The sequence below is a fragment of the Oncorhynchus gorbuscha genome, linkage group LG03 (assembly GCF_021184085.1).
Source record: "Oncorhynchus gorbuscha isolate QuinsamMale2020 ecotype Even-year linkage group LG03, OgorEven_v1.0, whole genome shotgun sequence".
Lineage (NCBI taxonomy): Eukaryota > Metazoa > Chordata > Actinopteri > Salmoniformes > Salmonidae > Oncorhynchus > Oncorhynchus gorbuscha.
In genome coordinates this window covers 54100508-54172596 of record NC_060175.1, presented here as the reverse complement: position 1 = coordinate 54172596, position 72089 = coordinate 54100508, and the positions used below count along the sequence as shown (strand labels likewise).

At 45.6% G+C, this 72089-nt stretch overlaps 1 protein-coding gene across 3 annotated transcripts; it reads left to right on the top strand.

The window, feature by feature from the left end:
* The first annotated feature begins 13452 nt into the window (after positions 1–13452).
* Positions 13453–60438, top strand: LOC124020942 (caM kinase-like vesicle-associated protein). 3 transcript variants are annotated; one of them, XM_046336265.1, is made up of 11 exons: positions 13453–13739; positions 44509–44644; positions 44799–44930; positions 56515–56589; positions 56912–57050; positions 57306–57426; positions 57585–57660; positions 57762–57898; positions 58071–58149; positions 58236–58323; positions 58507–60437. In XM_046336265.1, exons 2-11 carry the CDS (start codon positions 44550–44552, stop codon positions 58858–58860), a joined length of 1296 nt encoding a protein of 431 aa, XP_046192221.1. In that variant the 5' UTR covers positions 13453–13739; positions 44509–44549; the 3' UTR covers positions 58861–60437. The 3 variants fall into 3 exon arrangements, with proteins under 3 accessions (XP_046192221.1, XP_046192214.1, XP_046192227.1); XM_046336258.1 differs by lacking the exon at positions 13453–13739 and adding an exon at positions 18996–19193; XM_046336271.1 differs by lacking the exon at positions 13453–13739 and having other exon boundaries at positions 44504–44606; positions 58507–60438.
* The last annotated feature ends 11651 nt before the right edge of the window (positions 60439–72089 follow it).

Below are 72089 nucleotides of genomic sequence, written 5' to 3'. Positions count from 1 at the left end.
CAACTATGCTGTGATGTTTAACATACCATTTCAATCTATCTAATCAAATCCACAGATTGAAAGTTGAATACAAATACTTTTACTAAGAGTATTAGTATATTTGTCATTGACTGACCCGGTCTCTCCAGATCTCCTAACAGTACTGTATCTAGGGTCAATATTAGATCCCTGTTACGCATTTTCAGCCAATCCTGAACTTGAGACCAGAAACAAGCTACCTGAGGGCAACTGTTTCATAGTTTTAATGTCTTCACTATTATTCTACAATGTGGAAAATAGTAAAATATAGAAAACCCTTGAATGTGTAGGTGTGTCCAAACTTTGACTAGTACTGCACGTGTATAGGATACGTGATTACATTATTAGTTGTCACTGTTGTTGTCATTGCAGTATATGCTAGATTAGCAGTATTCTATGTAGTTCTCATTCCTGTTATTATTATGTTTATTCTGTTGTTGTATGCAATGATTATTCACAGTTTACTTCTTCCTATCTCCTATATACACTGAGTGTACAAAACATGACAGAGACTGACCAGCCGAATCCAGATGAAATCTATGATCCCTTGTCGACGACAATTGTTAAATCCACGTCAATCATGGATTGTGTATGTGTTCAGAGGGTGAATACGCAAGACAAAATATTTAAGTGCCTTTGAACGGGGTCTGGTAGTAGGTGCTAGGCGCACCAGTTTCAGTGTGCCAAGAACAGCAACACTACTGGGTTTTTCAAGCTCAACAGTTTCCAGTTTCTTAGGTAAAAATGCTTTAAAGTACTATTTAAGTAGTTTTTGGGGTATCTGTACTTTGCTTTACTATTTATATTTTTTGCCAACTTTTACTTTTACTTCACTACATTCCTAAAGAACACTCAGTGTATAATATATATTATTTAAATACAGTTTTTGCTCGTGTGTTGCTGTGCAATAGCCGATTATTTCTATAATATTCTACTGACATTATTCTTACTGTACTATGCCATGCTGGTCATTAATCTCTTGTTACTACATGGTTATTAGGTCATTATTAGATACAGTCCTTGTGGTTCTATCCCATATTCCATTCTATCATACTCCGCGTATATCTATTTAGGCCAGTGTATTTATCTCTTGTATAGCATATTCATTATCTCTGTTTCTGTCCATTACAGAACTATCCCCATGTACATCTTCACCTTCTCCTGTGGATGAACAACGTTTCCTCTCTCTCTGTGTGTGTCTGTGTGTGTTAACTCTTCAGCTGCCTTACTCTCCTCTAAACGGGGGTGGTGTCAGTGGGTTACAGGTCAGTAAATACAGCTTCACCTGACCCAGACATAGCCCTGGGTTCCGTGTGGGCTGTCCAGGATTCCCCTGCCCGTGGTGCACCACCTGACCCAGACATAGCCCTGGGTTCCGTGTGGGCTGTCTAGGCTTCCCCTGCCCGTGGTGCACCACCTGATCCAGCACTAGTCCTGGATCTGCTGCTGCTGGAATCAACCCACCGCCGTGATGGTGGGGGACACACCAGACCTCACCACCCAGGGACACTCTCTATTCCTGCTCCTAGGGTTCGAGCTGATCTACCATCTGCCTTGGACCATTATTACCTCCTGATCTGGCACTGATCTTGGGTCTATGAATGAAGTTCCCTGTGTGTATTAACTCTTGAGCTGCTTTACCCTCTAAACTGGGGCGGTTGACACGACTAGTCAAGGTGGGTGGAATCAGGCGCAGAGAGCAAATAGTGAATAGAGGTTTATTCTCCGGTGAACAACAAATAAACACGGACAACCCAAAATACAAACAGGGTGAAAAATATCCAAAACAGGAAATAACAGACAAACCGGAGAAATAAAACACAAAAACACCGACAGCCGTAAATAAATGACAAAAACAAACAATCCCGCACAAAACAAGGGCGGGACAACCTACATTATATACAGATACTAATTAACTAACACACAGGTGAAAACAATCAGACAAAACCAACAGATAACCGAAAAGGGATCGGTAGTGGCTAATAGGACGGTGACGACGACCGCCGAGCACAGCCTGAACGGGCAGGAGAGCCAACCTCGGCGGAAGTCGTGACAGTACCGCCGCCACCGTCCTCGAGGACGACCCGGAGGGCGAGGTGCTGGGCGATCCGGGTGGAGGCGGTGGAATTCTATCAGGAGAGAAGGGTCCAAAATGTCTCTCACCGGAACCCAGCATCTCCCCTCCGGGCCGTACTCCTCCCAGTGCACGAGGTACTGTAGGCCCCCCACCCGGCGTCTAGAATCCAGAATGCCTCGAACTGTATACGCCGGGGGCCCATCGATGTCCAGAGGGGGCGGAGGGACCTCAGACACCTCACCTTCTTGCAGGGGACCAGCCACCACCGGCCTGAGGAGAGACACATGAAACGAGGGGTTAATACGGTAATACCTAGGAAGTTGTAACCTATAACACACCTCGTTTATTCTCCTCAGGACTTTGAACGGCCCCGCACACTGCGGCCCCAGCTTCCGACATGGCAGGTGGAGGGACAGGTTTCGGGTCGAGAGCCAGACCCTGTCCCCCGGTGCAAACACGGGGGTCTCACTGCGGTGCTGGTCAGCGCTTCTCTTCTCCCGTTCTCCCGCTAACCGTAATGAGTCCTGAATGGCTTTCCAGGTGTCCTTGGAGCGCTGTACCCATTCCTCCACCGCAGGAGCCTCGATCTGACTCTGATGCCATGGAGCCAGGACCGGCTGGTAACCTAACACACACTCAAAAGGAGACAAGTTAGTAGAGGAGTGGCGTAAGGAGTTCTGGGCTAGTTCGGCCCATGGAACATACCTTGCCCACTCACCAGGCCGGTCCCGACAGTAGGACCGCAGAAACCTGCCCACATCCTGGTTAACGCGCTCCACCTGCCCATTACTCTCGGGGTGAAAACCTGAGGTTAAGCTAACCGAGACCCCCAGTCTCTCCATAAACGCCCTCCACACTCTGGACGTGAATTGGGGACCCCGATCAGAGACGATGTCCTCAGGCACCCCATAGTGCCGGAAGACATGGGTAAACAAAGCCTCAGCAGTCTGCAGGGCCGTAGGAAGACCGGGCAACTGAATAAGATGACAGGACTTAGAAAACCGATCCACAATGACCAGGATCGTAGTACTTCCCTGGGACGGGGGAAGGTCGGTAAGAAAATCCACCGATAAATGTGTCCACGGCCGTTGTGGAATGGGGAGGGGTTGTAATTTCCCTCTAGGTAGGTGCCGAGGAGCCTTGCTCTGAGCACACACTGAGCAGGAGGAGACATAAAATCTCACGTCTTTAGCCAGTGTGGGCCACCAGTATTTCCCTCTCAGACTCTGCACTGTCCTCTTGATACCAGGATGACCCGAGGAGGGAAGAGTATGAGCCCACCTAATCAGCTTGTCCCGGACCACCCTCGGCACGTACTTGGTCCCTACTGGACAGTTAGGAGGAGCCGGCTCTGACCGTGAGGCCCTCTCTATCTCAGCATCTACCTCCCATACCACCGGTGCCACAAGACATGACGGTGGAATGATGGGAGTTGGCTCTACTGACCGTTCCTCTGTATCATAGAGGCGAGACAGTGCGTCAGCTTTGGTGTTTTGGGAGCCTGGCCGATATGTGAGGGTAAACTGGAACCTAGTAAAAAACATGGCCCATCTAGCCTGACGTGGATTTAGTCTCTTAGCTTCCCGGATGTACTCGAGATTACGATGGTCAGTCCAGATGAGAAAAGGGTATTTAGCCCCCTCAAGCCAATGTCTCCACACCTTCAGAGCCTTGACTACAGCTAACAACTCCCGGTCCCCCACATCATAGTTTCGCTCCGCTGGGCTGAGTTTGCTCGAAAAGAAAGCACAGGGGCGGAGTTTGGATGGCACGCCCGAGCGTTGGAACAGCACGGCTCCAACCCCAGCCTCGGACGCATCCACCTCCACTATGAACGCTAAAGAGGGATCCGGATGTGCCAACACGGGCACATTGGTGAACAGCTCCTTCAGACGACTGAAAGCCCTGCCCGCCTCTGCTGACCAGCGCAAGCGCACCGGTCCTCCCTTCTGCAGTGAGGTGATGGGAGCAGCCACCTGACCAAAACCTTGGATAAACCTCCGGTAGTAATTGGCAAACCCTAAAAACCGCTACACTTCTTTCACCGTGGTCGGAGTCGGCCAATTACACACGGCTGTAACGCGATAATCCTACATTACCACCCCGGAGGTGGAAATACGATACCCCAGGAAGGAAACGGACTGTTTGAAAAACTCACATTTCTCCGCCTTGCAATACAGGTCATGCTCCAGTAGTCACCCAAGTACCTTACGCACCAGAGACACATGCTCCGCGCGTGTGGCAGAATAGATCAAGATGTCATCAATGTACACTACCACTCCCTGACCGAGCAGGTCTCGGAGAATCTCATCTACGAAGGATTGGAAAACGGCTGGAGCATTCTTCAAACCGTATGGCATGACGCGGTACTCATAATGACCAGAAGTAGTACTAAATGCGGTTTTCCACTCATCTCCTCCCCGGATACGTACCAGATTATACGCGCTCCTCAGGTCCAGTTTTGTGAAGAATTGCGCCCCGTGAAATGATTCCATTGCCGTAGCGATGAGAGGTAGTGGGTAACTAAACCCCACTGTAATGGAATTTAGACTTCTATAATCAATACACGGACGCAGACCTCCGTCCTTCTTCTTCACAAAAAAGAAGCTTGAGGAGACGGGTGATATGGAGGGCTGAATGTACCCCTGTCCCAGCGATTCGGAAACATATGTTTCCATCGCAACTGTCTCCTCCTGGGACAATGGATAAACGTGACTCCTAGGAAGTGCAGCGTTTTCCAGAAGGTTTATCGCGCAGTCCTCTCGACGATGAGGTGGTAATTTGGTCGTCCTCCCTTTACTGAAGGCGATAGCCAAATCGGCATATTCAGAGGGAATGCGCACGGTGGAAACTTGGTCTGGACTCTCCACCGTAGTCGCACCAACGGCAACTCCTATACACCTACCTGAACACTCCTCTGACCACCCCTTAAGAGCCCCCTGTCGCCAGAAAATCACCGGGCTGTGTTGAGCTAACCAGGGAACCCCCAACACCACTGGAAACGCAGGTGAATCTATAAGGAACAGGCTAATCTGCTCCTTATGATCACCCTGCGTTACCATGTCCAGCGGCACCGTAGCCTCCCTAATTACTCCTGACCCTAATGGTCGGCTATCTAAGGAGTGCACAGGGAAAGGTTGATCTAACGACACCAGGGGAATCCCTAGCCTTAATGCAAGCCCACAATCCATAAAATTCCCAGCTGCGCCTGAATCGACTAGCGCTTTATGCTGTAGAGAGGGGGAAAACCCAGGGAAAGAAATCAATACAAACACATGACCGACAGGAAGCTCTGAATGAGTTTGGTGCTTACTCACCTGGGGTGATCGAGCAGTGTTCTGCCTGTCCTCCCGACTCCTAGAAGAGTTCCTCCAGCACCGGTCGGGCGTGTGCCCTCGTCGACCACAACTGGTGCAGGAGGACACTCCTCCGGTCCCCCTCGAAGCCGTACCTCCTAATTCCATAGGGATAGGATCAGGGGGGCTGGGGATTGGAAACGACAGGACCTGATCCGAACGCCCGCGAGCAGCCAGCAGGTTGTCGAGACGGATAGCCAGATCGATAAGTCCATCCAGTGAATATGTGGTGTCCCGACATGCCAGCTCCCTGCGGACGTCCTCCCTGAGACTACATCTAAAATGATCAATCAAGGTCCTGTCGTTCCATCCTGCTCCTGCTGCCTACGTCCTAAACTCTAGGGCAAAATCCTGTACGCTCCTCGTCTCCTGACGCAGGTGAAACAGCCGTTCACCCGCCACCCGACCCTCGGGTGGATGGTCAAAAACAGCTCGGAATCGGCGGGTGAACTCTGGGTAATTATCCTTAGCCGAGTCCGGACCATTCCACACTGCGTTGACCCACTCGAGGGCTCGCCCAGTCAAGCAGGAGACGAGGGCGAGCACGCTCTCCTCTCCAGAGGGAATAGGACGCACGGTAGCCAGGTATAATTCCAGTTGAAGGAGGAAACCCTGGCACCCAGCCCCTGATCCGTCAAACTCCCGTGGGAGTGTCAGCCGAAGAGCCCCAGAGCCAGATGTGGTCGCAGAAACAGGAGGTGCTGGAGAAGGGATTGCTAGAGATGAGGTGGGGAGGCCACTCCTCTCCTATCGATCCATTCTCTCCATCATTTGGTCCATAGCAGAACCAATCCGGTGAATCACGCTGGTATGATGTAGGACCCTCTCTTCCATCGATGGGAGAGGAGACGCTGCTGCTCCTGCTGATTCCATGGGTGGTGCGGGATTCTGTCACGACTAGTCAAGGTGGGTGGAATCAGGCGCAGAAAGCAAATAGTGAATAGAGGTTTATTCTCCGGTGAACAACAAATAAACACGGACAACCCAAAATACAAACAGGGTGAAAAATATCCAAAACAGGAAATAACAGACAAACCGGAGAAATAAAACACAAAAACACCGACAGCCGAAACTAAATGACAAAAACAAACAATCCCGCACAAAACAAGGGCGGGACAACCTACATTATATACAGATACTAATTAACTAACACACAGATGAAAACAATCAGACAAAACCAACAGATAACCGAAAAGGGATCGGTAGTGGCTAATAGGACGGTGATGACGACCGCCGAGCACAGCCTGAACGGGCAGGAGAGCCAACCTCGGCGGAAGTCATGACAGCGGTGTCAGTGGGTCACAGGTCAGCAAATAAGTAGAGCAGGGTTGCTCTCTTTCAAATGTGATAATGGATGGGGTCATTTATGCTGTTCTCCAAATAGTATTTTAGAGTTTTTTAATCCTATAGAAATGCAGTAATTTGCTTTAACTTTCTTAAAATGTCTTGGGACCTCACTAAAACTCAGACCCTGGCTACAGCCCTGAGGGGAGTATCTGTGAGTAAGGTCCTGTCAATATACAGTGCATTCGGAAAGTATTTAGCCCCCTGGACTTTTTCCACAAATTGTTACGTTACAGCCTTTTTCTAAAATTGATACAAATGGTTTTCTTTTCTCATCCATTTCCACACATTACCACATAATGACAAAGCAAAAACAGGTTTTTAGACATTTTTGCAGAGAAACCTTTTTAATACACCTGAAATATCACATTTACATAAGTATTCAGACCCTTTACAGCCTCGAGTCATCTTGGGTACGATGCTACAAGCTTAGCATACCTGTATTTGGGGAGTTTCTCCCATTGATCTCTGCAGATCCTCTCAAGTTCTGTCAGGTTTGATGGGGAGCATCGCTGCACAGCTATTTTCAGGTCTCTCCAGAGATGTTCGATTGGGTTCATGTCAGGGTTCTGGCTGGGCCACTCAAAGACATTCAGAGACCTGTCACAAAGCCACTCCTGCGTTGTCTTGGCTGTGTGCTTAGGGTCGTTGTTCTGTTCGAAGGTGAACCATCACCCCTGTCTGAGGTCCTGAGTGCTCTGGAGCTGGTTTTCATCAAGGATCTTTCTGTACTTTTCTCCATTCATCTTTCTTCCATCCTGACTAGCCTCCTAGTCCCTGCCGCTGAAAAACATCCCCACAGCATGATGGTGATGACATCCTGATGATGACATGATGACATCCCCACAGCATGATGTTTCACCTTAGGGATGGTGCCAGGTTTCCTCCAGACGTGATGCTTGGCATTCAGGCCACAGAGAGTTCAATCTTGGTTTCATCAGACCAGACAATCTTGTTTAGGTGGCTTTTGGCAAACTCCAAGTGGGGCTGTCATGTGCCTTTTACTGTGAAGTGGCTTCCGCCTGGCTACTCTACCATAAAGGCCTGATTGGTGGAGTGCTGACGAGATGGTTTTCCTTCTGAAAGGTTATCCCATCTCCAAAGAGGAACTCTGAAGCACTGTCAGAGTGACCACTGTGTTCTTGGTCACCTCCCTGACCAATGCCCTTCTCCCCAAATTTTTCAGTTTGGTCAGGGTGGCCAGCTCTAGGAAGAATCTTGATGGTTCCAAACTTCTTCCATTTAATAAAGATGGAGGCCACTGTGTTCTTGGTGCCCTTCCCAAGATCTGTGCCTCGACACAGTCCTGTCTCGGAGCTCTACGGACAATTCCTTCGAACTCATGGCTTGTTTTTTTTCCCTGACATACACTGTCAACTGTGGGACCTTATTTAGACCAGTGTGTGTGCCTTTCCAAATCATGTTCAATCAATTGAATTTACCACAAGTGGACTCCAAGTTGTAGAAACATCTCATGGATGATCAATGGAAACAGGATGCACCCAAGCTCTATTTCGAGTCTCATAGCAAAGGGTCTGAATACTTATGTAAATAAGGTATTTCGGGTTGTTGTTTTTTTGCAACATTTAAAAAAAAACTGTTTTTTTCGCTTTGTCATTAAGGGTATTGTGTGTAGATTGATAAAGGGAAAAAAAGTACTTTTATTCATTTTAGAATAAGGCTGTAACACAATGTAGAAAGGGGAAGGGTCTAAATGCTTTACGAATGCACTGTAAGGACAAGTCAAGTGTGATTGTGTGTGTCTCTGCCTGCCTGACTGCATGCCAGTCAGTTGCTACTCAAAGCATTGTCTACCTCGGTCAGTAGAATTTTGCATGGCGATGAACTTGGCTCCTACTTCAGCTGGCAGCCTTCTTCCTGGCCTCAGGGATGGTCAGCAGACTGCACCAAGGGGTGAAGAACAGCAGGAGGATCTGATCGGTGCTCAACTCTTCGGCAGTAAAAGTGTTGCATGCAGAATGAAGCGTCTCTCGTGATGATTGGTTGTCAAATTAATTGCTTGTCAATAGTTGAGAAGAGCTGCTGTTGCTTAGGCTAGTCCCCGATTTGTATGTCCAATCACCCACATCTACTAATCATAGACCGTGGAGTTAATCCAGGGATTAAAAACTGGTGAGGGCCCAAAAAGGTGACAAAAATGTTTTGCACAGAAATATGAGAAGATTCTGTGTTAACTGCAAGAATATGTGTTTTTCTGTTGGCTAAACGTATAGTGTTGTATTGAGACTTTTCATGTTGATTTCTTGTTCCCAGGGCACCCTTGTAAATGACACCCTGGTCTCAATGGGTTTCCCCAGGTTAAATAAAGGTTAAATAAATAACTAATAATAAAAAAAATGTATGTGCTCCAGTAAAGTTGCCCTGCAGTGGCCACCACCACTCTAGCCACATCTGGAACTCCTAGACAGACAGGCTGGCAGACAGGTAGGCAGACAGGCTGGCAGACAGGCTGGCAGACAAGCTGGCAGACAGGTAGGCAGACACCAGTGGCGTGTATTCCTGGATGGCAAGGGCAGCCAGGCTTCCCCCTGAAAATGTACAAAAATTAATTAAAAAAATAAAATAATAACGTGTCTTTCGTCTCTAGGTTTTTCATAGTTTTCCTTCAATTCGCAAGAGGCTGAATGTATCTCACGGGAGGAAGCTTTCGAGCGAGCGAAACAGCATCTCTCTCTCTCTCTCTCTGATCCAAACAAGTATGACATTCTTTCCGCCCGTAGCATTGAAGGCAAGAGAAGTCAGCGAGCATCTGGCCTCCCTTGACAAAAAAGTATACAAAATGTGCCAGTCAGCATTGAGCTAAACTGTGAATAGTCTTGGCGGACCAAAAAAAAGTGTCAACGGAAGCCAGCTTGGATTTGGTGTCTCTCCTATCAAATCCCATTGAGAGCATACATCATTGACAGATAAACTTGAATTGTTGCATCTCGTTGTGGTATTGTCCTCCGGTGGCTGGCTAACCAGCTAGCTAAAATTGTCCCTTTCCTAAATTAGACATGGATGGAGATAGGGATTTGGACTTGTGGTTTTGGTTTCGGTTGACAACTCCATTGTGTCCTCCTCCCAGAGCGCTAAGAACCTTGGCGTGATCCTGGACAACAAACTGTCGTTCTCAACTAACATCAAGGCGGTGGCCCGTTCCTGTAGGTTCATGCTCTACAACATCCGCAGAGTACGACCCTGCCTCACACAGGAAGCGGCGCAGGTCCTAATCCAGGCACTTGTCATCTCCCGTCTGGATTACTGCAACTCGCTGTTGGCTGGGCTCCCTGCCTGTGCCATTAAACCCCTACAACTCATCCAGAACGCCGCAGCCCGTCTAGTGTTCAACCTTCCCAAGTTCTCTCACGTCACCCCGCTCCTCCGCTCTCTCCACTGGCTTCCAGTTGAAGCTCGCATCCGCTACAAGACCATGGTGCTTGCCTACGGAGCTGTGAGGGGAACGGCACCTCAGTACCTCCAGGCTCTGATCAGGCCCTACACCCAAATAAGGGCACTGCGTTCATCCACCTCTGGCCTGCTCGCCTCCCTACCACTGAGGAAGTACAGTTCCCGCTCAGCTCAGTCAAAACTGTTTTCGCTGCTCTGGCTCCCCAATGGTGGAACAAACTCCCTCACGACGCCAGGACAGCGGAGTCAATCACCACCTTCCGGAGACACCTGAAACCCCACCTCTTTAAGGAAAACCTAGGATAGGATAAAGTAATCCTTCTCACCCCCCTTAAAATATTTAGATGCACTATTGTAAAGTGGTTGTTCCACTGGATGTCATAAGGTGAATGCACCAATTTGTAAGTCGCTCTGGATAAGAGCGTCTGCTAAATGACTTAAATGTAAATGTAAATGTTTTACCTAATTCTCCGTACTGGCCAATGATTATAATGGCGATTTTGATCCAACCATTAATTCATACATTGTTGTGCCCCTGGCTTGAGAGCATGGCAGTTCAATATGTAGCTAGTTGTAGAAGGCTAATGTTAACTAGCTAATGTTGCCCATGAATGGAAATTAGACTGGCGAGCAAGCATTTTAGCCAGGTAGCCTATGACAACAAAAAATAAAAGTGTGTACTCTATGACTGTTTCGTCAACATGAAAAAGAGCAGGATGGCATTTGCATTTCTCTACTTGCAGGGTGAGTCGACATGTTTTTCTACTTTTTTCTACACTTACGCACACACACGCACACACACACAAACACAAACACACACATAAATCAGAACCATGGACAGCCAAATTATATTTATCTCATGTTGAATGGACTAAATTGTTTTTGGGATCATTTAGTTGTCACTGTATTAGACTAAGCAGAGTTGATTTGATGATGATGAAATGTTGAAGTTGAAATGGTGCTGGAATAGTGGAGTCAGCTCTTGTTTTCTTTACGACTTGCGGGAACTCTCTGTGGTTCTAAATCAATAGTTGTTAAGTGGTCCAAAAATGTTGGAAACATTAACCTGCTTGACCATGCTGTAGGTCATATAACTGTCTGTTGCTGTACATGCAATATGCTTTGTGGCTGTTATCTGGTTTAGTGATAAAACAAAGGTGTGGTTGAATTTATTCTGTGTCTTATTGTCTCGGCTTTTAGTCCTATATATCACGATCGCAAGACATATGAATTAACAGGTTAAGGAGCAAACAACGCAATTATCACAACACATCGGTTGTAATATGGCTTTTCTTGTGTGTGTGTGTGTGTGTGTGGCTGGGGGGGGGGCTTACCCAGTGATTTTACCCACGCACCTCTACTGGAAGAAATACACAGTCAGAGATTTGGGCAAATTAGACAACTGCAAAGCAAATGTTGCCATTCATAGTTTGCACCTCCATTAACTGGTCACGACATACCATTGCTATGAACGGAAGGTTCTCAAACCTCCCTCAGTCGGAACAGGAACCAACTTTGCCATAGTGGCCCCAAAAACATCGTGATAGATGGAGGCTAAAGACTGCTTAATCTAAATGAATCTATGGTGGCCTGGAAACACTATGGCATTGATAAAGTAGGCAATTGTTTCGAAGGAAACAACTTTGCCATCATTATCATTTTGTCAATGTACTTTAGACCGATAGCAATGTTGTCGTTAGCTAGCAAAGGTCATCAAAAACAGCTGGCCTCCTTTTGAAATGTATTGCATTTCCAAGCCACTGTAATGCACTTCTGATGAATTCACCTCTCATTGACAATGCACTGAGTAAAATGCTCGATCAGTCATGCTTCTCAGATAGGGTCTTGCTTGTTCTTGATATGAGTATAGCCATAGCTAACAACTATTGTGATCCCCTCGACAGTAAATTCAGTGCATCATTCATATAGTTGGCAGTGCTACAAATTATATAATCATGCTAGCTAATTTTTCAATTCACCTTCCAGATGTGAAATTACAAGGCTGTTCCTCAATGACCTTTTGGTTGTGAAGGTAAGGTAGCTAGCTAATCTCGTTCCCAGAGACTTCCATCAAAATGCACTGTGTGCAATAGCCTGGGGACGAGGTTACCAGCTAGCTAACTTTTTGCGAGGGAATGCAAAATAATTTGCTTTTTCCGTTTCTATGTGTCCCTTCAGGGGTTCCATAACATAGGCTACCATTAGCCTTGATAAATGAATGCTTTCGAGCAGATCACTTTTGTCAAGTGTCACCGTGTCAAGTGTCAAGTGTGTTGCATTATAGGGATACTAATAGTCAGACTTGCGCCAACATGTTGACTGCCTTAACTCTGCAAAAATCATGTGATCAAAGGTCATGAAGTTTTGACTTCAGTCAACTACAAGTTTCTGCAGGTGCTCTTCGCCAACTTCATCCTGCAGCCATGGCCTGCATTGTTGGTGGCTCTATTGTCAACCAATCATTTGGGTGTTTTTGTTTGACCCACACGAACGTGACCAAAGACAGGAACCAACTTTGCCACGATTCTTACCACGGATACAATCAAATGTGATATTTAATAAGGCTCTCTCTCACTAATTCATTATACAATGTACACAAATATGATTTCAGTTTGTGATTGTGCGATATGGGGGTTGGGGACATGTTTATTTCGACATTATAAAGAAAAATGTTTATAAACAATGGCAACACCGCCAAGTTGATCTGATCCTTGCTGTTGGAAAACCACATTAGTATCCGACTTTTGGCTGTTGCAGATCCACCTCCCCCGACTTCACTCCTTGACTTTCATCTAGTCAGTTGTGATCATCAGGGGTCCCATTGTGACAAAGCTACGTGGCTCTGAGACCACCATCAGACATACAGCCCAAACGCGCATCTCCCCACAATGCCCAACCAACGCGGCTCCGCTACCCGTCCTTGATTCATTTGAATGTGTTGACAGAAATTGTGAAAAGTCTGAAAGCCAACAGTCCAATTTTCTACCACGCTGCTGTGCATACAGGTACACATTTTGGACTATGATAAACACTTTAGCCGTACCCACTCAAATGCGCTCCATATATTTGCACACTCATATGCGCACACTCCACACCTCCACACCTCCACACTCCACACTTCCACACTCCACACCTCCACACTCCACACCTCCACACTCCACACCTCCACACTCCACACCTCCACACTCCACACTCCACACCTCCACACATCCACACTCCACACCTCCATACTCCACCTCCACACCTCCACACCTCCACACTCCACACCTCCCTTGCCTGGATGTTGTTGATGGTATTTAGAGCAGCCTACTATCGATGCGCATCCTTCCTCCTCTGTGTTGCTCTCCTTAAGAAGCTTTGACGGAGCAGATGAGCGAGGATCTATCTCTTTTATCTCACAGGGAATACATCTCCACTGCTAACCAACCAAGGAAAACCAAGCTCTTATAACGTTCTTTCGATGACAAAGCACGCATAGGCTAAAGAAAGACCTGGAAAAAGAACGGACTCAATTTTTACAGAGCTAATTTAGGGTGAGTGAGCAGCATGCAATTTGCAAATTGGACTTAAAATGTGAGATGTAACCTACGATGTCCCACACATTTTCTGGGGGCCTTCTGTTTTGGAAAATATATAAGGCATATATATAAGATCACTAAATGCAATGGTTGAAAATGTACTGTAATGTATTGTTATACTTGAGTAAAAGTAAAGATAAACTTTTACTTGAGTCATTTTCTATTAATGTAAGTAAGCCAGTAAAAAGTAAATTATTTTCTTTAGGAATGTAGTGAAGTAAATGTAAAAGTTGTCAAAAATATAAATAGTAAAGTAAAGTACAGTTTCCCCCATAAACAACTTAAGTAGTACTTGAAAGTATTTTTACTTAAGTACTTTACACCACTGACTATATGTGAATACCTTTCTTAATGGACATTCTTCACGATGCAGGTTTTGGAAACTGTGTGCCTGTTGTAACCTCCTCGAAGGTTAACTGGCTTTACATTACAAAAATTGTGAATTTCAGAAAGTATTGTAACAATTCCATTTACTGTAAACACCTGATGGCAAACTTTGTTTCATATGGCTTTGCCCAAAATTGTCTGAGATGTTTCCAATCATTGTATAATATAATAAAATAGAATTTTAAAATTAGTCAGGAATTGGTGGGAAATGTACTTAATTTCATTCAAATATCGTAAGATTTGATTGCAGATTTACAATTGAAAAATACATGTGATGCTAAATCCCTTAACAATGTATGACAATTAGAAATTACATTGTTTATCATGTTACCATGTTATTTGCATTGTGCACACTTTCCTTCCCCGAGTGAGAATAGGATGGCAGCTACTACAACCCTCTCACCTTAACTTATGGTGCAGCTCATTACATTGTTCCACTCTCAAGTGATTTTACTGTCTAAAAGGAGTCAGATTGCGTTTGTTATAGCGATACCTCACGTTTGGGTATCAGGCAGCACCCACAGACCCAGGAGGAATAATGATTATTCTGGTAAGTGATATGGGTCTCAAGGTAGATTTACATGAGTAAAATATGTATGTTAGTCTGGGTCATAGCCCAGCGATCATGCCCTGCTCCCTCTGTGTGAAGTTGGGCATGGCCTGCATTCTTTAGGGCTGATAATGGGCCCTGATATGCCTGACAGGCTATGACAGCTCATTGCCTTGACAGAGCCTCTCTTGCAGTAACACTCGCACTTTCTAACTAGCACTGAATAGGCTGATTGTTTGCTGACTGTGGCGTGGATTGGACCATTGCTTATCACTAACCCTGTTTAAAAGAGTTTCTAATATTGCTGTGGCTGCATGCAAAGACCGAAGTGCAGAAACACCTGGCATGTAGGGGAATGGTCTTTTTTTAAATCCAGGTTTACAGACTTCATAACACTGTTTTCTCTGGCCTGTCAATGGAGGATATTTCATGTTTATGTGGCATGTTTTGCGTTGTTTTCCATGACACCTGTGTCGGGGTCGTGTGTGTTTTTATTTTGCATCCAACCGGCATTATGAAACATTGCATTTTTAACTGAAGTCTGGAAAGCGTCACGTATCAGACACGAGAGGAGAGGAGAGAGGCTGTTGTTTTTTCCTCATAAAAATCCAATGTAAAAGCTATATCTCGGAATGTTAACGTACCACCAAAATCTCCAGTAGCAGCCTATAGAGGACATAGGTGTGAATTACCACTGCTCTATCTACTGATGTCGAAACCCCACCTCCGCAATTACCCAGTTGAAAGCAGTGTATGCGTTGTGTGTATGCCTTTGATCCGCAAGTTCCAAGGACTGACTCTCGCGTCAGCTGTTCACTCTCTTTACATATGTCAGTTATATTTTCAACCTCAAAACATCTACATTTTACATGACACATTCTGCTCAACTGAGTGGAGCCCTGTGTTTGTAAATCATCTTGGGATAGCACAATGTCCTAAATTAGGATTAAGGAGAGAAGTCATTTAGGATGCTGTTGGTGGTCCTGCAAGGACACCTGCCTCTCTACTTGGCTCTACTTGAATTGATGGCTGTCAAAGGGTGTAAATATTGTCTTGGCTCCCATTCAAATTGACCGTATAGAATGACTGGATGTGGGTTGGCACGTCCTTCTTTGTGACATACGATGGGCAACAGTTTTTGTTCTGAGAGAGGTGGAGCCACATAGGTCTGTCTTATCAGGTAGAGTTAAGGAATACGTTACCTCAGGTTAAGCGCTCTTGGGGATGCAGATATTTTCAAGAGGGACAGAAATCACAAAATACAGAAGAATTGGTAAACATGTACAGTCTGGACATGTCTTTACAGTCATATAAGCCATTGCTTTTATTTATGAAAGTATTACCAGACATACACTGATTTGTATATCCCCGTTAAGATCTGGACTCCTTCTACGTATTTTTTCTGTTGCATCTCCCATGAGATGGTAGATTAAGTGAATAATTACTTCGGCAGAAAAGCTGCTCTTGATGGGGTCAAAGGTGAAGGAAATAGCCCAGCAAATCAGACCATACTAACTATGTCTCCATTAACTTGCCCAGTGATTTTTTTTTTGTCGACGTGTAGAAAGTTCACATTGAAAATGGATGTACCAATTGCCTGCTATGGTCCGCTTCATCCGAAATGTCTTGTGTCGATAACAACTGCTGACCATATTGATGTCACCCCCCCCCCCCCCCCGTGACTGCACTGTTTGTTGTCCATAGCTTATGCCTGCCCATACCATAACCCCACCGCCACCATGGAGCACTCTGTTGACACAGCATTGACATCAGCAAACCGATCGCCCACAAGACGCCACACACGCTGTCTGCCATCAGCCCGGTACAGGAGTTGAAACCGGGATTCATCCATGAAGAGCACACTTCTCCAGTCTGCCAGTGAGGTGAGAATTTGCCCATTGAAGTCGGTTACAACTCCTAACTGCAGTCAGGTAAAGACCCTGGTGAGGAGCTTCCCTTAGACGGTTTCTGACAGTTTGTGCAGAAATTCTTTGGTTGTACAAGACCACAGTTTCATCAACTGTCCGAGTGGCTGGTCTCAGATGATACTGCATGTGAAGAACCCAGATATGGAAGTCCTGGGCTGGCATGGTTACACGTGGTCTGCGGTTTTGAAGCTGGTTGAAAGGAATTCTCTATAACAACATTGGAGGCGGCTTATGGTAGAGAAATTAACATACATTTATCTGACAACAACTCTGGTGGACATTCCTGCAGTCAGCATTCCAATTATACGTTCCCTCAAAACTTAAGACATCTGTGGCATTGTGTTGTGTGACAAAACTGCACATTTTAAAGTGACCTTTTTTATTGTCCCCAGCACAAGGTGTACCTGTGTAATGATCATGCTGTTTAATCAGCTTCTTGATAGGCCACACCTGTCAGGTTGATGGATTATCCTGGCTCAGGAGAAATGCTCACTAACAGGGATGTAAACAAATTTGTTAAAACATTTGAGAGAATAAGCTTTCTGTGCGTATGGAAAATGTCTGGGATATTTTATTTCAGCTTATGAAACATGGGACCAACACTTTACATGTTGTATTTATATTTTTGTTCAATGTAAATAGTTTGTGATTACTGGCTAGTAATGGCCACTGTGATATTTACGGTCAATTTGAGCTGCGGACCAGGAATGGAGCATTGCCAGCCACACCGAAGGGAAAAGCAAGGATGTAGCCTAATGTGAAATACATAGTAGAAATCTCTTTCGCCCCTCCACTCCTCAGACTTTCCATCTTTCACCGTGGGAATATGGCTTAATTAACAAATAGACAGTCCTCTGAGGAAAACCAAGAGGGAGGGAAAATATGGTTTCATTTGGGTTTAGTCAGTCTACTAATGCAGCATCTACATACAGCATGTCGCTGCATAGACTCAAGCAGAGAAAATGAAGCATGAACCATTTGCTGAATGGCTGTGAGGGAAATTCACATCTCCCCACTGAGTATAATGAAACCACTGCAAAGGTCAGCAAGAACCATATTCCCATGGGTGACAATTACTAAAGCCATGGAAATCATAATGTATTATTTAAGTAATGTAGCCAAATGCTTGTAATAACAACTTCTTCTGGGAAGCATATTTTGGGTTGTGTGTGTGTGTGTGTGTGTGTGTGTGTGTGTGTGTGTGTGTGTGTGTGTGTGTGTGTGTGTGTGTGTGTGTGTGTGTGTGTGTGTGTGTGTGTGTGTGTGTGTGTGTGTGTGTGTGTGTGTGTGTGTGTGTGTGTGTGTGTGTGTGTGTGTGTGTGTGTGTGTGTGTGTGTGTGTGTGTGTGTGTGTGTGTGTGTGTGTGTGTGTGTGTGTGTGTGTGTGTGTGTGTGTGTGTGTGTGTGTGTGTGTGTGTGTGTGTGTGTGTGTGTGTGTGTGTGTGTGTGAAAATAATATTTGCTTAGAGGAGATGTCAGTACATTCAAATGTCAGTACATTGTTTTACCTGAGGGAAAATTTGGAGAAACCAGGGATCCGCATAAGGCAATTGGATTAGTTTATAGAAGTCCCATTCACACAGTGAAGAGGCCGGAGAGCACTCAAATACCATTTTGAGAAAATAGGTCATTCGCCAATCAAAGAACACAAGTGTAAAAGCCCATTTTTACAAGCAGAAAAATGTGAGTGAGCACCGCCGTCAAAGGAAATCCTCACATCCTACTGAAAGTGTGGCAGAGATCCGGGTACATGACTGCATCTTCAAAAAGCTCAAATTGAAGGAGATCTTTAAATTATAGCATTAAATTAATATTTCACCCCCGCTTGATCCATGGTGTAATTTTGCTAGATGCTGTATGTCAATCTTCAACTAGTCATTGATTGGATGACTACAGAGAGATGTGACAGATTATTACAGAAACCTATCAGTTTGCCTTCCATAGAACCTGGTCTGATAAGGTTAAACCACACTAACGAATTGTTGTCCTTGTTGTATATAGTGTGCGGTTATTGCGTGTTTTCAGTAATGTGAGAAAAAAAACAGTCAACAAGAAAAGTGTGAAGTGAGTGAACAAAGTGGTCACGTCATGCTTCATGTGCATGCAGATGAAAATAACGGGTCGAATGCTGGGTTGTTGGCCAACGGGTACTGTTCTTATTACAAACACAGTCTATTTGAAGGTACTATGATCATTCCATGAAGCATCTTCTATGTTGATCTTTTGATGCAAGACGAAACATCCGTTTATTTTGCGTCAAAAACCCCCAGTGAGGTGAGCATGACCCTCGCCAGCCACTAAATTTAGCTCTGTTCCTGTACAACACCGTGTGGATGGGGAATACGCAGCACTGTACCAATGACGCTCATGTAGGACTTGGTATCCAAGGCAACAAACAACAGAACAGAATGGTCAGATTAGGCAGTGAAGCGTGAAGAAGAAGAATAGGAACAAATGTGTCCGACTCATAACCAATAAAGTCAGAAGCTGGAACACAAGGGACCTACTACGTCCTTCCTCTTCAGTCAACAGCCAGATCAAACAGGTAAGAAGAGCCCAGCTATCTCAGCTGTTCTCACCAGTGATTTCATGTAGTTTTCCCATTCCCTTGCAGTTCTGTTGTGGAATCTGTTGTCCTAGGTGCTGATGGTAACGATCAGTGTTGGCTGGGAACTGGACCTCACGATATGATATTATCACGATACTTCAGATATTTATTGCGATTCCCACGGTTCTATATGTATTGCGATTCAATACTGGGATTTTATTGCAATTTGATGTTCCAAACATATTACTCACCATATGTCTGCTGCAGAGGGACAAGAGAGAGCCGTGAGAAAATGAGTTTGGATCAGTCATGGAAATAAAATATCTGGAAACAAATTGGCTCCTTATTTAAAAAGAAGATGGAGAAAAATATGTCAAGGAAAATTAACTGGAGTTTTGGTGCAGGTACAGCCAACTACAGGGAAAATAAGATTGCAATATATATCATCAAAAAGAATATCCTGATATTTAACTGTATCGATCCCCCCCCCCCCCACATTACTAACATTCAGGGGTGAAAGTAGATGTAATTTGAAAGTGGTATGGGACTTCTTATCTATGTGTCACATAGATAAAAACAATTATAGAGTGTAGATGTAATCATCGAATTGCATGTAGAATCCCTATTCATTTCATATGATCTCTGTGTGCCTAGTAGACCTAGTAAAGATGTGTCATATGACTTCTGACATGTGGTATCTTTTAATTTGGCATTAACACAACCAGTCTTGATGTGTTCATCTGATTGTCAATCATTAAAAAAAAGCGCTCCTGTAGGCTACCTGCGCACGTTCGTCCGCTCATCAAATAATTCCAGCATCCAAACAGTGTACTGTGCACCCACAATTTGATGAACGGAAAGAGACGTCTGTTACAAAACACCTACACGTGTATTGTAATGATACTTGTGGCATGAATTGATGAGTCCACTGTTGTCCGCGCGCATTTCGGTATCGGCCACTAATCTCCACCTTGGCAAAATGTAATTGTTCTCATAGAAGCACACTGCAATTTGGAGCGTACGTATACTATCCAGTTTCAAGTCAATTCGCTCATATGCGGCTGGCATGCAGTAAAGTTAGTTTACTTTCACCCCTGGCAACGATATATGTTTGTGTTTTATACAATATCTAGTCTGTATTGAGGTTGATTTAATCAAATTCCTCAAAGCGGGGATAATACACAGCGATGGTCTTACCGTTCCAAAAGGCAACATCTGTTTCCTAGCCTGAACATCTCCCCCATCACTAGTGCTCCATAAGCCTTAACCTTCGTGGGCTCCAGGCTCGTGCCAGGGATCAGGCATCAGGGCCATGCCTGCGTCAGACGGCAGGTAACCTAGTGGTTAGAGCGTTGGCCCAGTAACCGAAAGGTTGCAAGTTCGAATCCCCGAGCTGTTGTTCTGCCCCTGAACAAGGCAGTTGACTGGCTGTTCCTAGGCTGTCATTGAAACTAAGAATTTGTTAACTGACATACCTCGTTAAAATATTTTTTTTTAAAGACCTGGGAGACGGGAGAATAGTTGACCTGGTTATTGTATGGTACTTACATTATTACGAGAGAGAATGACATTTTATTTTATTTAACCTTTATTTAACCAGGTAGGCAAGTTGAGAACAAGTTCTCATTTACAACTGCGACCTGGCAATGAAATGAGCTACTGACAGCCAGACCACCCAATTGTACAGTTCACGATGCCTTATTACTCCATAACGAAATTTGAAGTCTCTGTAGCTCCCAAGCCATTACTCTCAGATAAAGACTGGTTGTGTCCAAATACCCATACAAACTTAAACTGCGTACTCATCGTCCCATATTATTTAGCACTAACCGTTTAGTAAAAGTATGCAGTATGCTACCGCCACAACGCAGTAGCATCTCAGCTCTTGACTGGCTGAGTAGATGGGGCGGGGCCGAGTGCAGGTGGATATTTCCAAATTCAACAGACAAACATCGCATGAACCAGCCTGATAATTGCTCATTTCCAATTCGGTGGATTTATCTAAACTCTGAATTGAATAGGAATGGAGTTATAGGCCTACATAGGCTGTTTAAAGCCAGACTACCACATTCTACCTGTACTGTAGGCCGTGTAATCTACCTATCCTATTACAAAAGTAATAGGTAAGAAATAAACAGATTATTTAGTTTAATTTCAACATATTTAGTGAAACCAAAGTTCTGTAACATGTATAAATGAAATCAAATAGCCAGAAGTGTTCAAATGTTCAAAGCAAAAGGCTACAAATCAGAAACGCTGGACAGCAACATAATAAACTAAAGCACTGAAATCCTGGTATCCTGGTATCCTGGTATCCTGGTATCCTAGCCTACAAAAGTAAAACAATCCATGTGTTCAAATCAAAAAGCCTGATTAGCATGACATCAATAAAGCAGCCACATTTCGAGTCCCCGGTGCCGACACAATTAGAAATCAAAAGATGGTTTAGTATTTAATTTCAAAGCTCTGACAAAGGGCAAGAGAACAAGAAATACTTGTCAATGATAAGAAAAAAAATAGATATATATTTTTAAGACTTCTTCTGCGATGTAGAAGAAAAACTATTTAGCCTACATTTGAATACCACCGCAGAAGCTTTGCTTTTAGGCATCATCCTAATTCAGTAGCCATGTTTTATTGTTTGGCTACCTGGAGAGAACGAGGTTCTATCACTCACAGCCCACCCCTTCCAAACTACTCAAGGAAGAGCCAAAATGATTATAACATCCTGGCATTTAACCCATACTTGATTTTTTGAAAATGGAAATACTATAAAACATTGTATTTTCTCATGCGTCATGCCGCAATTGCTTTCCATCCCGCTATTCCTTGCGCATCCCCATATCTAATTGATCAGCTGTTGTCAAAGCCGAAATTAGTGTTACATCAGGGCATTTAAAGTATACTCAAAATCATTTGAATCGGATAAAGGAGATTGCATGTAAACCCATGCTAAAAAAAATTATGTGTATGTGTATTGCAAGTTATGTTGATTATTTGAGCCTCGCCAGGGGAAGGAAATCCATGGCTCAGGGGTGGAGCCAGCGACCTGCAAGATATTACCCCTCAACTACCAATCCCCTCACCTCTCCCTGCTGTCTGTCATACACACACCCAGCTCTGTCCAGGAGGGAGGGGCGGTCCAGCTCCTTAGAGCACCTCTCCTGGAGAGGGCATCAGCATTTCCATGGGCTGCACCTGATCTGCTTCTTGGTGAGGGGGCGGGCCAGTCCCGAATCGCCTCCACTGACTCTTTCTCCCAATGGGCCTCCTGCAGCGCCTCCTTCTGAAGGGAGATCTCCTGCTCCCTCCTAGCTAGCTGCTCCTGTAAGGGGGTGGCCTTCTCTGTCTGAGTGCTGGGCTGCAGGTCTTTTGCTGCTTGGATGGTCTCCATTTTCAGAGTGGCCTCCTCTCTGCTCTTCTCCTCCTGATCCCTCAGAGCAGTCTCCAGGCTCTGCTGTAGCTCTGCAGCTTTCTGCTGATTGAGGGTCACCTCCCCCTCTCAGAGCATCTACTGCCTCCTCCTGGAGGGCTGCAGCCTGGGCCTCCTGCAAGACCTTCTGTAGGGAGCTGTCCTCCTGCTGCTTGACAAGCTGCTCCTTCATCTCTCTAAGGCCTGTTTTTCCTCCTACTGCCTGGCTAAATCCTTCCTAATAGCAACCTAGGCTCTGCTGGAGCTCTGCAGATCTCTGGTGGAGGGACACCTCCCCTCTCAGTACCTCCATGGCCTCCATCTCCTGGAGGACTGTGGCCTGCACCTTCTGCAGCAGTCCCTTCTGTAGGTAGTTGTCCTCCTGCTGCTTGGCCAAGCGGCGCAAGATTTCCTTTTTCAGAACCTTGTAATGCGTCACCTGGTGAACCGTCAGATCCTGATAGGTCTTCTGTGCCGTGCCTGATAGGAAGGGTGTCAGTAGGCAGGCCCATTGCTCATGGGGCCATTTCTCCCTTGCCGCTGTCCTCTCAAAGGCTTCTAGGTAAGCCTCGATGTCGTCAGCCTATGTCAGCTTCAGTAGAAACCTACTGGGTTTGAGACGAGAGACTGTTGCGCCTGTCGTTATGCCGGCCTGGGCGGCTGTCAGCTGGTTGAGGTCAGCTCGCATGAGAGTGGTCTGCTGACGCTGTTATTCCAGCAGCTCCCTCTGCATAGCCTGCTGTGCTTTGTTTGCCTCCACCAGCTGTCTCACCAATGCTTCCATTGTGCTCTGTGTTTCTTTAGTAATTGAGCTTGGTTTGTTTTGACTGCATTCTCCACCATATGTAGCAGGTTCAAGGGTGTGGGGTTTCCACGTCACCAAGTTCAGTAATAAAACTTGCACCAGTAGCACAACTAGAATGAACATGGGAAGTTAATTAGGGGTTTTTGTACACTGGGGAAGAAGGGGAATTCACCAATTACTTCACAGTCCCGAAGCTGTTCTCATTGTCCGTTCCGTTCTCCAGGGGTAAACCTCATGCTCGGGTCCTCAGCCAATCCGGTCCAATACACAAGGCTGGTAATCCGACAGTCCAGCTCACAATGGGTAATCACACAGATATTGCTCTTGCTTCTCTCACTCTTCATCACTCTCTTGGTTCATTGCTCTGTCCTTTGTCCCCAAGCACTCCCTGGCTTAACGAGCTACAGCCTTGCCTCGTTGGGGCAGGAAGTCCATATAAGGCTCGGGGGTGGAGCCAGCGACCTGCAAGATTTTTCCCCTCAATAACCACTCCCCTCACCTCTCCCTGCCATCTATCACAATACATATACATTTAGCATTTGTTTATGGTGTAGTTTACTGATTGTTGCACCCTGAATTATAGTCCTAAACAGACCCTGGATCAGACAGCTGATATTACTGTAACGCAGATTCTTTGAAGAACTATAGGTTTCCATCCAATTGGCGACAGATTTTCATGCGCATATTCTAAAATCTTCATAAAAACAACATGGGCATTTTCCCACCAGAGATATGTTTCCATCAAATTGACTTGTTGCGGATAAAAAGCTTTGTGTGATGACGTAGTGCACATAAAAATATCTTGCATAGAGCCCCGAATTGATTATCCCTTTTATTCCAAGGCTATAATTTAACGTAATTGCCACTTGCAATGTGTTAATTTGCCAATAGAAATGTGTTCAACATTCACTGAAGTAGCTAGCAAGTTTACTAGAAAGCTTCAGTAGTTACCTTGGTAACCAAACAAACAGACTTGCTAGTTTAGCTAACCAAACCATCAGTCCTAGCTTGCTATTATGAAAATCGAATTCAACAATGTCAATAATGTTTTCAATTCGTCTTTTGCTTTCAAAAGAAGCTCGAACATAGAACTATAGTCATTGTTATTCTACTGTGCTGATACACCGTGCATTATAGGGAAATAATGCACATGCTAGAATGCCCTTCAAGCCAATCCGAAAAGAGTATTCGACAATGCCATAGTCCAATTGTATTTGTCAAACGGCAGCCAAGCATCGACCATCATGTCACCAGAATAAGACCCTTGATATTTCTTGAAAAGGAGCATCAAGATCACAGTGCACTTTCGCCACCCTGTGAAGTTCATCATAACTTATTTCATGTGTAGCCTTAATAAACTGCATGCTTTCCCAAGTCGTAGTGGGAGGACCACACAACAAATCCTACTTCCTTATTTTCTCTATTATTGGACCATGAAGGTGTTTCCACCGCCATTTCTCGCATAATACATTTTACAGACACAAAAAAAGATCCCACCTTTGTATCGCGTATTTTCTTTTGTCGTCATTTGGAAAGTTTACCGATAAAATGTGCTGCTTCCATCAAGCCTGTCGTGACATTTTTTATCCAACATGTACTTTACTCGCATAGAAAAGGTGGGATGGAAACCTGGTTAGTGCGTAACAGTGTTGTGACGAGGCTTTTTGCATATTCATGATTAGCACAGAGGCTCAGACAATACAGCGAAGACTGATGAATGTTTATGCATTATGCTAAGCAGTATTTCTATTAGCTATATCAGTATCACCACTGATTGATGCTGTGTCTCGCACTTGTTATGTTTGCTGAATCTGAATTGGATGAATGCTTTGCTTAGAAAACAAAATAATAGAATAAAAAGTGAACAAGGGTTATTGTTGCTGTCCTCTTATTCAGACATGAAACCATTTTTAAAAGTGACCCCTGAGCCAACACTTCACTATTGGAACAAGAGCTGCATAGCAAAACCATAATGGGATTGTAGAACAAGGGGGAATGTCATTATGAAGCCGTTATATAAGCTAATTTGGCGTGTGTGTGTGTTTTATAAGAGTGTGCTTGTGTTACACCCCCAGCGTCCCCCCTGCAGGCGCTCCCCACAGTTTAGGAACCATTGGGTAAGAGACAGCCAGGCAGGCAGCCTTTGTGGTGGTCGTTCCCCTAGGATCCATGCTTGAGAAGGGGTCTCAGCATGTGAAGAGTGGCAGGCTGTACTTTGGACTTGAAACTACTAACACATCTCTGTTTTAGCATACAGTACCAGGGAGTGATGCTGAGCTCTGCAGCTTTCAGATGGAAGAGAAAGGAGGTGTGCATACTGTATACAGGCTATACTGTTATGCTGTTTATGCACAGAACATGTTTAGCTACGAAATACATATGTTTCAAATGTATATCTGCCTTATTCCATATTGTTCAGAGTGCATATGTGAGCATGTGTCTTTGGCTATATTCTCTTACGCCTGACTGTCTCGTCCCTTGATTTCTAGAAGTCTTCAAAAATGGCTCCTCAGATAGTGGATTGTGAACACGAACATTCTCCTTTCCCCCTTATGTTCCCCGTATAGTGTCCTATAAAGGGTTAATAATGCAGTTAATTAAATATTCATTCGGTTAGACACTACACATATCAACAGATAATCCTACACTGGAAGGTGATGAAATCCAACCTTTCTACGGGAGTAAAGTACATGTCGGGTGAAAAATATCATGACAGGCCTGATGGATTCAGCGAATCTGTCGGTAAACATTCCAAATCAAAAGGTGGGATATTTGTGTCTGTAAAAATGAATTATGCGAGCAATGACAGTGGAAACATCTTTATGCGCAAATATTGATACAATAACCATCATATCGAAGTAAACTTGGGGTCACGCGATTATATGTTGTGTGGTCCTCCCACTACGACTCGGGAAAGCACGCAGTTTATTAGGCTACAGATGAAATAAGTTATGATGAACATCACAGGGTGGTGAAAGTGCACGGTGATGAGCTTGATGCTCCTTTCCAATAAGTATTGAGGGTCTTATTCTGGTGACATGCTTAGCTGCCGTTTGACAAACCGAAATAATCTTGCTCTTTTTGTTCATAATGATCTCATCATGTAAACTATACCCACACTGTATCTGCGAGCTGTAGGCTGGAACGCACATGTCAAGATCAGAGTGGGCACATTCACTATATAACACAAAAAATTTTAGTGACAAAACCATCAGTAGAGTTAAATGCCATGAAAACCCATTTCACTTTTTTATTTGGTATATGGGAATTTAACCGCAAAAGGTTATTTTTTATGTGCACAATGTCATCCATCACACAGTGCCTTTTATCTGCAATAATGGGAAAACATCTGTGGTGGGAAAATGCGAATACTGGAATATTCATATGAAAATCTGTTGCCTATTTGATGAAAACGTAGCTACTGATACACACTACATAGGCTACTGTTTAAGGCTAGGCTACATTTGCATTCTCCATATGCCAGTGCCAATACATCCAATGTAGCCTACAGTTGACAATACTGGCCTCCTTCCCTCATCATTCATACGACGGAGCAAACAGAAACACATTTGCAGAGGCTTATTTTAGGGCATGTATGGAAGGTCAAAACAAAAATGAATGTATTCACACACAAGCAGCTTATGAAAATGTGCTGGCACACCTGCTGGCTCTGCTCTTTCATTATCTCCTTACAGCCACGTAGAATATCGAATATGAATGCTGGGATCAATGTGCTGCTAGGTGACAGCAGATTACAGGTCTCGTGTGGCTTAGTTTGTAAAGCAATGTGCTTGCAATGCCAGGGTTGTAGGTTTGATTCCAATGGGGGGAAAAGTATGCACTCACTACTGTAAGTCGCTCTGCATAAGAGTGTCTGCTGAATGACTAAGATATTTAACAGTCACAAACATAGATAGCCCTGCATGTGTTGCTACTAAGGGATTGCCAGAGAGTGCAACGCTATTATGTCTAAAACAAACATTTGGGGAGTGATGTTGTCGATCTAATCTCAAACTGAGAAAGGTCTTGACTACCTTAAAGAGCTAGTGTCCCTCATGTCAGAACTTACTTGCTGTCAAATTTACAGCTAAAATCAAGACAGATATGACAACCCTTGTATGTCATTGTCCCTTTGTTTTTTACTTCTGAACTCTTTTGTTGTAAATTTGACAGTAGATACATTTATTCCAGGTACTGTAGAAGCAGTGTTATGTAGAAGTCTGTGGCAACTGTGATGGAAGTCTAACTGTAAGGTACATTTAGACTGATGTGTGTGTGAGGTTATCAGGAAGGCGGGGTAAGGTAAGGGCGAATGCCTGTATGGATATTACTACACATCATTGAAACTGCTAATCTTGAGGGGAGAAAATACAACAGGCGGTATTCACTGTAAGGAAAGCTGTCAAATGTCACAGTTATATGCGACAGCCTATATTTCATGTATAGTCTAGCTGAGGCTTCCCAACCCCTAAAGGTCGATTAGCTTGACGGAGCGTGACATTTTTTAATGAAGGGACAGGCCAATGTAGCATGTCCATTCTTCTGTCATGGAATGGGTTTGTGTCTCTTGTGGAGTGGGTCTGGATTAGTATACACAATGGACTAGTACCACTATACTTATGAATGGAAAATAGTTACAGTATATCAAAACATTAATTATATTAGTAAAGTTGCAGAACATATGACAACACAGAACAAATGGTCCATGTACTAAAGATTAAGATCGAATCCATCTACGCCGGCTCTGATGCTCATCAGATTTGGCAGGGCTTGCAAACTATCCTGGATTTAAAAGGGAAACCCAGAGCTAAATGCCCTCTATGCTCTCAACACTATGCAAGCAACACTGAACCATGCATGAGAGCACCAGCTGTTCCGAGTAAGACCAGGACTACCAGGACACGGAAGGATTACCAGGACGCGTACTAGGAGCATTTGCTGACCAGCTACCAAGTGTCTTGACTGAAATTTTCAACCTCTCCCTGATCTAGTCTGTAATACCTTCATGTTTCAAGCAAACCACCATAGTCCCTGTGACAAGAATGCCAGATAACCTGTCTAAATTACTATTGCCTCGTAGCACAAAACATGAAATGGACCCACACCAATTCGCGTCACACCAATTTGCATCGCCTCCAAGCTCATCACTAAACCAAGGAACCTTGGACTGAACACCTCCCTCTGCAACTGGATCCTGGACTTCTTGATGGGCCACCCCCCCATCCTTAAGTTTAATGACAACACAACGGGGGTAGCCTTGATCTCCGCGGCCGACGAGACCGCCTATAGGGAGGAGGTCGGAGATCTGGCACTACACTGCCAACAATCTCTCCTTGAACATCAGCAAGAAAAAATAACTAATCGTGGACTACACGCCCCATTTACATTGACAGAGTTATAGGGGAGCTTTGAGAGGTTTGAGAGCTTTCTCGGGTTCCACAACACTAAGGATCTATCATGGTCCACACACACCAACACAGTCATGAAGAGGACATGACAGCTCCTCATCCCCCTCAGGAGGCTGAAAAGATTTGGCATGGGCCCTCAGATCTTGAAAAAGTTCTACAGCTGTACCATTGAGAGCATCTTGACTAGCTGCATCACCGCTTGGTATGGCAACTGCTTGGCATCAGACCGCAAGGTGCTACAGAGTGTAGTGAGTACGGCCCAGTACATCATTGGGGCTGAGCTCCCTGCCATCCAGGACATCTATACCAGGCGGTGTCAGAGGAGGTCATAAGAATTGGCAAAGACTCCAACCACCCACGTCTCATAGACTGTTTTTTCTGCTACGGCATGACAAGCGGTAACGATGCATCAAGTCTGGAACCAACAAGACCCTGAACAGCTTCTACCCCCAAGCCATAAGACTGCTAAATAGTTAGTCCGGGTAGCTATTTGGTTAACTATTTAACTATCTGCTTTGACCCTTTTTGCATGACCTTTTTTGACTTTGATGTTAGATATTCTTCAAAGTAGCCACCCTATGCCTTGATGACAGCTTTGCACACTCTTAGCATTCTCTCAACCAGCTTCATGAGGTAGTCCCCTGGACAGCATTTCAATTAACAGGTGTGCCTTGTTAAAAGTTCATTTGTGGAATTTTGTTCCTTCTTAATTTGTTTTAGCCAATCAGTTGTGTTGTGACAAGGTAGGGGTGGTATACATAAGATAGCCCTATTTGGTAAAAGACCAAGTCCATATGGCAAGAACAGCTCAAATAAGCAAAGAGAAAGACATGAAGTTCAGTCAATCCATAAAGTGCAGTCGCAAAAAACATCTGGTTTACTCTTAGTGGGACTATTATTTGTTTTTCAACAGGACAATGACCCAACGCTTCCAGGATGTGTAAGGGCTATTTTGCCAAGAAGGAGAGTGATGGAGTGCTGCATCAGATGACCTGGCCATTACTATCACCCAACATCAACCCAATTGAGATGGTTTGGGATGAGTTGGACCACAGAGTGAAGAAAAAGCAGCCATCAATCAATCAATCAAAAAAATGTATTCATAAAGCCCTTCTTACATCAGCTGATGTCACAAAGTGCTGTACAGAAACCCAGCCTTATACCCTAGAGAGAGAGAGAGAGAGCCCCGAGCCCCCTGACACATACACTATAGCAGCATAAATACTGGAGGCTGAGACAGGGGGGTTGGGAGACACTGTGGCCCCATCCGACAAAACCCCCGGACAGGTCAAAACTACTTTGCCAAAGCATAGCCCCCACACCACTAGAGGGATATCTTCAACCACTAACTTACTATCCTGAAACAAGCCCAAGTATAGCCCACAAAGATCTCCCCCACGGCACTCAAGTGGTGCTCCCCTCCTAGGGACGGCATGGAGGAGCACCAGTAAGCCAGTGACTCAGCCCCTGTAATAGGGTTTGAGGCAGAGAATCCCAGTGGAAAGACACGCACTGCGGGTCGTTGCTCCAGTGCCTTTCTGTTCAACTTCACACTCCTGGGCCAGACTACACTCAATCATATGACCTACTGAAGAGATGAGTATTAAATAAAGACTTAAAGGTCGAGACCAAGTCTGCATCTCTCACATGGATAGGCAGACCATTCCATAAAAATTGAACTCTATAGGAGAAAGCCCTGCCTCTAGCTGTTTGCTTAGAAATTCTAGGGACAGTAAGGAGACCTGCGTCTTGTGACCGTCGCGTACATGCAGGTATGTACGGCAGGACCAAATCGGAAAGATATGCAGGAGCAAGCACATATACTGCTTTGTAGGTTAGCAGTAAAATCTTATAATCAGCCCTAGCCTTAACAGGAAGCCAGTGTAAAGAGGCTAGCACTGGAGTAATATGATCACATTTTTTGTTTCTAGTCAAGATTCTAGCAGCCGTGTTTAGCACTAACTGAAGTTCATTTAGTGATTTATCCGGGTAGCTGGAAAGTAGAGCATTGCAGTAGTCTAACCTAGATGTGACAAAAGCATGGATACATTTTTCAGCATAATTTTTGGACAGAAAGTTTCAGATTTTTGCAATGTTATATAGATGGAAAAAAGCTGTCCTTGAAACGGTATTGATATGTTCATCGAAAGAGAAATCAGGGCCAGAGTAACGTAGAGGTCCTTCACAGATTTATTTGAGATGACTGTACAACCATCAAGATTAATTGTCAGATTCAACAGAAGATCTCTTTGTTTGTTGGGACCTAGAACTAGCTGTTTTGTCCGAGAATTAAAAGTAGAACATTTGCCTCCATCCACTTCCTTATGTCTGAAACACAGGCTTCCAGGGAGGGCAATTTTGGAGCTTCACCATGTTTAATCGAAATGTACAGCTGTGTGTTGTCCACATAGCAGTGAAAGTTAACATTATGTTTCCAAATGACATCATCAAGAGGTAAAATATATAGTGAAAACAATAGTGGTCCTAAAACGGATCCATGAGGAACACCGAAATTTACAGTTGATTTGTCAGAGGACAAACCATCCACAGAGACAAACTGATATCTTTCCGACAGATAAGATCTAAACCAGGCCAGAACTTGTCCGTGTAGACCAATTTGGGTTTCCAATCTCTCCAAAATAATGTGGTGATCGATGGTATCAAAAGCAGTACTAAGGGCTAGAAGCATGAGGACAGATGCAGAGACTCAGTCTGATGGCATCAAAAGGTCATTTACCACCTTTACAAGTGCAGTCTCAGTGCTATGATGGGGTCTAAAACCAGACTGAAGCGTTTCGTATACATTGTTTGACTTCAGGAAGACAGTGAGTTGCTGCTTTTTCAAAAATGTTTGAGAGGAATGGGAGATTTGATAATGGTATGTTTGACTTTTTCAAGAGAGGCTTGATTACTGCCACTTTTAGTAAGTTTGGTATACATCCGCTGGATGGAGAGCCGTTTATTTTGTTCAACATAGAAGGGCCAAGCATAGGAAGCAGCTCTTTCAGTAGTTTAGTTGGAATAGGGTCCAGTATGCAGTTTGAAGGTTTAGAGGCCATTAATATTTTCAGCAATGTGTAAAGAAATATAATATTAAAAAACTAGAGTGTCTCCCTTGATCCTGGGTCCTGGCAGAGTTGTGTAGACTCAGGAGAACTGAGCTTTGGAGGAATACGAAGATTTAAAGAGGAGTCTGTAATTTGCTTTATAATGATCATGATCTTTTCATCAAAGAAGTTAATGAATTTATCACTGATCAAGTGAAAGCCATCCTCTCTTGGGGAATGCTGTTTTTAGTTAGCTTTGCAACAGTATTAAAAATAATTTTGGGATTGTTCTTATTTTTCTCAATTAAATTGGAAAAATAGGATGATCGAGCAGCAGTCTGAAGACTTCCAGTTTGGTGTAGCACCATTTCCGTTCCAATTTTCTGGACGCTTGCTTCAGAGCTCGGGTATTTTCTGTATACCAGGGAGCTAGTTTCTTATGACAAATATTTTTTTGTTTTTAGGGGTGTGACTGCATATAGGTTATTACGCAAGGTTAAATTAAGTTCCTCAGCTAGGTGGTTAACTGATTGTTGTTCTCTGATGTCCTTTGGTGGGTGCAGGGAGTCTGGAAGGGCATCTAGGAATCTTTGGGTTGTCCGAGAATTTATAGCACGGCTTTTGAGGATTTTTGGTTGGGGTCTGAGCAGATTATTTGTTGCAATTGCAAACGTAATAAATAAAATGGTGGTCCGATAGGCCAGGATTATGAGGAAAAATATTAAGATCCACAACATTTATTCCACAGGACAAAACTAGGTCCAGAGTATGACTGTGGCAGTGAGTAGGTCCAGAGACATGTTGGACAAAACCCACTGAGTCGATGATGGCTCCGAAAGCCTTTTGGAGTGGGTCTGTGGACTTTTCCATATGACTATTAAAGTCAACAAGAATTTTAATATTATCTGCCATGACTACAAGGTCCGATAGGAATTCAGCGAACTCAGTCAGGAATGCTGTATATGGCCCAGGAGGCGTGTAAACAGTAGCTATAAAAAGTGATTGAGTAGGCTGCATAGATTTCATGACTAGAAGCTCAAAAGACGTAAATGTATTTTTTTGTCAATTGAAATTTCCTATCATAAATGTTAGCAACACCTCTGCCTTTGCGGGATTAGCGGGGGATATGGTCACTAGTGTAACCAGGAGGTGAGGCCTCATTTAACACAGTAATATCATCAGGCTTAAGCCATGTTTCAGTCAGGCCAATCACATCAAGATTATGATCAGTGATTAGTTAATTGACTATAACTGCCTTGGAAGTGAGGGATCTAACATTAAGTAGCCCTATTTTGAGATGTGAAATATCACAATCTCTTTCAATAATGGCAGGAATGGAGGAGGTCTTTATTACAGTGAGATTGCTAAGGCAAACACCGCCATGTTTAGTTTTGCCCAACCTAGATCGAGGCACAGACACGGTCTCAATGGGGATAGCTGAGCTGACTACACTGACTGTGCTAGTGGCAGACTCCACTAAGCTGGCAGGCTGGCTAACAGCCTCCAGCCTGGCCTGCACCCTGCTGCCTGGCCTGCACCCTATTTCAGTGTGGAGCTAGGGGAGTTAGAGCCCTGTCTATGTTCGTAGATAAAATGAGAGCACCCCTCCAGCTAGGATGGAGTCCGTCACTCCTCAGCAGGTCAGGCTTGGTCCTGTTTGTGGGTGAGTCCCAGAAAGAGGGCCAATTATCTACAAGGGGCAGAAAACAGTTTTCAACCAGCGATTGAGTTGTGAGACTGCTGTAGAGCTCCTCACTCCCCCTAACTGGGAGAAGGCCAGAGACAATTACTCGATGCCGACACATCTTTCTAGCTGATTTACACGCTGAAGCGATGTTGCGCTTGGTGACATCTGACTGTTTCATCCTAACATTGTTGGTGCCGACGTGGATAACAATATCCCTATACTCTCTACACCAGTTTTAGCATTAGCCAGCACCATCTTCAGATTAACCTTGATGTCGGTAGCCCTGCCCCCTGGTAAACATTGTATGATCGCTGGATGATTCGTTTTTAGTCTAATTCTGCGGGTAATGGAGTCGCCAATGACTAGGGCTTTCAATTTGTCAGAGCTAATGGTGGGAGGCTTTGGCGTCTCAGACACCGTAACGGGAGGAGGAGAGACCAGAGAAAGCACGGCCTCTGACTCCGACGCGTTGCTTAATGGGGAGAACCGGTTGAAAGTTACTGTCAGCTGAATGAGCGACACTGGTTGAGCAATCCTACAGCATTTCTCTCCAGAAGCCATGAGAAAATTGTCCGGCTGCGGGGTCTGTGCGAGGCGATTTATATTATTATCTGTACTTATTGGTGGCACAGACACTATTTCATCCGTTCCTACACTTGCCTAACGATTGCTCTGAAGCTGGGCTTGCAGCACAGCTATCCTCGCCATAAGGAGATCGTTCTCCTGTATAGTATGAGTACAGCGACTGCAATTAGATGGCATAATGTTAATGTTACTACATAGCTCCGAATGGTGGAGGTCCTGATGAACCACATCCAGATAAAGCGCCTGGGGTGAAAAAGTTGAATGAAAAAAGTCGAAAGAGGTCAAAAATGTAAATATAAAACGGTAATTAAAAAGTAAAAACTGTAAAGTTGGCAGGTAGAAAAGTAAGGTTAGCTACAAACCGCACAGCAGCACATAAACAAGTCTACAAGTTCTAACCGGAAATGACGTCAAATCAGTCCTTGTAAAAGGATATGTAAAAGCATATGTTGGAACTCTTTCAAGACTTTTGGGAAAGCATTCCAGGTGATGCTGGTTGAGAGAATGGCAAGCATGTGCAAAGCTGTCATCAAGGCAAAGGGTGGCTACTTTGAAGACTCTAAAATCTAAAATATATTATGATTTTTTTAACACTTTTTTGGTTACTACATGATTTCATATGTGTTATTTCAGAGTTTTGATGTCTTCACTATTATTCTATGATGTAGAAAATAGTAAAAATAAAGAAAAACCCTTGAAGGTGTCCAAACTTTTGACTGGTACGGTACGTATCTACCTCAATGAGCTTGTACCCTTGCACATCAACTTGGTACTGGTACCCCGTGTATATAGCCAAGTTATTGTTACTTATTGTGTATTTATTATTACTTAGATGTTTTATGTTTTATTACTTCTGTATTATTTCTCTATTTAATTTCTCTTCATTTTTGGGAAGGGCCCATGAGTAAGCACTTCACTGTTAACGAAGCATGTGACGAATACCATTTGATATGATTTGATGTATGTTTATCAGTTGCAGTAATATAGTTGCTTGAGGGGAGGCTGATTATATCAGGGCCACTGTGCTATTCAGCCAGCGAGTCAGGCAATGTGTATCTCTGGAGCCCTGATCCTGGAGTTATATAGTAGTGAGTCCCACTGTGGCCCGCACTACACTCAACCGCCTCTTCTCTTCTCCTCTCCTCTGAGTCTTCATCCCAGAGACTCTCTCCTTCCCGTGCCGATGATTGATTCACAACCTGAAACAGAACTATTCACTCTTCTTCTCCTCTCTCGCTGCACAGGGTTCATTATTTCCCTCTCCTGGCTCATTACTAGCAGTCTACGTGTCGGTTGGAGATATTGCCTACTCCGCACCGAACCAATGCAGGAAGGACTGCTGCTGCTGCTGTAAACAGCACTGTTGAAACACTAGGAAAAGGGAATTTAATCAACGCTTTGAAAGTTTTTGCCATGAAGAAGACAAAAATAACACCCTCCTCTGCCAGAGTGTAGTCTGAGTAGCTAACGGCTTGTGTGTGTTTATTAGAAGAAGAAGAAAAAATCTGGATGCAATCATTCTGGCTCTGAAATTATACTTCAGTCTGCTCTCCTGGCCCAAAGAGCTATTCTGGGAGATGGAGTGTGTTCTTTACATGGTCTAGTCAGTGGAAAAGCAGGCTTTACTGTAACAGCAAAGAAGTTGCCCTTTAATTCAGTGGTGTAGGGCTTTCAAAACAAATGGCCACTGGATTGCAAAAAATGTGGCCTATTAATTACCATTTGAAGAATAATTCATTATTTAACAGGCCTGCATTGACACTGACATTATTTTTTAATAAAAACAATATGTCAGAATAATGTGTGCATTGCCTGACTAAATAGACAGCATGCTCCCGACACAAACACACTAGTGGGTGGCAGTTAGCCTAGCGGTTGGAGCGTTGGGCCACTAACCGAAAGGTTAAAGGTTAAAATTCTTGAGTCGACATGGTGAAAAGCAAGGCACTTAAACCTAATTTGATCCAGCTGTGCTGAACTACTACAGCTGACCCTATAAAACTGCACCTGTTCATGTGGTAGCTAGCTAGCAAGTTGCTAAAACTAGATGTTGTTGAGGGGTTACTTTATCATATTTTAAAAGGAGAAAGCAAACAAAAACCGGGTTCCCTTTGTAATGGAACACTTTGTATGGAAAACCAAGTTGAAGCCAACATTGGATGCTGTCTTGCTCATAATAACCGCACATGGTTTTACGACAAAAAAGCACAACAACGCAACACTCTTCAATTGAGATGACAGGAAAAAAATGAAAGCACCTACATCTCTTAAATCAGAAATAAAATAATGGAATAATTATAACTTAACTAAATCAGCTACCAAAACTTCACTAACTATTCAAGGACCAAATAGCCTAGATATGTCAGATTTTTAAACTCTACGGGATCTGTGTCCCCCCTATGCGGCACGGTTGAGCTAATGTAGGCTAATATGATTAGCATGAGGTTGTAAGTAACAAAAAAAATCCCAGGACATAAACATATCTGATATGGGTAGGAAGCTTAAATTCTTCTTAATCTAGCTGCACAGTCCAAATTACAGTAGCTATTACAGTGTAAGAATACCATGCTATTGTTTGAGGAGAGTGACAATTATGAACTTGAAAATGTATTAATAAAGCAATTAGGCACATTTATGCAGTCTTGATATACAGACATACAATGGTTCATTGGATCAGTCCACGACTTTGTACATACACTGATGCCATTTAGTGGCCAAAGTCCAAATTGTGCCTGAGCTGGAACAATTCATTGTGGACTTTCTCTTGCATTTCAAAGATGATGGCACAATAAAAAAAGAAAAACGCATGTTTTTTTCTTTGTATTATCTTTTACCAGATCTAATGTGTTATATTCTCCAACATTTATTTCACATTTCCACAAACTTCAGTGTTTCCTTTCAATATCCATATCCTTGGTTCAGGTCCTGAGCTACAGGCAGTTAGATTTGGGTATGTCATTTTAGGTGAAAAAAAGGGTAGGACCCCCCCATAGAGTAGACCCCACCCCCCTCCTTAGCCCTGACTGGGAGGGAGGCATGCTCAGGTCTAGGTTTGCATCCCTCCTGGAGAGGACGACTGCATTGCCGTGCGGGGCCTCCGACCTGTGGATGACAGAGTAGTGCTGTAAGGACAGGAACCAATGGGTGACATGGTCATTCGCGTCCTTACCTCTTGCCATCCACACAAGGGGGGCATGGTCAGTGATCAGGGTGAACTTCCTCCTGAGAAGGTAATACTTGAGTGTGTCCAGTGCCCACTTCACGCCTCAGGAGGAGCTTCCTGCTGACATAGATGATTGGGTGCTCCTCGCCTTCCTGCTCTTGGGACAAAACGGCCCCTACCCCTGTGTCAGACGTGTCTCTCTGGCCTAGGAGGTTTTTTGAGAAGTCCGGAGTGACGAGTACCGGGTGCGAACATAGCGTATCCTTCAGGGCCTGGATCGCCGCCTCCGTGTCCTCCGTCTGGGGTAATCGTGCCTTCGTTAAGTCTGTGAGGGGAGAAGCACCCCCATTTCTAGCATTGTCATAACTTCCCACTGGACCACCACCCTCCGGGCTCCTGGTATTGTTCTCCGGGACGTGTGTGGATATGATGTTCCACGAGATCCTTGCACCCCGACACCTCGGAGAACACGGCCATATTCCGCAGGACCAACTCTCTGAGCTCTTGTCTTGGATTGGGCTGAGGTCTTCTCCCATTGCAACTTAGACCGAGGGCGGGCCCTGCTGTGGCCGGGTCCACGTTACGCACAGTGCCTCACGTGTGTGCCACTGGAGTAAAGTTCACATGGTAAAGCTGGAGGGGTCTTCTCTGCACCGGTTGGCGGAACTTATAGTTGATGTCACCTACTCGCTCAACAATGTTGTAGGGCCCATGCCTCGTAGCCAGGAATTTACTCTCTGTTGTAGGGATCAGCACCAAGACCTTCTCACCTGGTTGGGCCCCCCTGGTTGTAGACTTCGGGGTGCCCAGCTCCCGTATTTCCAGTAGAGGGCGCCAACGTCATTTCACGTACCTCCCATCTATTACCATCCCCCGGGTAGACCTGGGATACCACAATGTTTTACAAATGAATGAAAAATAAAAAGCTGAAATGTCCTGAGTCAGTAAGTATTCAACCCCTTTATTATGGCAAGCCTAAATAAGTTCAGGAGTGAAAATGTGCTGAACAAGTAAAATTATAAGTTGCATGGACTCACTCTGTGTGCAATAGTAAAATGTAACATTCTTTTTTAATGACGACCTCATTTCTGTACCCCAGACACAATTATCTGTAAGGTCCCTCAGGCAAGCAGTAAGTTTCAAACACAGATTCAACCACAAAGACCAAAGCCTTGCAAAGAATGGCACTTATAGATGGTTAAAAAAAGCAGACATTGAATATCTCTTTCAGCATGGTGAAGTTATTAATTACACTTTGGATGGTGTATAAAAACACCCAGTCACTACAAAGATAAATGCGTCCTTCCTAACTCAGTTGCCGGAGAGGAAGGGAACCACTTAGAGGTTTCACCATGATGACTTTAATGGTGACTTTAAAACAGTTACAGAGTTTAATGGCTGTGATAGGAGAAAACTGAGGATGGATCAACAAAATTGTAGTTACTCCACAATATTAACCTAACTGACAGAGTGAAAAGAAGGAAGCTTGTACAGAATACAAATATTCCAAAACATGCCTCCTGTTTGCAAAAAGGCAGGTAATACTACAAATAATGTGGCAAAGCAATTAACCTTTAAGTATTATGTTTGGGGCAAATCCAATACTACACATTACTGAGTACCACTCCATATTTTAAAGCATAATGGTGGCTGCATCATATTATGCAGCCACCATTAAGCACAGGCAAAATCCTAGAGGAAAACCTGTTTAAAGGAGATTAATTCACCTTTCAGCAGGACAATAACCTAAAACCTAATGCCAAATCTACAATGGCGTTGCTTACCAAGAAGAGTAATAATGTTCCTGAGTACTCAAACAGGAAACTGATTACCTAAAAAAAAGATAAGAAACTTAAAGAGCCGAAGTAAGCAGTACTACCTTCATATGAGTAATACAAATGCAGCTTTTTTTGTAAGGTATACTTAAATGTAACGCCCCCACTAAGCCACGCCTCCAATCAGTGCGACTTGCCTTTTCGATTGAATTGTAGAGTTACCACCCATGGCTGTATATCTTGGGCAAATATAAAAAGTTATATATCAACTATTACATATATCATAAGACCTTATACTGTGGCCTGAAATTCCACAAACATCCCCCAAAGATTGTTTAGAGATCATCCAACCAGGATTTCTGGAAAACCTGAGAAATGTACCAGAATGTTGCAACCCTAACTGTAAATCACATTATACTGGCTTGTAAAAGTATGTGTAATTCCTATTGGAATCTAGCCAGCATTAGGCTATCCAACAGTTGAAATGTGTTTTAATCCGCAACTAGCACTCGTAATGTCTGCCAGGGTTAAGCACCGTGGATGAAACTACCTAAGCCTGTTAAACTGGAACAACCATTTCAGTAACGGGTGCAAGAATTAAATTATTGGCTTAGTTTACACTGAAAAAATAATCTAAACACATCAAAACATGCAACAATTTCATAGATTTTTGTGAGTTACAGTTCATATAAGGAAATCAGTCAATTTAAATAAATAAATTAAGCCCTAATCCATGGTTTTCACGTGACTGGGAATACAGATATGTATCTGTTAGTCACAGATACTTTAAAAAAAGGGTAGTCGTGTGGATCAGAAAAACAGTCCGTGACTGGTGTGACTACCATTTGCCTCATGCAGTGCGACACATCTCCTTTGCATAAGGTTGATCAGGATGTTTGTTATGGCCAGAGGAATGCTGTTCCACTCCTTTTCAATGGCTGTGGGATGTTGCTGGATATTGGCGGGAACTAAAAGACGCTGTTGTACACGTCAATCCCGAGCATCCCAAACATGCTCAATGGGTGACATGTCTGGTGAGTACGCAGGCCATGGAAGAACTGGGACATTTTCAGCTTCCAGGAATTGTATACAGAGCCTTGTGACATGGGGCCGTGCATTATCATGCTAAAACTTGAGGTGATGGTGGCGGATGAATGGCACGACAATGGGCCTCGGGATCTCGTCATGGTATCTCTGTGCATTCAAATTGCCCTTGATAAAAAAGCAATTGTGTTCGTTGACCGTAGCTTATGCCTTCCCATAGCATAACACCGCCGCCACCATGGGTCACTGTTCAAAACGTTGACATCAGCAAACCTCTCGCCCACATGATACCATACACGCTGTCTGCCACCTGCCCGGTGCAGTTCAAACTGGGAATCTTCCATAAAGAGCACACTTCTCCAGCCTGCCAGTGGCCATCGAAGGGGAGTATTTGCCCACTGAAGTTGGTTACGACTCCGAACTGCAGTCAGGTCAAGACCCTGGTGAGGACGAGCACACAGATGAGCTTCCCTGAGGCGGTTTCTGAAGGTTTGAGCATAAATTCAATTGTACAAATCCACAGTTTCATCACCTGTCCGGGTGGCTGGTCTCAGACGATCCCGCAGGTGAAGAAGCCGGATGTGGAGGTCCTGGGCTGTTATGGTTACACATGGTCTGCGGTTGTTAGGCTGGCTGGATGTACTGCCAAATTCTCTAAAACAACATTAGAGGTGGCTTATGGGGGAGCAATTAACATTCAATTCTATGGCAACAGCTCTGGTGGACATTCCAGCATTCACCATGCCAATTGCACACTCTGTCAAAACATGAGACATCTGTGGAATTTACTGTCCCCAGCTAAAGGGGGACAGTAAATAAACCTGTATAATGATCATCTTGTTTAATCAGCTTCTTGATATGCCACACCTGTCAGGTGGATGGATTATCTTGGATATGTAGAAATGCTCACAAACAGAGATGTAAACACATTTGTTCATAAAATTTATTTTAGCTCATGAAACATGCCACCAACACTTTACATTTTCATTTATGTTTTTGTTCACTACTGTATATATGGCAAGACTGGAAATGGTTGTCTAACATTGATCAACAACCAATTTGACAGAGCTTGAAGATTTTTGAAAATAATAATGGACAAATGTTGCACAATCCAGGTGTCACGGACGTCGTCGTGGAAATGACTGGACCAAAGCGCAGCGTGATGAGCGTACATTTCTTTTGATTTGAAATGAATGTCGCCAACAAACCAAGGACACGACCGTGAGACTTAACTTGGGCAACAGTGCCACTAACAAAGATAACTACCCACACCTGCGAAAGGAAAAGGCTGCCTAAGTATGATTCCCAATCAGAGACAACGATAGACAGCTGCCTCTGATTGAGAACCACACCCGGCCAAACACAAAGAAATAGAACACATAGAAATAATGAACTAGAATGCCCACCCTACTCACACCAGGTATGGAATACTCTTAGTGACTTACCTAGAAAGACTCACAGCTGTAATCTTTGCCAAAGGTGCTTTTACAAAGTATTGACAAAGGCTGTGAATATATATAATAATAATATATGCCATTTAGCAGACGCTTTTATCCAAAGCGACTTACAGTCATGCGTGCATACATTCTACGTATTACTTATGTAAATTACATATTTCACTTTTTCATTTTAAATACATTTGCTAAACATTTTCTAAAAACATGCTTTCACTTTGTAATTATGGAATATTGTGAGTAGATGGGTGTGAATTTGGAATTCCGGCTGTAACACAACAAAATATACAATAATGAATACTTTCCCCTAGATATTTTTTTTTACATTATTACAAAAGAAATTCACTGGACCAAGCAGGCCACGTTATGATCGACTGGCCAGAAGGTTTTCCAAAACCTTCCCTGTGTTCCGGTGTCATTGTTGCCTATTCAGAAAGTTGTTTTATCTTTGGTCAATTGCACATTACTGTTTGAATAAATCAGGATGATAGTGTAACGGATGTGAAACGGCTAGCTTAGTTAGCGATGTGCGCTAAATAGCGTTTCAATCGGTTACGTCACTTGCTCTGAGACCTTGAAGTAGTAGTTCCCCTTGCTCTGCAAGGGCCGCGGCTTTTGTGGAGTGATGGGTAATGATGCTTCGAGGGTGACCGTTGTCGATGTGTGCAGAGGGTCCCTGGTTCGCGCCCGGGTATGGGCGAGGGGACGGACGTAAAGTTAGACTGTTACAATAAGAAAAAGCTCATTTTGAACCAAAAACTAACGTGACAAGGTCCAAAAAGAATTGCTGTCACTCTTGCGACCAGTTAAGAATGTGTCTCACTGCGAAGTCAAACGGTCGCAAATGCGACTGTTTTGGTCGCGATAATGAACCCTGTCGGTGAAAAATAGCAGGAGAGCATACGACTAGAAAACAAGCTTTCTGATCAAATATTTGAGGAAGCAATAATTAAAACTTGCAATATTCACGGGATAGTGTTTTACCACAAAGTCGACAGACACCACATACCAATTTTTTTATGTCAAGTTTGGTCGGAGAATCCTTTATTGCTAAATAATGCAGGCTAGTATCTGGCTAGCAGCTAGCTATGGCACATTTGCTACAGTAGCTTGCGATCTGAAGTTGTTTCTATCAGGAATATTAACACGGTGATACTCCGTCTTCACCCCTCCTCCACATTTACTGGATTGGTTGAACAGTGCAAAAGAGAACCGACCGCAACAGCTTCTCCGTCATATGCGGCATTTCGTTTCAGGTGTTTCTTTAACACCCACTACATGAAGTTAGTCCTGCTGTATCCTTTACCTTCTACTAGCCATTAGGAAGGCTTGCAACGAGCATAGCAGATGCCTCATACGTCATGAATGATTGGTGTTGTCAAAAGAAAATAAGTGAACCTTTATGTAGAACAAGATTTGTTTCCCAATAAATTTACTCACCTAGAAATGTGCATTTCTTACATAAAATGTAGTTGTACATAACTATCTGTTCCTCCTAATACTACTAAAAGATTAGAACTGTTTTGAAATCATGTGCATCTAAACTAGCTATTACTGCAGGAATGGTAATGGCTCATTTACAAAGGCTAAATGCCTTATTCCATGTATCATTTATTTTTGTTGTTTCCTCATACATTCATGATCCTTCCATAAGGACGTGTTATTTTCCTCTACCACAGAGTGAAACCTCGCATTGATTTTCCACCAGAGATGAGGAATCCATTTTTTCTTCTCATAATAGGGACATGATTGATGGCTCCACTGAGATGGCACCTCGGTCAAATTCACTCGCCTCCTCCTCCTCCCACTGTATTTCACTCTGCTTCCTCTGCTGCCAAATCAACAGGATTGTTCAGCAGCCAGAAACCCATCCAGAGAGGATCATATTCATATTGCGTGTATTCAGGGAACTGTATGGTTTGTTCAGAAAGAAAAATAGTTACTGCTGCTCCTGGTGGTATTAATCGTCCCAAGGCTGAATACTGAGTATGTGTTGCTGCTGTGGGCCAGATTCATGGAAACCTATTCAGTTATATAAAGTGACATCAGCAATGCAAGTACAGGGCTGGCTGGCTCACTGTTGAGTAAAAAAGAAACACGCAATCCAGGCTACTGGAGACTTAAGTCTTTGTATAGTAGAGTTATGTGATGGATGAATATGAATGAATCCGGTTATTTTCAAGGTCCCATGGCATACAATGTTCTCTAAAGATTTGAATCGAAGTCATTATCATGTTGAGTTCAAAGTGTGTTATGATCTCAATGACCGGCATATTCCATAAACCCATTTTGAAAATGATAAGTGCATGCTGGCTAATGTGTGCATTGATTGAAAGAATACATGTTTTGGTCTGCACCTTAATTGTTAGCAATGACAGGCTACCTCTAGACTGGATACCTCTAACACAATGCCAGGCCTGGTCTTATGTAACCTCACTCAGATAGAGTATTGTTACACTTATGTTCAGCAAAGTGGACTGCTACAGTAGGTAGGTGAGGGATTTAACATCCAGCAGGAGCCAATTACAATTGTGCCATTTAGCGCTAATAGTGACATGCTTCCTTATGGGCCCTTTGCAACAACGCAGAGAGGAAAATATAGAAGTAACAGAAAAATAATAACACAAGGAATAACTACACAATGAGTAACGATAACTATATACACAGGGTAAGTACTGCGTCGATGTGCAGGGGTGTGATGTAATTGACGTAGACGTGTACCTACAGGTACAGTGACTAGGAGAAGGGATAGATCATAAACTTTAGCAACAGCGTTTGTCACGGTGCTCTTATTCAGATGTTTAGTAGTGAGATGGAACTCGTACCTATGACCGCAGCACAGCCACGTGAAAGAAGTTGTTTTAACGTGCCTTCTCATGTACAATTGCTTTCATGTGTATTGTAGCAACAATGTGCTCGGTCTTGTTAACAGGTGGTGCTGGTGTGAATTCCCTGTGAAGGGCAGGAGCTGCCATGCCATTTGGCTGTTTGACACTCGGGGAGAAGAAGGATTACAACAATCCCTCAGAGGTGACTGATAAATATGACCTTGGACAAATTGTCAAATCGTGAGTATTCCTTCACGACGTCTAAACGACTGTTGCATTCTGTATTCTGGGACTGGGGCTTAATAGGAACACACATGCCTCTTCCTTTCAGTAGAAGCTTTGACCGTTTTAAAATGTTTCTCTTGTTTGTTCTTGTGTGTGGTCCTGATTTAAGGGAGGAGTTCTGTGAGATCTTCAGAGCGAAGGATAAGAACACACTCAAAATGTTCACCTGTAAAAAGTTTTTGAAAAAGGACGGGAGGAAAGTGAGGAAAGCTGCCAAGAATGAAATTGTGATCTTGAATATGTGAGTGAAATTCAGTTTTTGGCTTATTCATTAATGCAAAGCTTTATCCTTGGCGTCTGAAATGCCACAGGAAAGCATGAATCATTCTGTTACGATTATCTCTAGTTTTACAATTCACATGTATGCAATTGAAATGGCGGGGGGGCAGTAGAGATAGTTAACAGAAATGAGTTAATAATGGTTACTAAATACTAACGTTCTTGTTTCCATAGCATCCCCGTAATGTTTCCATAACATCTCTATAACATTCCCATAAACACCAGTCCTGTTCAGCTTGAATGATCCATTTGCCTGTAACAAATAGTTACAATAAAGCAATATCTCTTGAGCAGTCCAGTCCAGTCCAGTCCAGTCCAGTCCAGTCTTGAATTTGAAGTAGAAAGAGTCACAGACCCATCAGTAATTTTAAAAACAAATATTAAAATGAAATTGAAACTATTGGGATTCCATTAATTAAAACATTATTTAACTTAAAACTGTGAATAAAATATGCCAATCAAGATTCCGTTAAATACCTAATTAACCGAAAGGTTGCAAGACCAAATCCCCAAGCTGACAAGGTAAAAAATCATTCTACCCCTGAACAAGGCAGTTAACCTGCTGTTCTTATGCTGTCGTTGAAAATAAGAATTTGTTCTTAATTGACTTGCCTAGTTAACCTCTCTTTTGTTTTAAGCACCTCCATAGCACTTTGTCATCACCTGTGAGTATTGTTTTTGTTTATGGTGTTTGTGTTTGATTGCTGGTGGGAAAAAGGGGAAACCAAGACCAGTCGCCCATGGGCATACACTACCCGTAGGTGAACTTTGTTAAATACACTAGGTAGAACTGGGCGGACCACCCACTGTATTTTTGGTTAGTTAGTTAGCTGTTAAAGTAGGCTAGTCTAGCTTAGGGGTGTGTTTTTGTATATTTATTGTTTCTTTCCTTGGGTCCAGCTCAGCCCCTTTTCCTGCTCCCCCCATTACCGTGTGTTTATAAATAAACCTGGAGTTTGAAGGTAGATTTCTGTTGTCGTGGTTATTTCGTTCACACTTTTACTTTGTCACAATAATAATTTGCATGAGTTATGTTACGGGTCTCATTACCATCCCCCCTAGACTGTCGGGCCAAAAGGGATTCGTAACATAAGTGGGGCCTCATCCGGGATATGTCATAACTGACACCCATGCCGCTCATGTAGATTGTTGTAGTGGTATAGTTCAGTGTTGAGCGTCATAGCTGAAGTAGCATTAGTGTTTGCTATTTTCTTTGGCAATTGTGAAGTAGTGTAAAATGACTACTTTTGATTTGAGATCCTTTTTGGATAACCCTTCGTGGGAGGTTTTTGACAAATGTCGTAGAGTTGATTTAATGACCTTGGCTGACCATTATTCAGTATCGATTCCGCAGAGTTTAGTTAAGGCGGAGGTTAAACGGCTAGTATTAAATGTATTTGTTATGTTTTGTCATTGATTATCATGTCCCTGTGCTTCCCCTTCTATTCGTTTCCCTCTGCTGGTCTTATTAGGTTCTTTCCCTCTTTCTATCCCTCTCTCTCCCCCTCCCTCTCTCCCTCTCTCGCTCTCTCTCTCTATCGTTCCGTTCCTGCTCCATTTCGTGGCTGCTTGTTCGGACTGCGCGCAGACTAAGTCAGGTAACTCTCCTCCTGCCAGTCATCTCAGACCGCTTCCCATTCCTTCTCGACCATGGTCTCACATCGCCTTAGACTTTATTACCGGTCTGCCTTCGTCTGTGGGGAAGACTGTTATTCTTACGGTTGTCGATAGGTTCTCTAAGGCGGCACATTTCATTCCCCTCGCTAAGTTTCCTTCCGCTAAGGAGACGGCACAAATCATCATTGAGAATGTGTTCAGAATTCATGGCCTTCCGTTAGACGCCGTTTCAGACAGAGGCCCGCAATTCACGTCACAGTTTTGGAGGGAGTTCTGTCGTTTGATTGGTGCTTCCGTCAGTCTCTCTTCCGGTTTTCATCCCCAGTCTAACGGTCAAGCAGAAAGGGCCAATCAGACGATTGGTCGCATATTACGCAGCCTTTCTTTTCGAAACCCTGCGTCTTGGGCAGAACAGCTCCCCTGGGCAGAATACGCTCACAACTCGCTTCCTTCGTCTGCTACCGGGCTATCTCCGTTTCAGAGTAGTCTTGGGTACCAGCCTCCTCTGTTCTCATCCCAGCTCGCCGAGTCCAGCGTTCCCTCCGCTCAGGCTTTTGTCCAACGTTGTGAGCGCACCTGGAGGAGGGTCAGGTCTGCACTTTGCCGTTACAGGGCGCAGACTGTGAGAGCCGCCAATAAACGTAGGATTAAGAGTCCTAGGTATTGTCGCGGTCAGAGAGTGTGGCTTTCCACTCGTAACCTTCCCCTTACAACAGCTTCTCGCAAGTTGACTCCGCGGTTCATTGGTCCGTTCCGTGTCTCTCAGGTCGTCAATCCTGTCGCTGTGCGACTGCTTCTTCCGCGACATCTTCGTCGCGTCCACCCTGTCTTCCATGTCTCCTGTGTCAAGCCTTTTCTTCGCGCCCCGTTCGTCTTCCCTCCCCCCATCCTTGTCGAGGGCGCTCCTATTTACAAGGTACGGAAGATCATGGACATGCGTTCTCGGGGACGTGGTCACCAGTACTTAGTGGATTGGGAGGGTTACGGTCCTGAGGAGAGGAGTTGGGTTCCATCTCGGGACGTGCTGGACCGTTCGTTGATTGATGATTTCCTCCGTTGCCGCCAGGGTTCCTCCTCGAGTGCGCCAGGAGGCGCTCGGTGAGTGGGGGGGTACTGTCATATTTTGTCATTGATTATCATGTCTTGTCCCTGTGCTTCCCCTTCTATTCGTTTCCCTCTGCTGGTCTTATTAGGTTTCCCTCTTTCTATCCCTCTCTCTCCCCCTCCCTCTCTCCCTCTCTCGCTCTCTCTCTCTATCGTTCCATTCCTGCTCCCAGCTGTTCCTCATTCTCCTAACTACCTCATTTACTCTTTCACACCTGTCCCCTATTTTGCCCTCTCATTAGAGTCCCTATTTCTCCCTCTGTTTTCCGCTTCTGTCCTTGTCGGATCCTTGTTTGATGTTCGCTGTTCTTGTCCTCGTTCCGTCCTGTCATGTTTTTTTGCCTTCTTCAGATGCTGCGTGTGAGCAGGTGTCTTGATCAGCTACGGCCTGCGCCTTCCCGAAGCGACCTGCAGTCTGTGGTCGCATCTTCAGTTGTTCCCCTCTACTGTCTAGAGGGTTTCTGTATTCCTGTTTTGACTTGGAATAAACTCTGTTTCGGTAAAGTCGCTTTTGGGTCCTCATTCACCTGCATAACAGTATTGTTGGAAGAACAGGTGCTTGTGTTACCGCTGCCTGAGCCTACTACCCCTGTAGGGGATGTTGCTGCTCCTGTAAGCCCATTGGTGTCTGATAATGAGGGCGAGGCTAAAACACCAGCCACATTGTCCCGTTTTGATCCACTCTCCCCACTGTCAAATGGTGATGCCAGGAGGGATGTCCGTTTAGCACAGTTCCAACTGGAGGTGGAAGAGAGAGCCCAAATTAGGCAAGAGACTCTCCAATTGGAGATGTGTAAAATAGAAGCAGAAAAAGAACGAGAACAACGGCATTTGGAGATCTGTAAAATTGAGGCAGACAGAGAACAAAGGCAGTTGGAGTTCAAAATGCGCCAGATGGAACTGGAGGCAGAGACAGCGAGGCTAGCCTCCGGTCCTACTGTGCCTGTTTGTGAGCCGTCCTCACCTGCTGTGTCAAACACGTTTGACATTAGTAGGCAGATTGCCTTAGTACCTTTGTTCAGAGAGTCAGAGGTTGACTCCTATTTTTGTGTATTTGAGCGTATAGCCGTAGCATTGAAATGGCCTGAAGAGGTATGGTGCCTATTACTTCAGTGTAAATTAACTGGTAAAGCCCAAGAGGTTTTGTCAGCGTTACCTCTGGAGGACAGTTTGAATTACGAAGTGGTCAAAGCTACTGTTCTTCGTGCCTATGAGATTGTGCCTGAGGCATACCGACAGAGATTTAGGTCTCATAGAAAGTCTTCTAGTAAGACTTATGTGGAATTTGCTAGAGACAAGGGAAATAAATCTGTTTGATAAATGGCATGCTGCTAGTAAGGTAACTGATTTCAACTCTCTCCGGGAGTTAATCTTGTTGGAAGAGTTAAAAAATTGCTTACCCGAACGCATTGTAGTTTACCTAAACGAACAGAAAGTATCCTGTCTGGCAGAAGCGTCTGTGTTGGCAGACGAGTTTGTGTTGACGCACAAGAGTGTGTTTTCGGCTCAAACCGAGAGTAGAGCCACTGAGTTTCCTACCTTTAGCCCTAGTCGGCCAGCAGTAGTATGTCAAGCACGCCAGAAGAATGAGCGTCCATGTTTCTATTGTCATAAAGTAGGACATATGATTAATGATTGCTTCCTGCTTAAACGCAAACAAGTGATGCCTCTTCGTGCCAAGCCACCAACAGGTGTTGCTCTAATTCGTACGGTTAAGAGGTCGGCAACAAAACAGGTGCCTCAGGGTAACTGTAGTTTGAAAGTCTCAGTCCCCGACCGCCGTTATGAACCATTCATTTTCGAGGGGTTTGTGTCCCTAACGAATGACGAAGCGTCTCAGCGACCGGTTAAAATCCTTAGAGATACTGGTGTGGCGCAGTCATTTATATTGTCTGATGTGTTGCCCTTATCTGACGATACATACTGTGGTTCCAGTGTGTTAGTGCAGGGTATTGAAATGGGTTTTGTCCCAGTACCATTGCACTTTGTAAATGTACACTCTGAGTTAATCAGTGGAATATTCAGAGTGGGGGTACGTCCTATGTTGCCAGTGAAAGGTGTGACCTTTATAATGGGTAACGGTATTGCCGGAGGAAAGGTAGTACCCGTAATGGAAGTATTGGATAAAAGTGACCATTCTCTCTCGAATGAGCTGGCACAGAGTTATCCACATGTGTTCCCCGCTTGTGCTGTCACTCGTGCTCAGGCACGACAAGAGGGTGACGTGATAGATTTGTCGAACACTGTACTGTTCAAAGAGGTTGATCAAGAAGATGGATTGTGTGATACCTCTGAGAAGCTGATCACCTCTGACAAACAGCCCAGGAAAGATGCAAAGAACGTTGAACTTATTGCTGATGCAATACAGTTACCAGTCACTCGTGAGCAGCTGATTGCTAACCAAAAGGTTGACAACAAGCTTGCTAAATGTTTTTCTAGTGTTGTCTCATTGGAAGATGTGAAGAAGAAGAACGTGGCTTACTTCATTGATGGTAATCTCCTTATGCGTAAATGGAAATCCCATGTTGACGCGGATGGAGATTGGAATGCTGTTTACCAAATAGTGATTCCTACAGCCTTTCGACAAAATGTGTTATCCCTTGCTCATGATCACCAGTGGTCTGGTCATTTAGGAATCACAAAAACTTATGATCGGATCCTTCGACATTTCTTTTGGCCAGGTTTAAAACAAGATGTGGCTCAGTTCTGTCGGACATGCCACACATGTCAGATAACAGGAAAACCAAATCAGGTTATTCCTCCCGCTCCTCTTTGTCCCATACCTGTCATAGGTGAACCATTCGAGCATGTGGTGGTTGATTGTGTCGGACCGTTACCGAAGACAAAATCGGGTAACCAGTTTTTGTTAAGATAATGTGTTGGCAGATGCTTTGTCTCGTGTGTGAAAATGATTTCTGTATGTTTTGCAAGGTTGTTGCTTTGTTGTGAGTATTCATTGAAATACTATAGTCGCAACCCCTAGGGTTGCTCTTTTAAGGGTGGGAGTGTTACAGATACAGTTATCCTGTGTGTGTGTATCCTGTGTGTGTTTCTTTTCTCTCCTTCTCCCCTCACAGGTGAAAATCATCACTCCCCAATCAGTCAACAATCAATCATCAATCAGAAGACACACCTCCTCCTATTTCCTGACCTATCACAGTTCCTTCCCCATGGTTTAAAAACCCCATCATTTGTTTGTTCTAAAGCTCAGCTCAGCTCAGCTCAGCTCAATCTCTCTGTAAATGCCATGTCTGTAGGTCTCTGTGTTTCACTCTCGCTTTGTGTCTTAACCTCTCTTTTGTTTTAAGCACCTCCATAGCACTTTGTCATCACCTGTGAGTATTGTTTTTGTTTATGGTGTTTGTGTTTGATTGCTGGTGGGAAAAAGGGGAAACCAAGACCAGTCGCCCATGGGCATACACTACCCGTAGGTGAACTTTGTTAAATACACTAGGTAGAACTGGGCGGACCACCCACTGTATTTTTGGTTAGCTGTTAAAGTAGGCTAGTCTAGCTTAGGGGTGTGTTTTTGTATATTTATTGTTTCTTTCCTTGGGTCCAGCTCAGCCCCTTTTCCTGCTCCCCCCATTACCGTGTGTTTATAAATAAACCTGGAGTTTGAAGGTAGATTTCTGTTGTCATGGTTATTTCGTTCACACTTTTACTTTGTCACAATAATAATTTGCATGAGTTATGTTACGGGTCTCATTACCATCCCCCCTAGACTGTCGGGCCAAAAGGGATTCGTAACACCGGGCAACGGGAGGAGACTGCAGGACTTAGAGAACCGATTCACAATCACTAAAACCGTGGTGTTCCCCTGAGACGGCGGAAGATCGGTCAGGAAATCTATGGACAGATGTGACCATGGCCGCTGTGGAACGGGGAGGGGTTGTAACTTCCCTCTAGGAAGGTGTCTAGGAGCCTTACTCTGAGCTCACACTGAACAGGAGGAGACATAACCCTTAACGTCCTTAGCCAAAGTAGGCCACCAATACCTCCCCTGAAGGCTCCCCACTGTCCTCGTCACCCCAGGGTGACCCGAGGATGGTAGGACATGATCCCACCGAATCAGCTTGTCCCAAACACCAAGCGGCACGTACCTTCGCCCCGCTGGACACTGAGGAGGCGCGGGTTCAGCCCGTAACGCCCGCTCAATATCCGAGTCCACCTCTCATACCACTGGTGCTACCAGCTTTGAGGCGGGAAGGATGGGAGCAGGTTCAGTGGACCCATCCTCCGTGTCGTAAAGGCGGGACAGTGCGTCAGCCTTTACGTTCTGGGAGCCTGGTCTATAAGACAAAGTAAACCGGAACCGGGTGAAGAATATGGCCCAACTTGCCTGACGTGGGTTAAGTCTCCTAGCTGCCCGAATATACTCCAGGTTCTGGTGGTCGGTCCAGATGAGAAAAGGGTGCTTAGCCCCCTCAAGCCAGTGTCTCCACACCTTCAGAGCTCTAACCACCGCTAGCAACTCCCGGTCCCCCACATCATAGTTACGCTCCGCTGGGCTGAGCTTCCTTGAGAAGAAAGCGCAGGGGCGGAGTTTTGGCGGCGTACCCGAGCACTGCGATAGCACGGCACCCACCCCAGCCTCGGACGCGTCCACCTCCACTATGAATGTTAGAGAGGGGTCCGGATGCGCCAAAACGGGCACATCAGTGAACAGCGCCTTCAACTTGTTGAACGCTCCGTTCGCCTCTGCTGACCACTGCAACCGCACCGGACCCCCCTTCAGCAGTGAGGTAATGGGAGCCGCTATCTGGCCAAAACCCCGGATAAACCTCCGGTAGTAGTTGGCAAAACCCCAAAACCGCTGCACCTCCTTTACCGTGGTTGGAGTCGGCCAATTACGCACGGCCCTAATGCGGTCACCCTCCATCACTACACCAGAGGTGGAAATGCGATATCCCAGAAAAGAGACGGCTCGTTTAGAGAACACGCATTTCTCAGCCTTGACGTATAGGTCATGCTCCAGCAGTCTACCAAGCACCTTGCGCACCAGAGACACATGCGCGGTGTGAGTGGCCGAGTAGATCAGAATGTCATCGATATAAACAACCACTCCCTGCCCGTGCAGGTCCCTGAGAATCTCGTCTACAAAGGATTGAAAAACGGCTGGAGCATTTTTTAACCCATACGGCATGACGAGGTACTCATAGTGGCCTGATGTGGTACTAAATGCTGTTTTCCACTCGTCTCCCTTCCGAATACGCCGTAGCGATGAGAGGTAGAGGGTAACTATACCCCACTGTGATGGTGTTTAGACCTCTATAATCAATACACGAACGCAAACCTCCCTCCTTTTTCCTCACAAAAAAGAAACTCGAGGAGACGGGTGAAATGGAGGGCCGAATGTACCCCTGTCCCAGCGACTCCGTGACATATGTCTCCATTGCCAACATCTCCTCCTGGGACAGCGGGTACACGTGACTCTTGGGAAGCGCAGCGTCTACCTGGAGATCTATCGTACAATCCCTTCCCGGTCGATAAGGTGGTAATTTAGTCGCTTTCACTTTACTGAAAGCGATTGCCAAATCGGCATACTCAGGGGGGAACGCACACCGTGGAACCCTGGTCTGGACTCTCCACAGACGTGGCACCGATGGAAACTCCCAAACACCTTCCAGAACACTCCTCTGACCACCCCTGGAGAACCCCTGTTTCCACTAAATTTTAGGATTGTGCCGGGCCAGCCAGGGAGTCCCCAGCACCACTGGAAACGCAGGCGAATCAATAATAAAAAAACTGATACGCTCCCTATGATTCCCCTGCGTCACCATGTCCAGTGGGACCGTGGTCTCCCTGACCATCCCTGACCCTAATGGCCGGCTATCTAGGGAGTGCACGGGGAAAGGAGAATCTATCGGCACCAGCGGAACCCCTAACTTAAGGTTGAGGCCGCGATCCATAAAGTTCCCAGCTGCGCCTGAATCGACTAGTGCCCTATGCTGGGAAGAGGGAAAACAGTGAAGAAAACAGGTTAAGACAAACATGTGGCCAACAGGGGGTTCTGGGTGAGTTTGATGCAGACTCACCTGGGATGATCGAGAAGCGTTCCGCCTGCCATCTCTACTCCCAGACGGACCCCCCCAGCACCGATCAGACGTGTGTCCTGTCCGACCACAGTTGGTGCAGGGAAGGCCTCCTCCTCCGGTACCCCTCGACGCAGCCCCTCCCAACTCCATCGGAATGGGAGCGGAGGGGCTGGGTGGTGGAACGCACAGGACTCTCTCTGAATGCCCGTGGGCAGCCAGCAGATTGTCCAATCGAATGGACATGTCAATCAGCTGATCCAGTGACAGAGTGGTGTCCCGACACGCTAACTCCCGGCGGACGTCCTCTCGGAGACTACACCTGTAGTGGTCCATAAGGGCCCTGTCGTTCCACCCAGATCCGGCTGCCAAGGTCCGGAACTCCAGCGCGTAATCCTGGGCGCTCCTCCTCTCCTGCCTGAGATGAAAAAGTCGTTCTCCCACCGCTCGGCCGTCTAGAGGGTGATCAAACACGGCACGGAAGCGGAGGGAAAACTCTGGGTAGTGCTCCCGCGCTGAGTCTGGGCCATTCCAGACTGCGTTCGCCCACTCCAGAGCACGACCCGTGAGGCAGGAGATGAGGACACTCACCCTCTCCGCTCCTGAGGGAGTGGGTCTAACGGTGGCCAGGTATAGCTCCAGCTGAAGCAGAAACCCCTGGTAACCCGCCGCCGCTCCATCATAAGCCCTCGGTAGCGTCAGACGGAGGGTGCTGGAGTCGAGTGATGGGGAGTCCGGAGCCGGGGGTGCCGAAGGTGGAGAGAGGAGACCACTCCTCTCCCATCAGTCCATTCTCTCCATCACTTGATCCATCGCGGATCCGATCCGATGGAGAACGGTGGTGTGGTGGAGAACCCGTTCCTCCATCGATGGGAGAGGGTTGGCTGTTGCTCCTGCTGACTCCATTCAATTTGATTTAGGTGCGGGATTCTGTAATGCTGCGGGTGTCGTGGGTGTGGAGTCAAACGCAGGAGACAGAGAGTGCAATGCTGTGCGTCTTTAATAGCACCAACGCACCACAGGGTGCTCACAATAGTAACGGCCCCAAACACAGGGAATGAAAATGTACGACGGAAACGTCACGACCAGGCACTAACACGTACCACTACAACAGAGCCGAAGGTTACACTGAAATAATCCCGCACAACAACCAGGCGGGCCGGCTGTCTAATAAAGACAAACTAATCATATATAAACAGGTGCTACCAATCAACATACAAGGAGGGGGAGGAAAGACAATCAATGGCAGCTAATAGGCCGGTGACGACGACCGCCGAGCGCCACTCGTGACATGGGCAGATGTGTGGGCGAGCGGTTTGCTGATTTTGAACAAAATGATTAATGGACACTGAACACAGTTTTCTTTCATTCACGGATATTTTAATACACAGACATACTATGACGAGATCCTGAGGGCCATCGTTGTGCCATTCATCCGCTGCCATCACCTCATGTTTCAGCATGATAATGCACGGCCCCGTGTCGCCAGGATCTGTACACAATTCCTGGAAGCTAAAAATGTCCCAGTTCTTCCATGGACGGCATATTCACCAGACATGTCACCCATTGAACATGTTTGGGATCCTCGGGATCGACTTGAACAACGGAGTGTTCCAGTTCCCACCGTTATCCAGCAACCTCGCACAAGAATTGAAGAGGAGCGGGACAACATTCTACAGGCCATATCAACTCATATGCGAAGGAGAAGTGTCAAACTGCATGAGGCAAATGGTGGTCATACCAGATACTGACTGGTTTTCTGATCCACGCTCCTCTGTTTTTATTTAAGGTATCTGTAACTAACAGATGCATATCTGTATTCCCAATCATGTGAAATCCTGAGATTAGGGCCTAATGATTTTATTAGACTGATTTCCTTATATGAACTGTAACTGAGTTTAACATTTGGAATTGTTGCATGTTGCGTTGATATTTTTGTTCAGAGTATCTTCTCGGTTTGATGTAGTCAAGACTGGTACTATTTAATCATATTGGATGATAAATAACCTATCTATGGCAGGTATTATTCTACTATAGCACGAGTCAGCTTGGTTGGTTGCTGTCCCTCATCTCTCTCTCCCTCCTCCCTGCTCCCCATTTCACTCGCTCACAGTAACACTCCCTCATCTCCTCGTCTGCTAGAGGTACAGCTCTCTCTCCCTCCTGTACCTCGCGCTTTATCAGCTCCTGTTGATAAAGTAGCTTAAAAACTTGACTTTTCAGCTGCTTCCTTCACTCAGACCAGGTCTATAGGGTACAGGTCTAGTTGTCCTCAGGTCCGTTCGGAATAGGTCTCTATATTAAAAATATGTTTTTATGCATATCGGGTCCGGGTGGGAAAGGTCAGGTCCATTTTGGAGCGGGTCCAACTTCACAATAAATGTATTTGTACTTGTTGAAATGTGTTTTTTTGGACCTAACTTCCTTACCCCTTCTTCCATGTGGTTTCTTCCTTTGCAGACTCCATGAAATATTAAATATTTGGTCAAGTTATACATTGTGTGTATGGTTTCCTAGAAACACGGGTGGCTCAACTTACCCCTTAGGCTCAATTTGCCCCACTCTCCCCTACTGATTTTATTTAGTGCATGAGCAGGCATTTCAGAATATGAATTTCACATTAAATTGTAAATGGTCCAATTCTCTAATGGTTATTAAGTCATTAAACCACTGATACAAATAATTAAATGTCATATATTTTGATGATTGCTAGTTAATCTTATAATTGCTTGATATATAATATTGTCTTATGTCTCTCTCTGTTTCCTTCTGTGTCTCCCTTTTTAACAGGGTAAAACATCATAACATCCTCCAGCTGGTTGATGTCTTTGAAACTAGAAAGGAGTACTTCCTCTTCCTGGAGCTGTGAGTGTTATTGGAAATGATTGAATGATGTTGCTTATTTTTTTCATTTTTTGTACTCATTCCCTTGAAGTCATTGTGGTTCCCTCCCAGTTTACACCATTTTAAGGAGTGTACAAAAAGATAGACTACATCCTGCAGACTTTTCAATGTATGCTTCCCTTTCTGAACCCCTGTGTGAAATGTCTATTTCCCATATTCTGCAGGAGAATCTCGTCTTATCTGAGAGTTGATTTGACTTATTGAGTGTTGCAAGAGGCCTACAGTACATTTGAATGCTACAGAGAAAACCACTGTCATATCATATGTTGTATGTTCTCTGCAGAGCTACAGGCAGAGAGGTCTTTGACTGGATCTTAGACCAAGGCTACTACTCAGAGAAGGACACCAGCAACGTTGTCAGACAGGTGTTGGAAGCCGTGGCCTATTTGCACTCCCAGAGAATTGTTCACAGGAACCTCAAGGTATACTGCACACTCAGCACACTGCTCCCATCTAGTGTTGCATAGTGGCTATTACACCACAGGCCACTCACTTGGGTGCCAGCATTAGAAATTAAGCTACTTTGCCCTCTGCCTGAAATAAAAATGTATTGAATGGCACCCTGAGTAATTCTATAACCTGGCAATTATCTATATTTTGTCATGCTTTCTACATAACAAAAATTAATGATGATGTATTCACATATATAAATGTGCACGTTGTTTTGTCTCACACAGCTGGAGAACTTGGTGTACTTCAACCGCCTGAAGCACTCCAAAATAGTGATCAGTGACTTCCACCTGGCCAAGCTGGAGAACGGACTCATCAAGGACCCCTGTGGAACCCCAGAGTACCTTGGTGAGGGGGTAGGGAGGAGGGCAGATCATAGACGTATGGGGGCAGATGGGTTTGGCATGAATGTTTGGCCAACTTTAGAGGCCGGACACCATCTTGCTACCTCTGGGCATTCCATTTTCCTATTAATAAAATATTGGATTATGTGTGTCTTCCTGCAGCTCCTGAGGTGGTGGGACGTCAGAGGTACGGAAGGCCAGTGGATTGCTGGGCCATCGGGGTCATCATGTATATTCTGTGAGTGTTCTTTACCACCTAAGTTCACTAAAGTTTGCAGTGTATTAATGTCATTGCCCATCTCAGGTGACGATCAAACGTCTCGTTTTCCCTTCCTCCAGCCTGTCAGGAAACCCCCCTTTCTACGACGAAACGGAAGATGAAGACTATGATAACCACGACAAAAACCTTTTCCGCAAGATTCTGTCGGGAGACTATGAGTTTGACTCACCGTACTGGGATGACATATCTGACTCAGGTATAAAGAGTCATGTTATTTCAAATCAGAATGCAGTACTACATATCACATTTTTAAACCAGTAAAGCAGCTAGATGGAAAAACTATGGTTCTTAGGCATGTCCACTTTATTGCACCAGAGGCGAGAAAGAGCAGATGTGTACTGTATCGTTCTTGTCGATTTCGTCCACAGCGAAAAGCCTGGTGTCATGTCTGATGGAAGTGGAGCAGGATCAAAGACTGACTGCACAGGAGGCCATCAACCATGAATGGTATGGATCCAAGATTGAAATGCATACCCATTTCTGTCTTCTCAGGTGTTTTGGTGGGTTTCCCTTTGACCTGTCCCTTGTTTCAGGATTTCTGGGAATGCAGCCTCCAACAAGAACATCAGGGATGGAGTGTGTGGGCAAATTGAAAAGAACTTTGCCAAAGCCAAGTGGAAGGTACTCTTCCTTTCTGTCAAACTAATGTAAAAAAAAAAAATAATAATTCTGAACTGGGCTACACCGTAGTATGCAAAATGCATGAATGTTGTGTATATGAAGTTCTATTCATTCACTGGACAGTCTGTTCAGTTAGATGATGGTGTTCTAAAAACATCCTTCTATGGTCTTGCTCTTCCACAGAAAGCTGTAAGGGTCACAACCCTGATGAAGAGGCTTCGAGCTCCAGAACAGAGTGACTCCGGTGCCTCCAGCCCAGTTCCAGGGGCCACCGCTGGCCCTGTCACCCCGAGCAACACTCCAGTACCCCCAGCTGATGGTTCTGAGGGCACCCCTGCCAGCACAGAGGCCTCACTCACCCTCCAGGTTCCCTATTCACAGAATGCACCCACCATCATCACTCCTGGTTCCCCCTCCCAGCTCCAGCCCAGCCCAGCTCCTGAGGAGCCAAAGGCCGAGCCCCTGGAACGGTGTAACGGGGACTCAGCAGCACCACTCCAAACACCCCCACAAACACAGGAGGATCAGAATGGCTAGACAAAGCGGGACCAGTGTCCCCCACCACACACACCCTGTAAATAAGGCGCCATGATTATCCACAATCTGCTTAACGTCCCGCCCCACTCACCCTCTTGCAGCATTAGTGCAGCAGCATCTCACACAGTCTGTTCTATCTATCTGCACCCTGTGATTGGTTGAGTGGTCTGTCTATATTTTCCTCTTACTCTTTTCCCCTCTAGTTTTGTTGATACTCACCTTTTGGGAAAAAAAGAGTGTGAGGAATACATACCTCTAACATTTGTTTTGAGCAGGTCTAGCAAATTTCTGTCTCACACTTTCTCTTCACTTAATTACTTTTTATTTGATCGAATTCTCAATTCTATCAATGTATCTGTTTGAATCTGAATCACACCTTTAGTGAAATTCCTAGACGCCTACATGTTTGTGATGGCCAGCCTTTTTGGTTCCTTAAAGGTCAACTTAGAGAGCAATCTCAAAATCTGTTTTCTGCTGTACCGTACCCAATGTGACTGAGAAATGGTCTGATAACTGCTTATATTCTCTCTGTATACTCCCTTTTCTTTGGAAAGAAGATGGAAACCTGGTGAGAAAATGTGTATGCTTGATTACTGATCCCAATAAAATAGTGTATCGGGCTTTATGAACATTTTGCAAATAGTAGCTCATGTTGTGTGTACGTTTAAGATCGTGTCAAGCCTGTTAAAGTGTGTTATTTACGTCTTAAGCATCTTTTAGCTGAGCTGAAGTGCTGCCGAAGTATTATGTACATCTATGAACTGAGCAATATTCGTATTGCTGTATAAAACTGTGACACTTTTCAGAATCTGATTTAATTGTGACTGATCAGTATGATTTATTTTTCATATGCCATGACCAGCCGGTTCCACTTGATTGCTTTTCAAATGACACATTCCTCGTTGATTAAAAAAAACGTGTCCCTATATAGGTGTGGGACAGTAGAACATATTTTAAAACAGATCATAACTTTTTGACAAGATTGTTTTTGTTTTTTTGCCATTTCATTTTGCCCATGAATAACTGTAAAACATTTTCTTAATTCACTTTGACTGATTCATATCATGGGAGCCACCACAAAACAAAGAGTAACAAATCAAAGCAATGATTTAATCAATCCTCACACGTTTAAAAAGTATTCTATAAGTTTAATGTATGGTGAATTATTTAACAATATGCTTGTATTATGCATTTATTTAGCGAATGTACGTTTTCTTGTATTTTGAGTCATGTCCCATTTGTAGTCTGTATTTCTTGACTGTAAATCTAAAATAAAATGTATTGTGATTCACAAGTTATAATATATATTGTTGATGCACAATGTACTGTATGGGTGCTGCAGCTGTGCTAAAAAGGTGAGTTGGAATACTATGTGTAGGTTTATGGTCCAGTAGCTATCAAAGGAGAAATAAACGTATCATCATCATTTCCAGAAAATACATTCTTTGTCATCACATCCTGCATTAGGGGAGGCTGAAATTTACACTGACAAAAAAATGCATTTTATTGTCTATGTAGCTACTGTAGCAAGAAAGCAAGTAATGTGATTATACTTGTGTTACTTATATGTATTTGTGGTGTTGGCTTGTGTTACTTGTGTTACTTGTTTATTATTAAAAGTTGCAGGTTGAGGTTTGTCACAAACGGTGGCTCACACAAAAGGTGGCTCACACTGCTTTTCCAACTTGCTCAAGACCAACTGAGCATATGTCGTTCGATCACCACTACCAGACAAGTTTATTAAAAGTTTTTTTTTTTAAATAGTGTATCTAGCTGAAAGTTTTCTGAGTAAACTCGATTTAAGCCGTTTTCCAGCTCAGTATTTTTTTTTTGTGCATCAATTCTACCGTGTTAACCCATTACAGTCTACTCCCTGTCTAAGCCGGGGGGGGGGGGGGGTTTCACTACATGGAACAGATAGTCCCCCCCCCCCAAAAAAATGAAAAGGAAGTGTGTCCTATATCTGAGAGATATAGGAAAGATGTGTTTACTTCAATACATTTTTTTCCACTGGTACTTGGGGGCCTTCAGAAGAGTATTGTGAGGCCTGTGGCCCTCAAAACAACTGACATAAATAATTCAGACCTCTTGACTTTTCCCACATTTGGGACTTCTTGGGTATGATATATACAAGCTTGGCACACCTGTATTTGGGGATTTTCTCCCTTTCTTCTCTGTAGATCCACTCAAGCGCTGTCAGGTTGGATGGGGAGCGTCGCTACACAATATTTTCAGGTCTCTCCAGAGATGTTCGATTGGGTTCAAGTCTGGGCTCTGTCTGGGCTCTGGTTGGGCCCCTCAAAGATATTCCGAGATTTGTCCCGAAGCCACTTCTGCATTGTCTTGGCTGTGTGCTTAGGGTCGTTGTTCTGTTGGAAGGTGAACCTTTGCCCCAGTCTGAGGTCCTGAGTGCTCTGTTTATCTTTTCGGCGATCCTTGCTAGTCTCCCAGTCCCTGCCGCTGAAAAACATCCCCACAGCACGATGCTGCACCACCATGTTTCACCGACGGGATGGTGCAAGGTTTCCTCCAGGAGTAATGTTTTTGTCATCAGACCAGAGAATCTTGTTTCTCATGGTCTGAGAGTCCTCTAGGTGTCTTTGGATAAACTCCAAGCAGGCTGTCATGTGCCTTTTACTGAGGAGTGGATTCCGTCTTGCCACTCTACCATTAAGGCCTGATTGGTGGAGTGCTGCAGAGATGGTTGTCCTTTTGGAAGGTTGTCCTTCTGGAAGGTTCTCCAATCTCCACAGAGAAACTCTGGAGCTCTGTCAAAGTAACCATCATGTTCTTGGTCACCTCCCTGACCAAGGCCCTTCTCCACCGACTGCTCAGTTTGGCTAGGAAGAGTCTTGGTGGTTCCAAACTTCTCCCATTTAAAAATGATGGAGGCCATTGTGTTCTTGGAGATCTTCAATGCTGCAGACATGTTTTGGTACCCTTCCCCAGATCTGTGCTTATTCACAATCCTGTCTCGGAGCTCTACGGACAATTTCTTCAACCTCATGGCTTGGTTTTTGCTCTGATATGCACGGTGAACTGTGGGACCTTATTTGGTTCAGCTGCCTGTAGTCTTTCCAGATCATGTCCAATCGATTGAATTTACCACAGGTAGACTCCACTCAAGTTGTATAAACATCTCAAGGATGATCAATGGAAACAGGATGCACCTGAGCTCAATTTCGAGTCTCATAGGAAAGGGTCTGAATACCTATGTAAATAAGGTATTTCTGTTTTGAATTTTGCAAACATTTCTAAAAACCTGTTTTTGCTTTGTCATTATGGGGTATTGTGTGTAGATTGATGATAGATTGATGATGAAATTATTTTATTTAATCCATTTGAGAATAAGGCTATAACTTAACAAAATGTGGGAAAAGTCAAGGGGTCTGAATACTTTCCGAATGCACTGTACGTATTCGTGAGAATCACATGGTTACATAGAGGGGTCATAATAGTTTGTAGGCAATCCATTCTGACACTACAGAAGATTTTGTGAGAAGACTGATTTTCGGGATGTGTCATGGCGAGAGCCACTGGGGGAACCACTGCTTTTAATCAGGGCAAGGTGACTGGAAACATGACTGAATACAAACAGTGTAGCTATTCCCCCGCAAGGCAATCAAACAAGCTAAGCGTCAGTATAGAGACAAAGTAGAATCTCAATTCAACGGCTCAGACACAAGAGGTATGTGGCAGGGTCTACAGTCAATCACGGATTACAAAAAGAAAACCAGCCCCTTCACGGACCAGGATGTCTTGCTCCCAGGCAGACTAAATAACTTTTTTGCCCGCTTTGAGGACAATACAGTGCCACTGACACGGCCTGCAACCAAAACATGCGGCCTCTCCTTCACTGCAGCCGAGGTGAGTAAAACATTTAAACGTGTTAACCCTGCAGGCCCAGACGGCATCCCCAGCCGCGCCCTCAGAGCATGCGCAGACCAGCTGGCTGGTGTGTTTACGGACATATTCAATCAATCCCTATCCCAGTCTGCTGTTCCCACATGCTTCAAGAGGGGCACCATTGTTCCTGTTCCCAAGAAAGCTAAGGTAACTGAGCTAAATTACTACCGCCACGTAGCACTCACTTCCGTCATCATGAAGTGCTTTGAGAGACTAGTCAAGGACCATATCACCTCCACCCTACTTGACACCCTAGACCCACTCCAATTTGCTTTCCGCCCAAATAGGTCCACAGACGATGCAATCTCAACCACACTGCACACTGCCCTAACCCATCTTGACAAGAGGAATACCTATGTGAGAATGCTGCTCATCGACTACAGCTCGGCATTTAACACCATAGTACCCTCCCAGCTCGTCATCAAGCTCGAGACCCTGGGTCTCGACCCCGCCCTGTGCAACTGGGTACTGGACATCCTGACGGGCCGCCCCCAGGTGGTGAGGGTAGCCAACAACATCTCCACCCCGCTGATCCTCAACACTGGGGCCCCACAAGGGTGCGTTCTGAGCCCTCTCCTGTACTCCCTGTTCAAACACGACTGCGTGGCCACGCACGCCTCCAACTCAATTATCAAGTTTGCGGACGACACAACAGTGGTAGGCTTGATTACCAACAACGACGAGACGGCCTACAGGGAGGAGGTGAGGGCCCTCGGAGTGTGGTGTCAGGAAAATAACCTCACACTCAACGTCAACAAAACTAAGGAGATGATTGTGGACTTCAGGAAACAGCAGAGGGAACACCCCCCTATCCACATCGATGGAACAGTAGTGGAGAGGGTAGTACGTTTTAAGTTCCTCGGCATACACATCACAGACAAACTGAATTGGTCCACCCACACAGACAGCATCGTGAAGAAGGCGCAGCAGCGCCTCTTCAACCTCAGGAGGCTGAAGAAATTTGGCTTGTCACCAAAAGTACTCACAAACTTCTACAGATGCACAATCGAGAGCATCCTGGCGGGCTGTATCACCGCCTGGTACGGAAACTGCTCCGCCCACAACCGTAAGGCTCTCCAGAGGGTAGTGAGGTCTGCACAACGCATCACCGGGGGCAAACTACCTGCCCTCCAGGACACCTACACCACCCGATGTTACAGGAAGGCCATAAAGATCATCAAGGACAACAACCACCCGAGCCACTGCCTGTTCACCCCGCTATCATCCAGAAGGCGAGGTCAGTACAGGTGCATCAAAGCTGGGACCGAGAGACTGAAAAACAGCTTCTATCTCAAGGCCATCAGACAGTTAAACAGCCACCACTAACATTGAGTGGCTGCTGCCAACACACTGACTCAACTCCAGCCACTTTAATAATGGGAATTGATGGGAAATTATGTCAAATATATCACTAACCACTTTAAACAATGCTACCTAATATAATGTTTACATACCCTACATTATTAATCTCATATGTATACGTATATACTGTACTCTATATCATCTACTGCATCTTTATGTAATACATGTATCACAAGCCACTTTAACTATGCCACTTTGTTTACATACTCATCTCATATGTATATACTGTACTCGATACCATCTACTGTATCTTGCCTATGCCGCTCTGTACCATCACTCATTCATATATCTTTATGTACATATTCTTTATCCCCCTACACTTGTGTGTATAAGACAGTAGTTTTGGAATTGTTAGTTAGATTACTTGTTGGTTATTACTGCATTGTCGGAACTAGAAGCACAAGCATTTCGCTACACTCGCATTAACATCTGCTAATCATGTGTATGTGACAAATACAATTTGATTTGATTTGGTCTGACAAACACCACTCTAGCTCTGTCACCATAGATGCAGAAGTGCGACAATGGTGGATGGTGGATTGAGATGCATCCAAAACAAAAAAACAGATACATATCGTCTCTAGCTTATTACGCTAATTCGATTCCCGCGGGGGTGCGGACATCCACACTTGGAGGTTTTAACAGAGAGGAAGAAGTAATGCGATAGACTCCACTCCTGTCAAAATCTGTCCACGCGAGAATATAGCAATAAACAGACCAAGTGGGTGTCACGCCTTGGTCATTGTGTTTTGTGTTTTTGTTATATGTTTGGGTAGGCCAGGGTGTGACATGGGTTTATATGTTGTGTTTCGTATTGGGGTTTGTATCATTTGGGATCGCGGCTGATTAGGGGTGTGGTATAGGCTTGGCTGCCTGAGGCGATTCTCAATTAGAGTCAGGTGCTTATCGTTGTCTCTGATTGGGAACCGTATTTAGGTAGCCTGAGTTCGCTTTGTATTTCGTGGGTGTTTGTTCCTGTCTCTGTGTTGTAGTCACCAGATAGGCTGTAATTAGTTTCACGTTCCGTTCTGTTGTTTTTGTATTTAGTATTCAGTTATTTCATGTACCGCGTTTTCCTTCATTAAAGTCATGAGTAACCTACACGCTGCATTTCGGTCCGACACTCTTCATTCAACAGACAAACGACGTTACAGAAACACCCACCTCTCACGGACGGAGCAGCGTGTAAACTGGACGTAGACAGCTGGAGCAGAAAAAGGAGGATGAATTATTCGGAGAATGGACATGGGAAGACGTGTTGGATGGTAAAGGTTGTTACACTTGGGAGGAGATATTGGCCGGAAGAGATCGCCTCCCATGGGAACAGGTGGAGGCACTAAGGAGAGCAGAGGCAGCCGGAGATAGGAGCCGACGATATGAGGGAACACGGTTGGCAAGGAAAACTGAAAAGCAGCCCAAAATTTTTTATTGGGGGGGGGTCTAGAAGGGATAATAGTTATGCCAGGTAGGAGACCTGCGCAAACTCCCTGTGCTCACCGTTGGGCTAGAGAGACTGGGCAGGCACCGTGTTATGCTATGGAGCGCACTGTGTTTTCAGTGCGGGAGCATAGCCCGGTGCGGCACATACCAGCCCTTCCTATTGGCTGGGCTAGAGTGGGCATCGAGCCAGGTAAGCTTGGGCAGGCTCGGTGCTCAAGAGCTCCAGTGCGCCTGCACGGTCCGGTCTATCCAGAGCCACCTCCACACACCAGTCCTCCAGTAGCAGCTCCCCGCACCAGGCTTCCTGTGCGTGTCCTCGATACAGTACCACCAGTTCCAGCACCACGCACCAGGCCTCCAGTGCGCCTCGCCTGTTCAGCGCAGCCAGCGCTTTTCTCCTCTCCTGCGCTGCCGGAATCTCCCATCTGCCCAGCGCCACCAGTGCTCCCAGTCTGCCCAGCGCCGCCAGTGCTCCCAGTCTGCCCAACGCCGCCAGTGCTCCCAGTCTGCCCAGCGCCGCCAGTGCGCCCAGTCTGCCCAGCGCCGCCAGTGCTCCCAGTCTGCCCAGCGCCGCCAGTGCTCCCAGTCTGCCCAGCGCCGCCAGTGCTCCCAGTCTGCCCAGCGCCGCCAGTCAGCCCAGCGCCGCCAGTGCTGCCAGTCTCTTCCAGATCTGCCAGACAACCAGTCTCTTCCAGATCTGCCCGACAACCAGTCTCTTCCAGATCTGCCAGCCAGCCAGGATTTACCAGAGCCTACTACCTGCCTGAGCTTCATCTCAGTACTGGGCTTCATCTCAGTACTGGGCTTCCTCTCAGTACTGGGCTTCCTCTCAGTACTGGGCTTCCTCTCAGTACTGGGCTTCCTCTCAGTCCTGGGCTTCCCCTCAGTCCCGGGCTGCTTCTGTCCCGAGCTGCCCCTCTGTCCCGAGCTGCCCCTCTGTCCCGAGCTGTCCCTCTGTCCCGAGCTGCCCCTCTGTCCCGAGCTGCCCCTCTGTCCCAAGCTGCTCCTCTGTCCCGAGCTGCTCCTCAGTTATATGGGGATCTGGGTGAGGACTATTAGGCCATGGTCGGCGGAGAAGGTGGATTATCCCAGGACGCGAAGGGGAGGAAATAGGACATTAATGGAGTGGGGTCCACGTCCCGAGCCAGAACCGCCACCATGGACAGACGCCCACCCGGACCCTCCCTATGCTCTTGAGGTGCGTCCGGGAGTCCGCACCTTAAGGGGGGGGTTCTGTCACGCCTTGGTCATTGTATTTTGTGTTTTTGTTATATGTTTGGGTAGGCCAGGGTGTGACATGGGTTTATATGTTGTGTTTCGTATTGGGGTTTATATCATTTGGGATCGCGGCTGATTAGGGGTGTGGTATAGGCTTGGCTGCCTGAGGCGATTCTCAATTAGAGTCAGGTGCTTATCGTTGTCTCTGATTGGGAACCGTATTTAGGTAGCCTGAGTTCGCTTTGTATTTCGTGGGTGTTTGTTCCTGTCTCTGTGTTGTAGTCACCAGATAGGCTGTAATTAGTTTCACGTTCCGTTCTGTTGTTTTTGTATTTAGTATTCAGTTATTTCATGTACCGCGTTTTCCTTCATTAAAGTCATGAGTAACCTACACGCTGCATTTCGGTCCGACTCTCTTCATTCAACAGACAAACGACGTTACAGAAACACCCACCTCTCACGGACGGAGCAGCGTGTAAACTGGACGTAGACAGCTGGAACAGAAAAAGGAGGATGAATTATTCGGAGAATGGACATGGGAAGACGTGTTGGATGGTAAAAGTTGTTACACTTGGGAGGAGATATTGGCCGGAAGAGATCGCCTCCCATGGGAACAGGTGGAGGCACTAAGGAGAGCAGAGGCAGCCGGAGATAGGAGCCGACGATATGAGGGAACACGGTTGGCAAGGAAAACTGAAAAGCAGCCCCCAAAAAAATATTGGGGGGGGGGTCTAGAAGGGATAATAGTTATGCCAGGTAGGAGACCTGCGCAAACTCCCTGTGCTCACCGTTGGGCTAGAGAGACTGGGCAGGCACCGTGTTATACTATGGGGCGCACTGTGTTTTCAGTGCGGGAGCATAGCCCGGTGCGGCACATACCAGCCCTTCCTATTGGCTGGGCTAGAGTGGGCATCGAGCCAGGTAAGCTTGGGCAGGCTCGGTGCTCAAGAGCTCCAGTGCGCCTGCACGGTCCGGTCTATCCAGAGCCACCTCCACACACCAGTCCTCCGGTAGCAGCTCCCCGCACCAGGCTTCCTGTGCGTGTCCTCGATACAGTACCACCAGTTCCAGCACCACGCACCAGGCCTCCAGTGCGCCTCGCCTGTTCAGCGCAGCCAGCGCTTTTCTCCTCTCCTGCGCTGTAGGAGTCTCCCGCCTGTTTAGCGCAGCCAGAGCCTTTCTCCTCTCCTGCGCTGCCGGAGTCTCCCATCTGCCCAGCGCCGCCAGTGCTCCCAGTCTGCCCAGCGCCGCCAGTGCTCCCAGTCTGCCCAGCGCCGCCAGTGCTCCCAGTCTGCCCAACGCCGCCAGTGCACACAGTCTGCCCAGCGCCGCCAGTGCGCCCAGTCTGCCCAGCGCCGCCAGTGCTCCCAGTCTGCCCAGCGCCGCCAGTGCTCCCAGTCTGCCCAGCGCCGCCAGTCAGCCCAGCGCCGCCAGTCTCTTCCAGATCTGCCAGACAACCAGTCTCTTCCAGATCTGCCAGACAACCAGTCTCTTCCAGATCTGCCCGACAACCAGTCTCTTCCAGATCTGCCAGCCAGCCAGGATTTACCAGAGCCTACTACCTGCCTGAGCTTCATCTCAGTACTGGGCTTCATCTCAGTACTGGGCTTCCTCTCAGTACTGGGCTTCCTCTCAATACTGGGCTTCCTCTCAGTACTGGGCTTCCTCTCAGTACTGGGCTTCCTCTCAGTACTGGGCTTCCTCTCAGTCCTGGGCTTCCCCTCAGTCCCGGGCTGCTTCTGTCCCGAGCTGCCCTTCTGTCCCTCTGTCCCGAGCTGTCCCTCTGTCCCGAGCTGCCCCTCTGTCCCGAGCTGCCCCTCTGTCCCGAGCTGCCCCTCTGTCCCAAGCTGCTCCTCTGTCCCGAGCTGCTCCTCAGTTATATGGGGATCTGGGTGAGGACTATTAGGCCATGGTCGGCGGAGAAGGTGGATTATCCCAGGACGCGAAGGGGAGGAAATAGGACATTAATGGAGTGGGGTCCACGTCCCGAGCCAGAACCGCCACCATGGACAGACGCCCACCCGGACCCTCCCTATGCTCTTGAGGTGCGTCCGGGAGTCCGCACCTTAAGGGGGGGGTTCTGTCACGCCTTGGTCATTGTATTTTGTGTTTTTGTTATATGTTTGGGTAGGCCAGGGTGTGACATGGGTTTATATGTTGTGTTTCGTATTGGGGTTTATATCATTTGGGATCGCGGCTGATTAGGGGTGTGGTATAGGCTTGGCTGCCTGAGGCGATTCTCAATTAGAGTCAGGTGCTTATCGTTGTCTCTGATTGGGAACCGTATTTAGGTAGCCTGAGTTCGCTTTGTATTTCGTGGGTGTTTGTTCCTTTCTCTGTGTTGTAGTCACCAGATAGGCTGTAATTAGTTTCACGTTCCGTTCTGTTGTTTTTGTATTTAGTATTCAGTTATTTCATGTACCGCGTTTTCCTTCATTAAAGTCATGAGTAACCTACACGCTGCATTTCGGTCCGACTCTCTTCATTCAACAGACAAACGACGTTACAGAAACACCCACCTCTCACGGACGGAGCAGCGTGTAAACTGGACGTAGACAGCTGGAACAGAAAAAGGAGGATGAATTATTCGGAGAATGGACATGGGAAGACGTGTTGGATGGTAAAAGTTGTTACACTTGGGAGGAGATATTGGCCGGAAGAGATCGCCTCCCATGGGAACAGGTGGAGGCACTAAGGAGAGCAGAGGCAGCCGGAGATAGGAGCCGACGATATGAGGGAACACGGTTGGCAAGGAAAACTGAAAAGCAGCCCCCAAAAAATATTGGGGGGGTCTAGAAGGGATAATAGTTATGCCAGGTAGGAGACCTGCGCAAACTCCCTGTGCTCACCGTTGGGCTAGAGAGACTGGGCAGGCACCGTGTTATACTATGGGGCGCACTGTGTTTTCAGTGCGGGAGCATAGCCCGGTGCGGCACATACCAGCCCTTCCTATTGGCTGGGCTAGAGTGGGCATCGAGCCAGGTAAGCTTGGGCAGGCTCGGTGCTCAAGAGCTCCAGTGCGCCTGCACGGTCCGGTCTATCCAGAGCCACCTCCACACACCAGTCCTCCGGTAGCAGCTCCCCGCACCAGGCTTCCTGTGCGTGTCCTCGATACAGTACCACCAGTTCCAGCACCACGCACCAGGCCTCCAGTGCGCCTCGCCTGTTCAGCGCAGCCAGCGCTTTTCTCCTCTCCTGCGCTGTAGGAGTCTCCTGCCTGTTTAGCGCAGCCAGAGCCTTTCTCCTCTCCTGCGCTGCCGGAGTCTCCCATCTGCCCAGCGCCGCCAGTGCTCCCAGTCTGCCCAGCGCCGCCAGTGCTCCCAGTCTGCCCAGCGCCGCCAGTGCTCCCAGTCTGCCCAACGCCGCCAGTGCACACAGTCTGCCCAGCGCCGCCAGTGCGCCCAGTCTGCCCAGCGCCGCCAGTGCTCCCAGTCTGCCCAGCGCCGCCAGTGCTCCCAGTCTGCCCAGCGCCGCCAGTCAGCCCAGCGCCGCCAGTCTCTTCCAGATCTGCCAGACAACCAGTCTCTTCCAGATCTGCCAGACAACCAGTCTCTTCCAGATCTGCCCGACAACCAGTCTCTTCCAGATCTGCCAGCCAGCCAGGATTTACCAGAGCCTACTACCTGCCTGAGCTTCATCTCAGTACTGGGCTTCATCTCAGTACTGGGCTTCCTCTCAGTACTGGGCTTCCTCTCAATACTGGGCTTCCTCTCAGTACTGGGCTTCCTCTCAGTACTGGGCTTCCTCTCAGTACTGGGCTTCCTCTCAGTCCTGGGCTTCCCCTCAGTCCCGGGCTGCTTCTGTCCCGAGCTGCCCTTCTGTCCCTCTGTCCCGAGCTGTCCCTCTGTCCCGAGCTGCCCCTCTGTCCCGAGCTGCCCCTCTGTCCCGAGCTGCCCCTCTGTCCCAAGCTGCTCCTCTGTCCCGAGCTGCTCCTCAGTTATATGGGGATCTGGGTGAGGACTATTAGGCCATGGTCGGCGGAGAAGGTGGATTATCCCAGGACGCGAAGGGGAGGAAATAGGACATTAATGGAGTGGGGTCCACGTCCCGAGCCAGAACCGCCACCATGGACAGACGCCCACCCGGACCCTCCCTATGCTTTGAGGTGCGTCCGGGAGTCCGCACACCTTAGGGGGGGTTCTGTCACGCCTTGGTCATTGTATTTTGTGTTTTTGTTATATGTTTGGGTAGGCCAGCTTGTGACATGGGTTTATATGTTGTGTTTCGTATTGGGGTTTGTATTATTTGGGATCGCGGCTGATTAGGGGTGTGGTATAGGCTTGGCTGCCTGAGACGATTCTCAATTAGAGTCAGGTGCTTATCGTTGTCTCTGATTGGGAACCGTATTTAGGTAGCCTGAGTTCGCTTTGTATTTCGTGGGTGTTTGTTCCTGTCTCTGTGTTGTAGTCACCAGATAGGCTGTAATTAGTTTCACGTTCCGTTCTGTTGTTTTTGTATTTAGTATTCAGTTATTTCATGTACCGCGTTTTCCTTCATTAAAGTCATGAGTAACCTACACGCTGCATTTCGGTCCGACTCTCTTCATTCAACAGACAAACGTCGTTACAGTGGGGAGATGTTGCTGTCCATAGTTTAGTCACACTCGATATCTCAAACACCACTGGCCCGATTTTGACGAAACTTAGGTGAATGATGCGTCTTGCCATAGAGATCTGGCATTTACAACAATACACTGATCGGCACAAGAGGGGCGCTATAGTAATCAACTGAAATTTAGAACAAGCATATCTCCTGTCCCGTTTGAGCTAGACATGACCTTTTGTACATACAGTATATTCATCTCCTCATGAGCAGCATGTTTCCCATGAGTACTTATAAGCTCATCACCATTACATTTTCTGCAAATGAGAGTTTTTGTATCCCACCAAACTTTGAACAAGCATATCTCCTGTCCCTTTTGAGCTACTGTTATGGCATTTTGTACATACAGTACCTGTCAAAAGTTATGACACACCTACTCATTCAAGGGTTTCTCTTTATTTTTACTATCTTCTATATTGCAGAATAATACTGGAGACATCAAAACTATGAAATAACACATATTGGATCATGTAGCAATCGAAAAAAGTATATTTTATATTTGAGATTATTCAAAATAGCCACCCTTAGCCACCCTTTGCCTTGATGACAGTTTTGCACACTCTTGGTATTCTCTCAACCAGCTTCATGAGGTAGTCACCTGGAATGCGATTTCGATTAACAGGTGGTCCGTGTTAAAAGTTAATTTGTGGAATTTCTTTCTTTCTTAATGAGTTTGATCCAATCAGCTGTGTTGTGACAAG

Coding starts and splice junctions, on each gene's coding strand:
- LOC124020942 (XM_046336265.1), top strand. CDS start 44,550: ATGCCATTTGGCTGTTTGACACTCGGGGAGAAGAAGGATTACAACAAT. Junction 44,645..44,798: donor CTTGGACAAATTGTCAAATC/GTGAGTATTCCT, acceptor TCCTGATTTAAG/GGAGGAGTTCTGTGAGATCT. Junction 57,427..57,584: donor TGGAACCCCAGAGTACCTTG/GTGAGGGGGTAG, acceptor GTCTTCCTGCAG/CTCCTGAGGTGGTGGGACGT.